The 72,089-nt window shown below is 43.7% G+C and overlaps 1 pseudogene; it reads left to right on the forward strand.

The window, feature by feature from the left end:
• The first annotated feature begins 42,059 nt into the window (after window positions 1-42,059).
• On the forward strand, window positions 42,060-51,226 carry LOC111139334 (annotated as a pseudogene).
• The last annotated feature ends 20,863 nt before the right edge of the window (window positions 51,227-72,089 follow it).

Below are 72,089 nucleotides of genomic sequence, written 5' to 3' on the forward strand. Positions count from 1 at the left end.
TTCATAAGTGTGATAGAGAGATGTGCCGTGAAGAATTATTATATATGGCTACATTTGTAATTTCATTTCATGGTTAAAACTATTAATTTATAATTATGCATTTGATGTAACAAGCACATCCTATCAACATCCTATCAACTGAGAGCGAGGAATCCATCCTAATTGACCAAAGCTGGTTTTCTTTAGTTCAGAACATGTAATTTGGGAACATTTTGCTCTACACTCATACTTAAGTTAATATTTAGTCTTCTTGGATATTATGAGTGCAATTTAATCAACTCTGCAGAAATTAACAGCAAAGAAGAGACAGTATTAGTCATCATTAAGTTTGTGTTTATAAAACATGTACTGTTTACAGAAGAACCTATAACATATTCCTGTTAATTTAAATCTCATATATTAATCACAAGAATATATTAAATACTGGATAAGTGGCTGAATGACAGCAGTGGGAAGCTTTCAACCAAGTAAAGTAAATATGGCCTTATAGTACTAAGTGATCTTTTGGCAAAAGTTAGTGAGATGTCTTTTTTTTCAACTCTGAGTAAATATTAAGAAAATACTTTTTTAAACCTCTAACTTATTTCCGATATATGTATATTTTTCTTTATAATGTAATGTTGATTGGAAATAAACTTTAAAAAAAGCTTTGACCTTGGGGTGCCTGGGTGACTCAGTCAGTTTAAGTTTCCCACTCATAGTTTTCGCTCAGGTTATGATCTCAGGGCTGTGGGATCTGTCCTTTATCGGGCTCTGCACTCAACTTGGAGTCTGTTGGGTTTCCCTCTCTCCCTCTACTCCTTCCCCCCACTTGCACTCTTTCTGTCTCTTTCTCTTTCTCTCTGTCTCTCTAAAATAAATAAATAAATATTTAAAAAAATCTTTGACCTCTTCCTTAAGATCATGCAAAACATGCAGCTGAGACACTGGGTCGTAGCAGTGTACAATATCACTTTGGCTATTCTACCAGATTCACTCCAAATTATGGCCTTCCTTGATCTGGATCTAAACTGATTCTTATCTAAAATGGAATCTTAGTCACTGTTCTTCCAGTATAAATCATACACAGATTTCAATATACTTCTTTCTCTTACAGTTCTTTCTAAAAAGGCTTATAGTTAGTTTCAATTGATACCGTGATGTCCTGTTTAATTTTTCCTACTTAAAGGGTCAATATTTCTTTCAGAAAAATGTAACATTTAAAAATCCGTACTTTTTAAAATGCTACATTTTCCCCAGAAAAATATTAAAATTAAAATAGAATTGGTTAATGATTTTAAAAAGATAAAGTGGCTTCACTATTACTTTTTTCAAATCACATACTTCATGGGACTGTAGTTTTTTTTTTCCCTAGTTTAATTCTTTTGAAAATTGTGATTCATGTTGCAGATACAGTTACAACTGGCTATCTTTCCAAGGAATGGGTCGTTCCATCAGGACATATGCAGTTTCCTGTTCTCTAAAAACAGTCTCAGCAAGAAATGGGCAATGGAATTTTACTGATAACAAGGCAGAATTCTATAAGACAGTTGTAATTTGGGGATATATCATGTACATCACCTTGAATTTGGTATATTGATCCTTTAATACTATTTTTTTTTAAAGATTTTATTTATTTATTTGACAGAGAGATCACAAGCAGGCAGAGAGGCAGGCAGAGAGAGAGGAGGAAGCAGGCTCCCTGCTGAGCAGAGAGCCCGATGCGGGGCTCTATCCCAGGACTCTGAGATCATGACCTGAGCCGAAGGCAGCGGCTTAACCCACTGAGCCACCCAGGCGCCCCTTTAATACTATTTTTCCATATGACAAACAAGAAATATGGATGATCGTACATTTCTTTTCATTGTAATTAAAGTAAAGTATGTTTATCATATAAAAAGGGGGGGAAGCCAAAGGAATAAAATACCATATCTTTGACAGTATGTGTATGGTAGGAACACAGATTTTAGTGTTTAATTGACTAGATTCAAATCCCATCTGTGCTGCCAACTAACTGTATGATGCTGGGAATGTTACTTTACTTGTCTCTGCCTCAGTTTCTTTATTTGTAAAATAGAGATGATGTTAACAGTAACTCTGCTCTAGGTTTGCTATGAAATAAAATGAGCAATTCAGAAAAACCTTCTGATTCCAGGAACTATTCATAACCAAGACAACCACTTTTGAAGATTTGCTATTATGCTTTTTTCTTACATATTTTCAACATTTATTATAATAATAATGAATGTATGTGTATATGTGTATCTTGCTTTTCTTCTGAAAGTAATTTTTAATAATTTTTATGACTACAAAATTGTTACACATTCTTTGTAGCCAAAACAAAACAAAACAAAACAAAACAAAAAAACAAAAAACAAAACCCTACAGACACATTGGCTCAAATATTGCTCTGATCATGGGAGCCATTTAAAATGCTTTTTCTAGAGTATCTTGGAACAGTGGTATAAACAGCTGAGGATAGCCCTCCTCATCTATGAGAAAGCATAAGGTAACTGAAAACTGAATGCTTGTCCCAAGGGAAATTAGACACCCTTCCCCACAATGTGTCTTCAGAGGCCACTTAAAATGGGGTCCTTATGCTGGCTGCCTCAGTGACAGATATGTGACTTAAAGCCACTGTCTCCAAGGGCAACAGTCCCATTTACCACTCATCACCAGTTGCTATCTTGTTTATCTCAGGGTGGAGTACCCAGAAGACTTCTTCAGCAGGAAAGAAGCTCTAACATATTGGGGAACAGAAATATCAAAAGATTCCTACCTTAGTCAGTTCGGGGTCTATAACAGAATACCACAAGTTGGGTGGCTTCAGCAGCAAAAATTTACTTTTCACAGTTCTGGGGGCTGAAAGTCTAAGATCAAGGCTGTTGACAGATTAGGTTTGTGGTGAGAGTTCTCTTCCTGGCTGGCAGATGGCCACCTTTTGAAATAGAACTAGACAGAGGAACAGAGGGACACAGAGAGATCTCTCTTCAAAGGCTATATTCCTATCTGATTAGGTCTCTGCCATTGTGATCTTGTTTAACCTTAATTACCTCCTAAAGACCTTATCTCCAAATATAGTTATTGGGGGTCAGGGCTTCAACATATGCATTTTAGGAGGACAGCAATTCAGTTCATGGTAGCTCCCATGCACTGTGCAGGTGAAGAGGAATTCAGGGAATGTCAATCCTACATTCTAAGTTTGCATTTTCTTTGCCCTGTCATGCAACGGAAAAGGACTTTCTCTGTTTAATATTTGTTATCATCGTGGAGACATTTAATGAACATCTTCGTGTGTGCTATGAAGCACACAGTGTGCTGTGTCCTGGGGCTTGAACTGTTCTTCAGAAAACCCATTGCCTCCTTTTGTAAACTCATGCTGTGTCTCAGGTATCTGGATGATTTTCACTTTATCCATTTGACCAGACTTACGTCTCACATAATACTCCAGTTTGAACCACTCACTGTACTTTGTTTCTTCATTCTGCAAATGCTTCTGAGTGCCAGTCACATGCTGGGTATGTCCTAGGCATTGTGGATACAGAGGCGATGTAAACTAAGTTTCTGCTTTCATGAATTTTAAAGCCAGTATGGGGTTCAGACAATGAACAAACAAAATAGCATGCTATCAGTTAATAACCCTTATTGTGACAAAACAATAAGAAGGACAGGAGGCAAGAGAGCAATTTAGGAGAATATATGTGCTATTTTGGAAAGGATGGTTAAGGAAGCTTTCTTGGATCATGTGGGCATTTGAATAGGGACTTGAATAATTGAGGGAGGAAGTTGTCTGACTATTTAGGGAAAGGGCATTTCAGGCAGAGGGTAAAGCAAGTGCAAAGTTGTTGAAGTGGAAACATGCTTGAGGTATTTGTGAAATAGTAAAGCTGACCAAAGGGGACGAGTGAAGTAAAGTAGGGGGAAGAAAGACTGAGAAATTTAATTGAAGAGATAACCAGAGGCCAGAGCTTCCAAGATTGGGGGTGGGCATGGTAAGCCTTTGACTTCCAAGTAGGTAGGAAACCCTTGGAGTAGGGGATGGGGATTGGTGGCTGTGTTGGGAATAAGAGTTGGCCATCAAGTGTGGAGAGAAGAGCTACTCTTGCTCCAGCAGTTAATCAGTCTAGAAGACCCATCCCTGCCTCACAGGTATGCATCGCTGCATTCCCGCTTCCCCATCTTTACTCATCTCCTTATTCAGTGTCATTCCATTCCTCTTCACTTAATCAGTCCTTTGTGATCCTCAGCTCATCTCATTGACTGACTTCATCACGTTCAATGTGTTTTACATTTTATTTAATATTGCAGGTGACTTCTTTTCACACCTTTAACATTCTTGGTTTCTGCCAACTAAATCCATTATTTTGAGAATGATTCCCTAAATTTGTATTATTCTATCTTACTAAAGTAACGTTATTCTTACGTGGAGTTTTCTGATGACAAACTCTTATCTAAATGGAATGCACAAGAGAATCCAGAACAATAAGCCTCTGGTCTGCCAGAAAAGACGCCCCAAATCCATGCCCTAAAGTTTGCATGTTTTCCTCTTACAGTTTCATCTCCACAAGTGACCTTTAGAAGAGATACATAATAAATGCCCATGGCATATTGTGGCAGGAAGTTTCTCTCCTTTTTTTATTTCTCGGGATCCCACTTATTATCTCACTGAGTATGAAGGAGAATTTGTTTTCCCCCAGCTGACAGGATAGACCACTCGGTTCCCTCAGCATGATGCAGGGTAAAGTCAGTCCCATATACCTAAACCACTCCATCAGCAGGAAATAGTTGGGATACCGAAAGGAACTGAATAGGACGTTTTGACAAGAAGGAAGAAGGATGTACCTGACATTTCTTAAAGTTTACAAGTGAGAGGTCCCAGGGGGGCTCTAGTTGACAAATTAAGAAGCATTTCTAGCTCTTAACTGTTCTGTTATTCTCCTCCACTTCCATTTCTTTCCAACTGTCCACCTTACACTTTGTCTAACTCATTTCCATCTCTCTACCTGGGGGAAAAGAGGGTAGATTTTGTATATCAGTCTATCTAATCAGTTTATTATTCAAGGACTAGAGAGAAACTTCTGGAAAAAATGAAAAAAAAACAAGACAAAATGCATGGAGGTGTCTCAGAAATGCCTGCGAATGCATTAGTCTTTGTAATGGCGACTGTATAATACATTTATTTAAGTTTAGCATCTATTTTTTGTGTTGAAGAGTTGGTACATGAGTTAATTCAAGAATAATGAGCTGGCCCTGAAAATAATGAGCAGTGTCTAAACAGCTGTGAAATAGGTTTTCAGTGAATATCTCCTGAAATGAGTTCAATTTCAATACTAATCCATCCCATTAAATGAATATATAAATCCTGAGAAAGACAACTTTTAAATCCAGCTCCTAATTATGACAGCTATGAAAACATAGGAAGGCACTTGGTTGACTCCGTAAAGACAGTGAAATGGATGTTTTACTCAGGTTTCCAAGAGACTGTTCCAAACAAAAGATTCATGGAGGCCATACTGTCAGTTTTGAAGGGGGAAAAAAAACACTTTATTGATTTAAAACTCCAACAGAAACAGGAAGAAGAAAAGGAAATCTGCATGTAGATGAAGGCCACAGTAAGCACTGAGGGACAGTAAGTCAGAGTTACATCAAATTGTATACCTATAACATCCAGCCTCATTAGCTGGGGAAGCCCCATGAAGGCAGCCTGGTTGGAGTCCCATTTGAGAGGCCTGGGCAGTGTCTTCCCCTCAAGTGAGATTTCCAACTGACCATCCCCATAAGGGCCATATTTATAGGGCAAATGATGGGGGTCTGAAGTTAAACATTTATTTGACTATGTGCAGTTTGGAGCAAGCTGCATTCCTATGTTATCATGTCTTTTTACATATTCGAGCCTGGGCTAGGTGGGCTTTCCTCTCCTCCCAGATTCCATTCAGGGGGCCAGCCCAACCTGGAGCCAGGGGGATGCAAGGCAAAATTTATTGCTCTTAGCATCCAGACTGGAAGGGCCTATTCTGACCGGGAGGCCAGCTAATGTCAACTAACCAGGCTCCCAACATCCCTTATGCAGCAGAAGTCTCACAAACAATTCTTAAGCCTCACAAGTGCAGGTTTAGATGGTCAGTTATACAGGAGAAATCACAGAAACCTCCATCCAAACAATACAGAGACCCCTAAACTTGGAGAGATCTGGCTTGAAACTTGCTATTACCAGTTATCAGCTGCATGAGGCATAATTTTCCTAAGTCTCTATTTTAACTATAAAATGGTTATAATGTTTGGCACCCGTCTCGCACTTTGACAAGAGAGATCCCTGGCCTAGGCCACACCCTGGTCCTTTTCTGACTATGGCCCTCCACAAAGTGCGAAGAGTTAGCAGGGCCAAGGAGATAAGAGGCTGCAGTGCCCCAGCTCTTTCCCACAGCCCAGCCCTGAGCATTGAGGCCTCCAGAATTTCAGGCTTGTGGGGCTCTGAGCCTGCCTGAGATGACTAAGGAGAGGCTGCTTCAGAGGTGGAAGGAATATGTTCTACTGGGAATCCACAATGTGCATTCCAGATGTCTTGTGCAGGGTATGTGGAGCCCGAGGTACGAAAAGCGGGGTGTACCTGGCATGGGTACTCTAGGGTAAAAAACCCCAAGAGTAAGAGAATATGCAAAAGGAACCTAAAATTTTAGATAGTCTTGAACCATATTTTTTTAAGGTAGAGGATAGACTGTATTGTATTTAGTATGTTGTTAGCTTGATTCAGTATTATTTTTAAAGATTATTTGTAATTTGCGAATTGCAGATGCACATTAATTTGTAAGAGATAATACAGAGGGATCTCTTGTACACTTTGCCTAGTTTCCCCCAAAAGGTAACATTTTGCAAAACATAGCATATTATCACCACTACCAAGATATTAGCATTTATACAATCCAAAGATCATATTTTGATTTCCCCAGTTTTACCTGTACTCACTGTTATGTATGTGTGTATTAGGTTCTATACATTTTATCACTTACCTAGGTCCATGTATTTGCTACCATAGTCAATACACTTGTCATACCACAAGGACTCCTTGTGGATTTATTACTTCTAAATATAAAGACAGGTAGAATACCCCAACAAATGAGGGGAAGTGTATTAAAATTAAATGTGTAGTCTAGGCTAAAGTAAGAATATAGTAATAGATCACAATGGAGAGCACTTCTGAAAGGGAAAATGCTTCCTGAGACAAAATGCTACTATTAACCCCATCATTCCATTAGGATTTAGAGATGTAGCTGTGGGAGGGATGTGCTTGAAACTGCTGCCTCGGATTCTTAGGCCAGGCTGTTTCTCCATTCCTTATTGCTTAACAACCCATATCTGCATATTGTTTGCTCAACACCCCTTTTGTTCTTTTTTTTTTTTAAGATTTTATTTATTTATTTGCAGAGAGAGAGATCACAAGTAGGCAGAGAGAGAAAGGGGGAAACAGGCTCCCTGCTGAACAGAGAGCCCAACACAGGGCTGGATCCCAGGATCCTGAGATCACGACCTGAGCTGAAGCCAGAGGCTTAACCCACTGAGCCACCCAGGCACCCCCCTCTTGTTCTTTATTGCTCAGTACTCTTGTCCATGAACACAGGAAAGCTGACACTGTATAACCCTCATATTTCAACAAAGCCCTTGGGCTTCCTGGGAGCCCTGCTTTCTATAGAGTATATAGAAAGGTTGAGCACAATCCTGCTAATCATTATTATGAGGACCTATAAACTTCTCAGGCTTACACTCTACCCTGGATATAGACTTTTTGGGCAACTAATAAGGCATAACTAATAAGGCTAACTCATGTTCTGCTGGGGCTTTTAAACAAGGCAGAAAGGAATTTTATTATCTGTTAATAGTGGGAGTTACTGTTGAAAGATGTAGAAAAGGAGAAAACATTATGACAGGAAGAGATAAAAAGTAAGACCCTCATGGAACATAATCAAATGGAGTTAGGTTATGTCGGGACTTAGGTTTAGAACAGTTCCGCCCTTGAACTCCCTGTAGCTTGTCCCAGATGTTCTGTGGTCTACCCTGGAATCCCTGTGATGGTTGGCAGGAGCCCCCCTCTACCTGATACAGCCTGTTGGATAGCTGACAGTCTGGCTCATTCTTCAAGCTCTTCTTTTCCAGTCCTTTGGCTTCTAAGTCTCTGCATTTTCAGCAGTTGGTTGACTCCTAGCAGGAGCCAAGACCTAATCTGGGAATGAAGCCAGGACCTAGGACATCCAAAAAAGGCAAAAATGGGCTGTGAAAATAAATCTAGTACTTCCCTGGGGACTCTAGTATGTTAACAGTGTTACAGAAACAAACCTGTTATTTATTTTGGGGTCTGAATTTATGTATGTGTATATACACACACATACACACACACACACATAAGTTTATGTATATATGAAGTCAAAGAAGTTTAAGAAAGATAATTTCTGATCTTCTAGGGAAGGAGCTCAATAGATGATGTCTAAAATTATGAAATCAAGAAGTAGTGGCACTGTGAGTTATAAATAGGGCCTCCCCTAAGGTATGTAGAATGCAGGATAATACTTTCATGGTGTCTTTTTTTTTACATAAATAATTCAATTTAAAACGTGTGGTAAAGTTCACGGGCCCATGTAAAATATTCGGATTTGATTAACTGCAGATGTAGAGAAAAGAAGAGATATTTACATTTAGTGTTGTGTGTTCTTTATTGTCAACCATGACATCCTTGCCTAAATTTAGATCTCCCCACCCCCCTGAGAAAAAAGATAACAAGGGTATTATTACTCATAATGCAATATTTCTTCAGAATCTATTTGTATTGAAATAATATAGATCTTGCTCTGCAGTTCTCTAATTCCACTTATTTAATGACAGTTAAATTGTTACTTTCTGCGAATACTGGTTTCCAGCAACTCTGAGAAGCTGCTAGTGTATTAATATTGATAACGATCACAAATGCAAGTCTTACCTAAAGTACACAGGAATATGGGAATGAAAAGTAGTTTTCTGGTCTTGTTAAATTTACAAATCAAGATTTCATAATGTAACTGTTTAACAACATCCTTCCACCTGTCTTCTCTGGAATGCTTTAAACTACAGTGCCCCTCTTCCTAGGATGTGATCTATTTTGATGTTGGCCACATCTCTATTTTCTATCCACCATCACCAGCAAAAGTAAATAAGGGAAGTGGAGGACGTGGAGGACGTGGAGGACGAAGAATAGTCCCATTCATAAAAGGACCGTCTGCCTCTTGTCTGGCACAGCTGAAGCCTGACCCTGGAGCATGCTACCTCTTCAAACACTGGACACAATTAGTGAAAAGGGATGAGAGGGGCCTGATGGTAGTGTGGAGCAAGAGTCTCAGGAACTCTGAAGGAGATGGCCCAGCAGTTCTGCAGGGCTGCCTGACAGTGGAGAGCACCAGTGGCAAGGGCATCCAGGCTAAAGAATTCCTGCCATCACCACCAACACCACACACCCCATATTCATGCTATATTTCTGAAGGGTTAGATAATCAGAACATGGATGGCTGAGATCCCTGGCATGGATCTGTGTATCTGTAGGCCAAAGGTCAACAGTAGAAAGTTGGTAGTCCAGGGTCTGAACTCATCCTGTATCTGATAGAAATGAAAGAGTCACCCCAAATCAGCAAGTAAGCACCATCCTGATGGTTCAGTCTTAGAAGATCCCAAGAAAGAAATACTTGTGTTGTCTAGCAAGAATGATCTGATATTAGGCCACTGTCCTGGAACTAGATCCATGCCTGGTCTAATGGTGGCAGTGTTCTGAAACATGAAGGCAAATGCAAGAAGAAACAGTTAAGGAATGTGAGTATTCTTTTTTTTTTTTTTTAAAGATTTTATTTATTTATTTGACAGAGATCACAAGTAGACAGAGAGGCAGGCAGAGAGAGAGAGAGAGGGAAGCAGGCTCCCTGCTGAGCAGAGAGCCCGATGTGGGACTCGATCCCAGGACCCTGAGATCATGACCTGAGCCGAAGGCAGCGGCTTAACCCACTGAGCCACCCAGGCGCCCAGAATGTGAGTATTCTTTATTTCAGATTTATACTTAGAGAAGCGCTAGGGAGGAAGAAAGGTAGGTCAAGGGATCACTGGTTTTCATAACAGATCTTGTACTATTATATTACTTTTTAAGTTCTATACATATATTACTTCCAAAAATAAAAATTAAAAAGAGTATATAAAAACAAAATAAAATTCATTTATGGTATGTTGGCTTTTTTATAATCTGCCTTTTCTATCTAATGCTGTACCTTGAACATTTCCCCATATTCTTATAAAATATAACTTGATGATTAAATTGTATTCTACCATATAGGTGTGCCATAACTAATTTAACCATTTTCTTATTCTGGATATTTAAGTGATTTCCAGTTTGTCTTTTTGGAGTGGAAATCAGCAGGAATTCGGCACTTCCACATTCAGTGTCAGATGGACTTGCTAAAAATGATTTGCATTCTGTCTGTTGCTTCCAGCCCTTGCTGTTTCTGGAAACTTGCTGTAGACAGCCTCCTCCCCTTTTTCCATTAGGACATAGACTTTACTATATGGCAGTGTAGCTAAGAGTGTGGCTGCAGCAAGGACAGTTGGACCTGGGTTCAAATCATAAACCTTCCATATTTTAGCTCTCAAAGACTCAGTTATCTTATATTTAAAATAGGGTTACTAGAAGAATTATGTGAGACATTGTATCTGAACTTATGGAGTTGCTTAGTTGATAATAGTATTATCATTTATTGGCTCTTCTTTGACATTTCTTTATTGAGTGTTTTAATGTGGCAGGCATTGTGATAGGTGCTGAAGATGCAAGGATGGGAGAAATGAGGGAGCCATGGCCTGTGGCTTTATAGTATTGCATTATAGAAAATCAGCAAATGGGCATATTTTTAAAAATTCAAAATTGCTGCTATGCCAAATGCCCAGAGAGAGAGAGACTTGGTGCAATGAGTACCTGTCCAAGGGGATTTGTTGTAGTCAGAGAGGGGCCTTGTGTTCTCAAAGGCATTTTAGTCTTTGCCCTGTGATTCTGGACAAGAAGAGGGGGCTGCAGGAAGTTTGGAAGACACAGTAGCTGGCCTAAGATTTTTTTTTTTTTTTTGGTCTTCACTCTCACAGGAACAGAAACTCTATGAATGTGACTTTGCAATGAAACACTGCAGACCAGAATCCATGGGACATGTCTTTAACTCTTTCCTGCCCACTGTGCATAGCCTTTCGTGATTTTTTTAAAAAAGATTTTATTTATTATTTGACAGAGAAAAGACACAGCGAGAGAGGGAACACAAGCAGGGAGAGTGGGAGAGGGAGAAGCAGGCTTCCCCCTAAACAGGGAACCTGATGCAGGGATCTTGTGGATCCTGACCTGAGCTGAAGGCAGACATTTAACAACTGAGCCGCCCAGGCACACCAGCCTTTCATCATCTCTCCAGTTTATAGCATTTGTGCTCACATAGCCTTTGCATGTGCCTCCAGGATGGACCATTGTTAATATGCTCCTTTGATCAAGGTCTGTTGTCTTCCAACTTCTTCAGTGTGCCACCCTGGCAGTCTTTGTATAGCCAGGGCTTTGTAGGGTACCTGACACACAATAGTTTCTCACCACATGCAGAGCAGGTTGACTTAAATCTAATGTAATATTTCAGGGCAGGAAAGACCACCCCTGCTCAGGAAGATGTAGGGAGGAGGGAAGGGACTTCTGGTCCCTGAATATAATAGAGCCCTAAGACAATTCAGTGTGAAAAGGAGTGGAAGGATACTATGAAGAGGCAGCTGCTAGAAAGGGTTCAGTGAGAAAGGTGGAGAGGGAATTCCAGAGGGAATTCCAGATGTGAAGTACATAGGGAAGAAAGGATGTGCAACATTGTCTGCAATAGGAGTATCACTTTACAGCTGTGCCAGGAGCAGGGAGAGGCTGGGGAGAGGCTGTTAGATAGATCAATAGAAGATAACACTGGAAAAGTAGTTGGAGCCGAGTTCTGAAATGTCTTCTATCATTAATATCAGAAACAATTTTTTAAAAAACAGGGTGGAGAAAAGGGGAGAGCTTTAAAAAGATAGAATTTAAGTACTGCTAATTATCTGACAGCATAGAAAAATAACACAGAGCAAAACAAATCCTCCCAACGGTCACTAGCATGCTTAAGGATCTTGACCTTCACAAGCCTCTCAGGAACTAAAACTCCCATGATCCCAGAGTTAATATCATCTTCAGTGGGTGAAGGTAAAGGGATCTTTAGACCTGAGAAATATTGCATCTTATTTTTTGATTTGTGGTTAGTTTTTGCATCTTTATTTTTAAAATACGTAAACAGTAAGGTGTTTAACGTGACTTCATGAATAAATTCCTCATTATTAACACATTTTTTTCATACACCAAGAGCTTTGGAAGTTTATTTGTATAAAGTTTCAAGTTTATGCAAGGAAGTAAGAAATCTGTTACTGAAATAGATAGGGGCTTAATATGCTTGCTTCCATTCCATGGTCTATGGATTGCATGTTACATATTCCTGAGTGTAGAACTGTGCTTCCCAGGAACTCATTTCATTACCTGTCATCCTAATTTCTAGGAAAACACATTTGGGTTTATATTGGCTGTGGTGTGAGACTGCTGGCTATCTAATTCTGGTCCCTCCTGCCGGCTATCTAATTTTTCTGGACCCTCCTTGGATTCAGAATTCAAGACCTCGTCCAGAATAGGTTATACCGACCAATGGACAGAGATTTTGCATTCTGATTTGGTGTCAGACCTGAGAAAAAAAAAAGGTATATGAATCAGAGTCCTAGAAAACAGAGGTCACAATTCAAATTAGGATTATTTGACAAGGGTTTATTTATGAGGACCTAATTTTCAAAGTTCAAAGGACTGAAAGTCATACAAAAATTTCTAAGAGCTGGGTAAGTCCTTTCATGCCCAGCTTTGCATATCATTGTCTATTCAGAACATGAAATGCAATGAACCTGTGTGCATATGCCAATGATCTTACATACAATTAAAAATGAGTCAAGGAGTAGAAAAGACTGAAGAAAACCTATCATGGCAGTCAGAATGTGTTGAAACCAAATTGTGGCTCTTCGGTTTAGAATACTGTGCCTTACCTGGGAGCATAGTTCTGGAGAAAAGCATCAAGTTCTTTCTGCCTCCATGCGCACCTGTCCACTGCTGGAATGCACCAATGGCATCTTCATTCTCTGTTTCCAGCTCAGCTCTGTGTCTGCCTTATTGATTGGCTGCCCACCCAGTCAGGAGCTGATCTGCCTTCTTGAAAAACCCAGTTGTTCATGGTAAGTTTTCACTGGTTTACTAAGCGGTATAAACATTTTAATCTTAAACAGCACTACTGTGCCTGCCCTCCTACTTCAAATGAACCTCATTCTTGTTCTCAGTCCTAGGTCTGGGATTTTCACTGGCTGAGGTGGATGCTGTAGTTTTAGCTGCCCTGTTCTACAAAAGAGGTGCCAGACAGCACCAACTACCATACAGAGAGCATTAGGAGACAGTGGGAGAGGGCGGTGTCAATCTCTGCTGAAAGTTTTAACGTTTTACTTTTATAAAAGCAAATTTACTTAATGTTACTGGGCTTTGTGTACAATGTGAGGTAGGAATCTTATTTCACTTTCTTTTATATGAAAATTTTACTCAGCACCTTTCCCCACGGATTTGCAGTGCCACTTTGTTTGGGATCACTTTTCCTTATATTTGCTGGTAAGATTCTGAGCTCTGGACTCTGTTCTACTGGTCATTTTATTTCTAAATCAATGCATTCCTATCAAATCTCTAAGCTAACTTGGCTTAATAAACCTTGCTATTTTGTTAGGTAATGTTTCCTCCTTTAATCATCAGGTTTTTTAACATTTTTTCATTTTTTTGCTGTTCTAAAAAATTATTAAATTGGCTTATAATTTTCTATGAAAAAATAGTTTTAGGATTTTCATCAAATTACATACATTTATTGGTTAGTTTGAAAATCTCAATAGCTTTAACAGTATCTTCTTAATATAAGCATGATATATTTATCCATCATTTATCTTTTTCAATACTTTCAAAAGTTTTACAATTTTCATAAAATTATCCACATATGTCATTCATTTATTTACTTATTATTTTTTAGAAGGCTTATTTTTCAAGCTACAGTATTTGCTAGCATACTTGTATCATTTTTGATTTTAAAGAAATGTGGGTTTTTTTTTAAGCCATTACTAGTGATGTTTACTGTAGGTTTTTTTTTTTTTTAAAGATTTTATTTATTTATTTGACAGAGAGAGATCACAAGTAGACAGAGAGGCAGGCAGAGAGAGGGAGGGAAGCAGGCTCCCTGCTGAGCAGAGAGCCCGATGCGGGACTCGATCCCAGGACCCTGAGATCATGACCTGAGCCGAAGGCAGCGGCCTAACCCACTGAGCCACACAGGCGCCGTACTATAGGTTTTTTAAGGTATGTTTTAATAGGTTAAGGAAAGTTCCCTTTTAGACTTAATTTTTACCATGGATAGATGTTAAATGTTATTGAATGCTTTAATTCATCTGTTGAGATGGCTATATGGTTTTCTTCATCATTTGGAAAATTATGCTAATAACTGATTTTCTTTCTTTTTTTTTAAGATTTTTTTTTAAATTATTTATTTGACAGAGAGAGAGACAGTGAGAGAGGGAACACAGTCAGGGGGAGTGAGAGAGGGAGAAGCAGGCTTCCTGCTGAGCAGAGAACCCAATTTGGGGCTCAGTCCCAGAACCCTGGGATCATGACCCCAGCTAAAGGCAGACGCTTAACGACTGAGCCACCCAGGCGCCCCTAATAACTGATTTTCTAATAAACTATTCTAACATCTCTAATATACATTTAAGTTGATGATGATGAACTGTTTTTATATATTTATGTTTGTCTTGATATTTTATTTCAGATATGTGCATTATTTTGTGAGAGGGATTAGTCTGTACTTTTTCATTTTCATAATGTTCTTATCTGATTTTAAGTCAAGTTTTGCTATTCTCATAAAATAATTTAATAAATTATAAATAAATTATAAATAAAATAATTTAATAAAGATTTGCTCATTCTTTGTTCTTTGGAAAAGTTTATAAAAACATTTGAACACTTGGTATAAATTACTAGTAAGTAATTTATAGGAACTTTAAAGTTTGTCTAGGTTTTCAAATTCATTGGCATAGTAATTAAAAACATCCTCTTGCTATCTTCAAAATCTGATTATATCTCTGCTATGACCTTTTTTTAATAATTTTTTAAAAAATATTTTATTTATTTATTTATTTGTCAGAGAGAGAGAGAGAGAGAGAGAGAGAGTGAGCGCACAGGCAGGCAGAGTGGCAGCAGAGGCAGAGGGAGAAGCAGGCTCCCTGCTGAGCAAGGAGCCTGATGCGGGACTAGATCCCAGGAGGCTGGGATCATGACCTGAGCCAAAGGAAGTCACTTAACTAACTCAGCCACCCAGGCATCCCTGCTATGACCTTTTTAAATTTCAAGTATTTTGATTGTGACCTCTCTTTTTCCATGATTTCTAAAATATGTATGAGATATATATATATGCATGTATATATGGACATGTGTATATGTATACTTGTGTATGTGTGTATGGTTTCTGTGTGGGTGGGTAAGTGTTTTCTTTTTTAATTTTTATTTATTTATTTTTTTAAATTTCCTTTCAGTGTTCCAGAATTTATTGTTTATGCACATCCAGTGCTCCATGCAATACCTGCCCTTGACAATACCTAACAGCAGGCTCACCGAACCTCCCACTCTCCCTCCCCTCCAAAACCCTCAGTTAGTTCCTCGGGGTCCGCAGTCTCTCATGGTCTGTCTCTCTCTCCAATTTCCCCCAATTCCCTTCTCCTCTCCATCTCCCCATGTCCTCCGTGTTATTCCTTATGCTCCACAAGGAAGCAAAACCATATAATTGACTCTCTCTGCTTGACTTATTTCACTCAGCATAATCTCTTCCAGTCCCATCCATTGATACAAAAGTTGGATATTCATCGTTTCTGATGGAGGCATAATACTTCATAGTATATATGGAACCACATCTTCTTTATCCATTTGTCTGTTGAAGTGCATATTTGTTCTTTCCACAGTTTAGCAACTGTGGCCATTGCTGCTATGAACATTGGGGTACAGATGGCCCTTCTTTTCACTACATCTTTGGGGTAAATACCCAGTAGTACAATTGCAGGGTCATACGGAAGCTCTATTTTTAATTTCTTAAGGAATCTCCACACTGTTTTCCAAAGTGGCTGCACCAACTTGCATTCCCACCAACACTGTAAGAGGGTTCCCCTTTCCCCACATCCTCTCCAACACATGTTGTTTACCATCTTCATCAAGATCAAAAGCTTCTGCACAGCAAAGGAAACAGTCAACAAAACAAAGGCAACCCACGGAATGGGAGAAGATATTCACAAATGACAGTACAGACAAAGGGCTGATATCCAAGATCTATAAGAACTCCTCAAACTCAGTACACACAAAACAGATAATCATGTCAAAAAATGGGCAGAAGACATGAACAGACAATTCTCCAATGAAGACCTATCTCCAATTAATGGCTATCAGACACATGAAAAAATGTTCATCACCACTAGCCATCAAGGAGAGTCAAATCAAAACAACATTGAGATACCACCTTACACCAGTTAGAATGATATGTGTTCTTTTACTGTGAAAAACCTGGCTTTCAACAATACCACATTTACCTATTTGTTCAATTCTATAATACATCTAAAGTAATATTAGAACTACTTCACTATACTCTCTAGTGAGTAAGAATGCTTTTGTTCCTAAAGATGGTTTTGTCTGGGGGTGCCTGGGTGGCTCAGTCTGTTAAGCTCAGGTCATGATCCCAGGGTCCTGGGATCAAGTCCAGCATCGGGCTCCCTGCTCAGCCTTGAGTCTGCTTCTCCCTCTCCCTCTGCCCCTCCACTCCTGTTCATTCTCTCTCCTTCTATCTCTCTTTCTCTCAAATAAATACAATATTTAAAAGATGGTTTTGTCTGGCAAAAATACAGATTCACCAGCTTTTATCCTTTTTTCCCCTCACCCTTTCAGTGTCTATGTTTTAGCTTTGACTCATATGAACAGATTTTGAATTTTATCTACTGTGACAGTCTCTGTTTTGAACCTGTTATTTTACCTCATTTACATTTATTATGATTATTGGGTGAGGTATTTGGGATTATTTCTAATATTTCTAGTAATTATATGGTGCTTATGATGATTCCTATTTGTTCTTTTTTTTTCTTTCTTTCACTTCTCCCACTCCTATCTTGCCTTCATTGAATTGATACATTTTTTGCCTTCTTGTTTGGAAGTTAAATATATGTTATGTTTTTTTTTATTTTGTTTTTTAAAGACTACTAGTCAAATTTTGATATACATATATAGTTTAGTAATATCAAATATTAATTAACAACCCTATATGAGAACTTCAGAACACTTAACTCTAGTCAGGAGCTTCTCATTCTAAAATGGTATTGCTAGCAAGTATTTTATTTCTGCCCTATCTTTCACTGTTTCCTCCCACCCATTAAGACTCATATCTCTAGGTTTATGAAAATTTCAAGTATTTCCTATGATTTGTTTCTTGCAACCATATGAACTTTTAAAGGATGAAAGAGCAGCTTGTCCAACTTCACAAATTGGGTGTCTCAGCTAAGATCCCACTCCCTCAACACTATGTAAAAACCAGTAATTGATATTATTATTTTTATTATTAGGCATACAGAATTGTTTTTGCCTAATGAAATTATACTCAGAGGAAAGGGAATGCATGTTCAATATTTTAGCTATACCAACAATTTGCCTGAGAACATTTTCCTGTTACTCTAAATTTCAGAGAATTCTCTCATTAGAATTTCAGTTCCACCAAAGAAAGATGATGTGTTGAACTAAGTAATTCATTGATAGCTTGCTGTGAAGGAGTTTATCAGTATTCTATGGAAAGCCATAAAGTGAGATCTGCTTCTGACCAAGTGAACTCTAGATCTAGAGTCACACTGGGAAGGAGCATGGAGAAAAGAAAGCCAGGAGTAGAAACCTGTGAGACTTGAACAGCCATAACCCAAGGTACTAGGCACCAGAGGTGGACCCTGAGGACAGGATTCAAAATGGTGATGAGCAGCAAATGGTTAACATAACCTCATTCTGCCCTGATGACCAGGTTTTATATGCTTGTGTGATTCTTCCATCAGCCTTATGGGTCCCATTTTAGTTATGGATCAAGGCATTGAGGAAGTGTCAGTGTGAGCTCTCAAGGCTGAGATGGGAGGACAAAGAGGAACAGATTTGAATGAGCAGGATCCATAATCTGTGAGCAGAGTAGAGTAGGGGGCATAGCCTGGTCCAGCAAAATGTATTTCTAGGTGCCAGTATTCCAGTGCGATAATCTTAAGTGTCAGATTCAGAGGGTCAGTCCAGGGTCAAGCCATCAGAAGTATGCAAGAAGTCCAGGAGCTCAGGTATTGGTGAAAAGTACAGATGGTTTGCTTTCCTTTGCCTTTTTTTGATGACCTAGTGCATGCCAAGTAATTCATATATATTATCTCTAATGCGCTCAAGAATCTTGGAAAACTGGGGTATTTCCAATCCCTATTCTACATGAAGAAACTGAAAAAGCTTAAGAGACTTGATCATTTTACATCTATCCATCAGTAGAATTAGGGTTTAAATACTAGTTTATTTTACTCCAGCGTCAAGCCTCTCTATCACCATCTCTCAGTGAAAGAACTCCTGTTCTTTTCAAATGGGTCTTGACAGCTCCAACCATGGTTAGACTGAAAAACATACATTTTTCTTTCTTTAAAATATATTGTGGATGGATTTTCTTATTCTGTATCACTTCACATCCTATTTCTGAAGGTATTTTTATTATGCATAAATCTGGAGGCAACTAATAGACATTTAAAAAGTCAGGTCAAAAAATAAGATAGCTGAGAACCAGTATGTGGAAAGTTTACCTACTGTGTTTAATTTTAAAAAGTTTATGGTACCTGTGATAACTGGGTACTTTCCACAAGATGCCCTAGGAATAGTTTTGTGATTTTGGTTTGGGGAAAATTAATTTCTTAATAAGATCTGTGTTCTTATTTAATAGGAATGAGCACTGAAAGATTGTCACAGGTCTTATGTAGATTTGCACAACTTGCCAGAGACAGTAAATAAGATTGTTACTGCAGCTGATTAATTTTCAGGACAAAATTTGCATCTCCTCTCTACAGGGATATTGTTGCCATGGTGATGTTATGACATCAAGCTTTGCACAGAGGGTTGCTGTTTCTTACCTGTAGACTTTGACTGTGATATGTCTGGACCATTTGGGGAAATTTTTTATATATGTTAAAGCCAGGGTGTGAGGGTAGAGAAATGTCCATTAAAATGTGAACTCAGTGACTGTTGTAATATCTCTTTCTATTTTGATGTCCATTGTAATATTCTGAATGAGCATAAGTGAGAACATCAAATTATACACTTGTATTTGGATAAATGTAAGCTTCCATAAGGTTTTTTGTTTTGTTTTGTTTTTTTGTTTGTTTTTTGTTTTTTTACTCTAGAAAATGTACTCTCCTTTGTAGAAAAATTAAAATCATTGCACACTGGAAAGAATGTTGACTTTAAGGGTAGGAAATAGAAATTAAAGTCCGGTATTACTTTTTACTATGTGACTTTTAATTTAATCCCCCCTGAATTTTGTTTTGTTCATTTATAAAGTGTGAATAATTTTTGCTGTTGAGAAGACAAAACACCACTTTCCAGGTATAAAGTATCATCATAGGTGGATTTTCTGACAATAGAGCACCCTGATTTGCCATTGGGAAAACTGTCCTCTGCTATTCTCAGTCTATGATGTTCAGATGAGGCCAACAATTTCCTCAGCTGTTGATGAGATTGTGACTTAGAACTGGGCAATTATAGTACTGTATCCACTTGGTCATAGTAAATGGTTCAGGAGGGACTTAGGACAGAAGCCAAGCCACTAAGAACCCTTCTTGAAATTTCTGTTTGTCAAGAGAACTATGCTCTGTTTCAGGCATAGTTGTTTTGCTGGTAGGATATAAGCCTGATTTAATAGACATCTCCGTTACCAGTTGAAGATATTCAGAATAAAAATGAATTTGACATAGAAAAACAGCAGAGAGAGTAGATGACACATTTTGACCACTTGAACCCAGTAACATCTACTCCTTAACTTTTCAAAAATTATATGAGGTGACTTATTGCTTAAGCCAATTAGACCTGGGTTTCTCTCCCTTGAAACTGAAGAAATTCTCAATACCAGAATCATCTATCTACTCTTACATATATACAGATTATTTTTAATTTAAAATTTTGCTAAATACCTAGAATTTTGCACAAAACTAGAATGGTCAGAGATCAATCTTCTCTGACTTTTCTGTCCTATCCTTTTGGATGTTTCTCAGTTGAATTTTTGTTTTGTTTTTGCTATTTTTTTTGTATTTTTGTTATTTTAATATTTCTATTTTAGAGAAATAAGTTGGGTCAGTTATTTGGTAAATATAACTTTTTCCTTTTTTGTGTGATGTTCTTATTTTACTGATTTTTTTTTTAACAATAAGTAATGAAACAGTGAGACTAGTGATACTGTTCTTGGAGAGGCCAATGGGCAGGAAAAGGAAAACTGATGTCAATGTTCTGCATATATGGAGAAAGAAGAGACTATAAGGGAGAATGAAAATAATGGCAAAGTTTATAGTCTCAAAGTCAAGAGAGTAAATTAAAGATTTCAGGAATGAATTAAAAGTCTGCACATTTAAATATAACATAGCAATCTTTGAATTTGAGAAATTTACTTAATTTACACATTTATAAAAAAGAGAGTTTAGTATTTGCCTTATAGAATTGTGTGAAGATTAAGTAAGATAGTATTTTAGGTTGCTCACAAAGCCAGGCATATTCACATATTAATATGTTGATGTTAATTTGCTTTAAGGTGCTTTTAGGAAGTTTTAAAGAATGGCATATATTGTTTACATCCTAATCCAATTTATTTTCAGAAATAATGTTTCCAGTAATTCTGAGTTCTTTTAGGAAGAACCTTTAGTTATGCCTTGATGATACATAATATCCAGACTGAAAGAGAGTCAGGAACATCTCAGAACACCTTATCAGGAGAACAAGGCTCAGTGACTGTGATTACATGAGCTAACTCCAGAGAAGTCCAATCTCATAGGGTAGGGCCCAGCTATAGAGCTGAGGATTGAGAATAGCAGTACTGGAAAGACCTACACAGAGCCATTGTCCTAGCCTATGGGGACTTGAGCGTCATGATGTTAGGACCAAAGTAAATGCCCAAGGAACGTGTATCTGAACCCAAAGTCAAAAAAGAACACTCAGCTGAAGAGACCTCATGCTGAAACTTTTGAACTGCTTAATTTTCCAGTGACCAAGTTCAAGATTGATTTTAGAATTTGGAGCAGAGTTGGATTTGCAGGATTTTAACTTTTCAGCAGTTATAAGTTTGTGTCAAGAACTATGGAAGATGATGTCAAATGAACCTGGCTAGCAAAAAGAGAAAGATCATAAAGCAGGAACCAGGCAAGAGATTTCACTGGCTAATTTTCTACATTTTTCTCTGGAGGAAGGCATAGAGAAATTGACTTAAGGATAGGGACTACCCAATGGTACAAATGGCAAAGATGAAATAATAAGGTTAAACATGGACCATGTGGGAAGATAGACATGTGTTTTCTTTGCCTACTTAGTACCTCTCTTGCTTCCCTAATCCACATACGTGGTTTGAGTGAATCTGAACCTCCAGTGAAAGAAGTAAACATATAATCAAAGTTGGGCCAATCAAAGCACTTCATAACCTTAAAGTGATTGAGTATGGGCATGTGACATTTCATCTTAGTTGTCATATTAATGGTCATAAATTTGTTTATAATTTATCACTTTTTCAGTGTCTATAGGATCTCTATTGAAATTTCTCATTTCATCCCTGATGGTAATTTCTGTTCTTTCCCTCAATATCTCTCTCTCTGTGTCTCTCTGTCTCTGTCTCTCTCCCTCCCTCCCTCTTCCCTTCATCGCTCTCCTTCTCCCTCCTTATCCCCTCACCCCCATTCCTTTTTCTTGGTCAGTCTAGTTAGAGGGTTTTAACCATTTTGGATTTATTTTCTCTGTTATATTTCTTGTTTCTGTTTCACTGGTTTCTGTTCTTATGTTTACTTTTTTCCCCTTATTACCTTGAGTTTACTTTGTTCTTCTTTTACTAACTTCTTCAAGTAGAAGCTTTAGTTGTTCTTTTCAGTCCACATGGCTCTGCACCCCCAAATTATATTATGTTGGGCTTTCATTTTCATTTGTTTAAAATATTTCTTCTGGTACTCGTTTGTGATTGAAAGTGGAAACCAAGTTACCTGCTTTTTGGGTAGTTAATGCTGAAATAGAGAAAAGAGTATTAGGTACATGAGTAAATTGTTGGAAATCTCATTGGAACTTTAAAGGAGTCTTTTAGAGAAAGGAAGGAAACCATAATTTTCTTAAGAAAGAGAACAAACAGGGTTGATGGAGGGAGGTGGGTGGGGGATGAGCCAAATGGGTGATGGATATTAGGGAGGGCACTTGTGATGAGCACTGGGTATTCTGTGTAAGTGATGATCACCAAATTCAACTCCTGAAACTAATATCACACTATATGTTAACTAAATAGAATATAAATAACAATTTGAAAAAATAAAAGGCAATCTTTTAATACCTGATTTGCCCTACAACGCAGTGGTTTAGCATGTAAGAGAAAGATAAGAATATTGGACTCAGATGAACACACATACCAAGCACATCCAGGCTTATGAACCTTGATTCCTGCTTCTATGCTGTGATTTGGTTGATGCCTCCAGCTCCCTCAGGTATTTGATGTGTATTTGATAGGAGCTACTTGCCTGGACTCATTTCTGAAGAATTTATTCCCCATCATGGTCATGCAGCAAGGGATATTTGAATTACAGCAATGTAAAGTTTATTAGACAGAGTAATTTTAAATTTTGGATGGGAACATTTAAACTGAGGAACACGTTTGAATCCTAAACGATTTATGTTGGTGTTGTGTTTGTTTGTTTGTTTTTTTATAGTTAATGTCATAAGCAGTGTTTTTAAGAGGAATTTGGACTAATCTGCATTTAAAAATGAGCAATTTCTATTTTACTTGCTTGACAGTCAAAGAATACAGGAAATAACATAGAAGAGGGAAAAAAAGAATTTAGAATAGAGGATGAAATAGCATGGTGGGAGGCTGGAGTCCAGGTTGTAGATTTTTAAAAAATCTACAGTGATAGAAAGGAAGGAAGAGGGGAAGTGATAGGAAGGAAGGAAGAGGGGAAGAATAAGGAAGAAGGGGTATTTGAGGGGTGCCTGAGTGGCTCAGTGGGTTAAAGCCTCTGCATTCAGCTCAGGTCATGATCTCCGGGTCCTAGGATCAAGCCCCTCCTTGGGCTCTCTGCTCAGCGGGGACCTGCTTCTCCCCCCCCCCACCCCGCCTCTCTGCCTACTTGTGATCTCTGTCAATTTTTTTAAAAAAATCTTTAAAAAAGAAAAAAGAAGGGGTATTTGAGAAGAAAGCTCCCAAATATTGAATATTAAGTTTTTTTGTGTTTCTGTGATGTAAATACTTCCAATATCTCAAATCTTCCTGGGTGGCAGGGGGAGTCCTGGGGTGTGGCTCAGGGTTCCCTGATCTGGAGGGCTTGGGGGCCAGGGATCTGGGGATGGAAGCCTGAAAACCCAGCATAGGGTCAGGGTTAGGGCCTAGGGGCATGGCAGGCCCCATCGGCTGGTGCTGAGGTGGGCTTCCCAGTGGGCTGAGTAGAAGGTGGGAGTTGCCAGCTTTCTGTGGCAATTCAGAAGGCGGGTGCCCTGGCCTTTGGAGCTCTTTCTCAAGAGGTTTGGACTACAACCAGTCTGGACCACAGGGCAGCCCCAGGCAGCTCCCCTGTGTGCCCCTGTCGCTGGGAGTTTCCGACCAGTTCTCACAAGCTTTCTGCCCAAATCGATAGTGATTTGGACAGAAAGCACGTGAGAATTGGCCAGCATTGTGCAACGATTCAGGCCTCTCCTGCTCCTGGTGTTTGGAGCACTTTCTCCCTAGGTTTGTGAGGCCGGGCCCACACGACTCCCATGAGGTCCCCTGCTGAGGCGAGCTCCCTGGGGGCAGAGTTGAGGGTGGGTGTCAGATGGCACATCAGGTTCTGGGTTATGCCCCAGAGTACGCTGAAGGTGGGGATGGCCTCGGGAGTGTGCAGGTTTTTCCCACTCTTGAGGGTTCTGCGCAGCTCCAAATGCATGGTTTCCTCCTGGGTGGCACTCAGAGTCCTGCAGTGTGGCTAAGGGGTCACCAATATAGAGGGCTTGGGGGCCAGGACTCTGGACACAGAAGCCTGGGAACCCAAACTAGGATTAGGACTGGGGACTAGGGGTATGGCAGGCCTGATCTGCCTGTGCTGAGATGGGCTCTCCGGGAGGCTGAGTTGAGGGTGGGGGTCAGGCGGTGCATCAGGCTCTAGGCTCTGGGTTTGTGGCTAGGGGGGACGCAAAAGGTGCAAGTGTCCTCAGGGGGGCATGCAATTTCCTCCCACTCAGGTTTTTGTGCAGCTCCAACCAGCATGCTTTCCTCCTGGGTGGAAGAAGGAGTCCTGGGGTGTGGCTAAAAGTCCCAAATCTGGAGGGCATGGGGGCCAGGCCTCTGGGGACGGAAGCCTGAAAACCCAGTTAGGTTAGGGTCTAGGGGCATGGCAGGCCTGATCTGCCAGCGCTGAGGTGAGGTTCCTGTGGGGCAGCGGTGGGGGATGGGGGGGCTTGAGTTGAGGGCGGGGGTCATGCTGCTGGGTGTCAGGCTGTGGATTTGTGTCCAGGGGGCCATTGAATGTGGGGGTGGCCTCAGGGAGTCATGGAGGTTTCTTCCTCTCAGATGGTTTTGTGCAGTTCCCAATGGCACAGTTTCCTTCTTGGGGGCAGTTGGAGTCCTGCGGTGAGGTTCTGGTATCCCCAGTCTGGAGGGCTTGGGGGCCAGGACATTGGGAACAGAAGCCTGAAAACCCAACATAGGGTTACTATTAGGGTATAGTTGCATGGCAGGCCTGATCTGTTGGCACTGAGGCGGGCTCCCCAGGGGGCTAAGTGGAGGGCATGGGACAGGCTCAGTGTCAGTGGACCTGCTGATATTTGTGTGCAGGAGAACTTTGAACATCTAGCCCCTTGGCAACTTTCAAGTACAAGTCTTCCCCACATTTCTGAAAGTTCATGGTAAGACACTGGTTTTTTGGAGAGACCTACGTTATTATCCAGCTCCAGTAGCAGGAAGAAACCTGAAAAGGATTTCTCTCTTACGAAAAATGTCAGAGTGGGCATCGCATTCAGCATCTGTTTTGTGGGGAACCACCACAGAGGCAGCGTGCACTGCAACCAGCTCCTTCCTGGGCACTGCTCTCCACGTCCAGCCACCAACGCTTTGAATTGTGTCTGTGAGCATCTGCTGTGCTTTATCTCCATTTATTTTGGGCATCCATTAGGATGTTGTGTCCTGCACCCTAAGAAGAGCCAAAGAGATGGAACTTTTGGTGTCTAAGCATGCTCACTCATTTTTCTGTAGAAATGAGAAGTCATTTCTTTTTCCGTTTACACCATTTCTGCTATGAAAGGTTTCCTAGGAACACTGTACTTTCAAGTAGCAAGAGAGCCTGTTCCCCATCCTGCAGGGTTAGATTTCGTCTCCATGCTGCACAGAACATTCCATGACTTGTGGATTTTATCACTCAAACGTGCCACCTTTGACCCATTTACCCCCACCATCCCTGAATCTGGCATCTACCCATCTGTTCTCATTATCTATGTGTTCAGTATTTTTTTTTTTTTCCATGTGGAATGTCCATGAGAACCTCTGGTGTTTTTCTTTCTGTGTCTGAGTTACTTAGCATAGGGCTCCCAAGGTCGATGTTTCCATGTCTGGTTATTGTGAATAATGCTGCGTGAACATGGGAGTTCATCTCTCATTTGGAGTGTGTTTTTGTGTCTCCAAGGAAATACTCAGTAGAGCAATTACCAGGCCAGGTCGTGTGGTAGTTGTGTTAATTTTTTCCAGAAACTCCATAGCATTTGTCACAGTGGCTACACCAATTTCCATTCCCACCAACAATGCACAGGGTCCCCTTGTGTACACACTCTGGACCACACCTGGTGTGAGGTGATAGCTGATTGTGGTTTGACTTCTGTTTCCCTGACGACAATTAGTGATGCGGAACAACTTTCTCTTTGTCTGTTGGCCACCTGTATGCCATCTTTGGAAAGTATTCACATATTCACATATTCTCTATTCACATATTCTTTCCAGTTTTTATTTAGTTTTTGTTTGGAGTTGAAGGAGTGTTTTGTGTATTTTGGATATTAGCCTGTTCTCATACATAGGACTTGCAGATACTTTTTCTCATTGGGGAGGTTGGCTTTTAAGGGTTTGATGGTTTCTTTTGCCATGCAGAAATTTCAGTTTGACGTCCTTCCACTTGTTTATTTTTGCTTTTGTTGCCTTTGCTTTTAGTGTCTGATGTAAGTCTCTTCCCCAAAACCAGTATTGAGAAACTTATTACCTGTGTTTTTTTCTTGGAGGTTTATGGATTCAGTTTTCATGTTCAGGTCACTCAACCATTCATCATTCACATGTGCGGTGTAAGAAAGTGATCCAGTCACATTCTTTGCACTTAGTGTCCAGTTTTCCCAGTACCATTCACTGAAGAGATAGTTCTTTCCCCATTGTATATTTTCTGCAGTCTCATAAGCTAAAACCATACATGTGTGGGTTAGTTCCTGAGATTTCTTCCTCCCTCCCTCCCCCGCCTGCCTGCCTGCCTGCCTGCCTTCCTTCCTTCCTTCCTTCCTTCCTTCATTCCTTCTGAATGACACACCAGATTGTGTCTGATTTTCTTTTTCTGTGATATTCTCAGTTGTGATGATGGATATCTATATTTCCTTTTCTGTGGTAGGTTTATTAAAGTGAATTTAACTTTTCTTATAGGTGTGGATACTAAATCATCCTCACTTTATAATATATATTTATCTAAAACAGCATGTTTAAAGAAATGCATTTATTGGAAGCAAACATTGGAACAGGACCGCAACATTATTAATTCCCATTCAGAGTTAATAATTCTTTCAGAGCTACATTTAAAGATACCATTAATATACGACTGAGTAAACCTTGCCGAAAGTACTATGATTATCAGTTTCCAAGCTTTCCACTGTGTTCCATTGTCCTGTGTGTCTGTTTTTATGCCAGTACCATACTGTTTTGATGACAACAAATTGGAATTTGAAATTGGAGTGTGGTGACTCCAGGTGGCTTAGTCTCTTATTTGCTTTCTCTTTCTTTATTTTTTTCTCTTTCTTTCTCTTTCTTTCTTTCTTTCTCTCTTTCTTTTTTTCTTTCTTTCTTTCTTTCTCTTTCTTTAATAAATAATGAGATTATTTATTTATTTTTACTTAATTTACATTTGCATTCTAAATGTTTTTCTTTCACTTCTTTTTTATTATGATCATATAACGTGTTAATTCGTTTCAGGGGTACAGATTTGAGATCCTTCTGTTTTACACAGCACACAGTGCTCACCACAGCACATAACCCTCCCCATGCCCATCACCCAGCCACCCCATTCCCCCACCGTCCTCTCCTTCAGAAAACCTCAGTTGGTTTCCTGAGATTAAGTGTCTCTTTTGCTTTGACTCCCTCTCTGGTTTTGTCTTGTTTCCTTTTTCCCTCCCTCCCCCTATGATCCTCTGTCTTGTTTCTTAAATTCTACATATCAGTAAGATCATATGATAATTGTCCTTCTCTGATTGACTTATTTCACTTAGCATAATACCCTCTAGTTCCATCCATGTCATTGTAAATGGCAAGATTTCATATTTTGATGGCTGCATAATATTCAGTGGTATATATACTGATATATATCCATTCATCTATCTATGGACATCTGGGCTCTTGGCATACTTTGGCTCCTGTGGGCATTGCTGCTATAGACATTGGGATGCAGGGGCCCCTTCAGGTCACTCCATTTGTATCTTTGGGGTAAATACCCAGTAGTGCAACTCCAGTGTTGCAGGGTAGCTCTATTTTCAACTTTTTAGGAACCTCCACACTATTTTCCAGGGTGGCTTCACCAGCTTGCATTCCCACCAACAGTATAAAAGGGTACCCCTTTCTCCACATCCTCGCCAACACCTGTCATTTCCTGACTTGTTCATTTTAGCCATTATCACTGGTGTAAGGTGGTGTCTCATTATGGATTTGATTTGTACTTCCCTAATGTTGAGGGATGTTGAGCACTTTTTAAAGTGTCTGTTGGCCATTTGGATGTCTTCTTTGCAGAAATGTCTGTTCATGTCTTTGGCCTATCTCTTGATTGGGTTATTTGTTCTGTGGCTGTTGAGTTTGGTAAGTTCTTTCTGGATTTTGGATATGAGCCCTTTATCTGATACGTCATTTGAAAATATCTCATTCTGCTCATTGTCTTTTGGATTTGTTGACTTTTCCTTTGCTGTGCAAAAGTTTTCTATCTTGATGAAATCCCAACAGCTCATTTTTTGTTTTGTTTCCCTCGCCTTTGGAGACATGTCTAGGAAGAAGTTCCTGTGGCTGAGGTCAAAGAGGTTGCTGCCTCAGTTCTCCTCAAGAATTTGAATGAATTCCGTCTCCCATTGAAGTCTTTCATTCATTTGGAGTCTATTTTTTGTGTATGGTATAAGGAAATGGTCCAGTTTTATTCTTCTGCATGTGGCTTTCCCGTGTTCCCAGCACCGTTTGTTGAGAGACTTTTCCCCCCCATTGGATTTCTTTCCTGCTTTGAGGAAGATTACTTGACCCTAGAGTTGAGGGTCCATCTCTGGTTTTTGTATTCTGTTCCATTGATCTGTGTGTCTGTTTTTTGTGCCAGGACCATACTGTCTTGATATTACAACTTTGTAATAGAGCTTGAAGTCTGCAATTGGGTTGTCACCAGCTTTGGTTTTCTTTTTCAACATCCCTTTGGCTATTTGGGGTCTTTTCTGCTTCCATACAAGTTTGGGGATTATTTATTCCAGTTTTGTGAAAAATGTGGATGGTATTTTAATAGGAAATGCGTTGAATCTGTGGATTGTTCTGGGTAGCATAGACATTTTCCCAGTATTTGTTCTTCCAATCCATGAGCATGGAACTATTTTCCATTTCTTTGTATCTTCCTCCATTTCTTTCATGGTATATATAAATATACCATGGTATATATGGTACATTTTTCTGATTACAGATCCTTTGCCTCTTTGGTTAGATGGATTCTAAGTATCTTATAGTTTGGGGTGCAATTATACATGGGATGAATTCCTTAATTTCTCTTTCTTTTGCTGCATTGTTGCTGTAGACAAATGCAAGTGATTTCTGTGTACTGATTTTATATCTTGCCATTTTACAGAACTCCTGGATGAGTTCTATTAATTTGGGGGTGGAGACTTTTGGGTTTTCCACAGAAAGTATCCTATTCTTTGCACAGGGTAAGAGTTTTACTTCTTTGCCAATTTGGATGCCTTTTATTTCTTTTTGTTATCCGATGGCTGAGGCTAGGAATTCTAGTACTATGTTGAACAATGGTGATGAGAATGGGCATCCCTGTCATGTTCCTGACCTAAAGGGTAAAGCTCTCAGTTTTTCCCCATTGGGAATGATATTCTCTGTGGGTTTCCCATAGATGGCCTTTATGATGTGGGGGTACCTTCTTTCCCTCCATGGTGAAGAGTTTTGATCAATAAGGGATGTGGTAATTTGTCAAATGCTTTTTCTGCATCTATTGAGAGGATCCTGTGGTTCTTGTTCTTTCTTCTGTTATGGTAGTGGATTCCATGAATTGATTTGCAGTTGTCGAACCACCCTTGCAGCCCAGGCATAAATTTGATTTGGTCATGGTGAATCATCCTTTTAATGGGCTGTTGGATCTAATTGACTAGTATGTTGGTGAGAATTTTTGCATCCATATTCATCAGGGATAGTGGTCCATAATTCTCCTTTTGGGTGAGGTCTTTGTCTGGTGTTGGGATCAAGGTAATGCTGGCCTCATCAAATGAAATGAAGGTCTCCTACTTCTCTCTCATATTGGACTCTCTCTTCTTTCTCCAGATTGCTTTGGGTGTTTGGTGTCTTTGTGATTCCATATGAGTTTTAGGACTGTCCTTTATTTCTTGGAATAATGCCATTGGAACTCAGATAGGGATTACATCCCACCTCTAGATTGCTTTGGGTATGGTAGACATGTTAACATTATTAACTCTTCCAGTTAATGAGCATGGCGTATGCTTCCGTTTATTTGTGTCATCTTCCAAATCTTTGGCCCATACATTTTTATCCACAAACATGCACATATTTTTATTTCCTTTTCCACCTTGTGTTCAGTGTACCAGATCTATCTCATTTTGGTTACTTTTATTCCTAGATTTTTTTGTTTGTTTTTGCTTGATGCAATTGTCAGTGGCATTGCTTTCTTAATTTCTCTGTGTGAAAGTTGGTCATCAGCATATAGAAATACAAGTTGGGGCACTTGGGTGGCTCAGTCAGTTAAGCATCTGCCTTCAGTTCAGGTCATGATCCTGGGGTTCTGGGAATGAGTCTGGCATTGGGCTCACTGCTCAGCAGGGAGTCTGCTTTTCCCTGAGTCTCTGCTGCTCTCCCTCCTTATGCTCTCTCTTTGTCTCTCTCTGTGTCAATAAATACATTCTTTAAAAAAAAGAAATTCAGGGGCGCCTGGGTGGCTCAGTGGGTTAAAGCCTCTGCCTTCGGCTCGGGTCATGATCTCAGGGTCCTGGAATCGAGCCCTGCATGGGGCTCTCTGCTCGGCGGGGAGCCTGCTTCCTCCTCTCTCTGCCTGCCTCTCTGCCTGCTTGAGATCTCTGTCTGTCAAATAAATAAATAAATAATTAAAAAACTAAAAAAAGAAATGCAACATGTCTCTGTATATTGACTTTGTATCCTGCAGCTTTACTGAATTTGTTTATTCTAATTCATTCAAATTTGTTTGTTTGTTAACAAGAAATTATTTTTCTTTTGTGGACTCCTTAGGGATTTCTACATCAAGTATCATGTCATCTACAAATAGTGACCATTTTCTTTTCCTATTTAGATTTCATATCTTGTTTTGTTTTTTTGTCTAAATGGTTTGGCGAGGGCTTTCAATACGATGATGAATGAAAGTGGTAAGAGTGGACCTCTTTATCTTGTTCTTGCTGGTAGTGGGAAAGTTTTCAGCATTTCACCCTCAGGTATAACATCAGCTGTGGGCTTTTCATATAGAGCCTTTGTTTGGTTGAGGTGTAGTCCCTCAGTACCCATATGGTTTAGAGTGTTTATCATAAATTCATATCGAATCTTGTCAAGTGTTCTTTCTGTATCTATTGTAACAATCCTAGAATCTTTATCTTTTATTTTGTTAAGGTGGTGTGTGCTATTGGTGAATGTGCAGATGTGGAATCATCCTTGCATCCCTGGAATAAATCCCACTGGATCATGTTGTATGATTCTCCAGATAGATTGTTGAATTGATGTTGCCAATAATTTGTTGAGGATTTTTGCATCTCTGTTCATGAGGGATGTTGGCCTTTCCTTTTCTTGTAGCATTCTTGTCTTGTTTTGGTAGCAGGGTAATGCTGCCTTCATGAAATGAGTTTGGACGTATGCCCTTCTCTTCTTTTTTAAAAACCATTTGGGAAGGGTTGGTATTAATTCTTCTACCATCTGGTTACAGCTCCTCAATGAAACTGTCTGGTCTTGGGCAATTTGTTTCCTGGTAGAATTTGACTATCGAACCAATCTTTTCACTAGTGATCAGTCTGTTCAGATTTTTTTCCACCAGTCTTCTATGTTGTTGTTAGGAACTTAATCCATTTCTTCTAGGTTGTCCAAGATGTTGGCCTCTACTTGCTCATAGTACTCTCTAATGATCCTTTGTATTTTTGTGATATTCCTTGTAATAGCTCATGTTTCTTTCTTTTTTTTAAAGTTTTTCACATTTTTTAATTTAAATTCAGTTAGCCAAGGTATAGTTTTTGATGTGATGGTCAATGATTCATTAGTTGCACATAACACTCAGGGGTCATCACCACATGTCCCCTCCTTAATACCCATTACCCAACTACCCTGCCCCACTACCTACCTCTCCTCCAGTTTATTTCCTATGATTAAGAGTCACTCATGGTTTGTCTCTGTCTCTGATTTCTTCCCATTCAGTTTTCCCTCCCTTCCCCTGTGGTCCTCCACACTATTCCTTGTGTTCCACATATGATTGATACCATATGATTATTGTTCTCTACTTGATGGATTTTGCTTAGCATAACGCCCTCCAGTTCCATCCATGTCAATGCAAATGGGATGGGCATTTGTCCCTTCTGATGGCTGAGTAAAATTCTATGGTATTTATGTACCACATCTTTTTTATCCATTCCCCTGTTGAAGGACATCTCGGCTCCTTCCACAGTTTTGCTCTTGTGAACATTGCTGCTATGAGCATTGGAGAGCATGTGCCCTTCTTTTCACTGCATCTGTATCTTTGGAGTGCAATTGCTGGGTCATAGGGCAGCTCTATTTTTAACTTTTTGAGGAACCTCCATGGTGTTTTCCAGAGTGACTGCACCAGCTGGCATTCCCGCGAACAATGTAAGAGGGTTCCCTTTTCTCCACATCCTTGACAACAGTTGTTGTTTCCTGTCCTGTTAATTTTAGCCATCCTAACTGTTGGAAGGTGGTATCTCATTGAATTCCCTGATGACAAGTGAGGTGGAGCATTTTTTCATGGTCTGTTGTCCATCTGTGTGTCTTCTTTGGAGAAGTGTCTCTTCCTGTCTTCTGCCCATTTTCTAAGTGGTTTCTTTGTTTCTTGGGTGTTGAGTTTCAGCAGTTCTTTGTAGATCTTGGATTCCAGACCTTTATCTGTCATGCCGTTTGCAAATATCCTCTCCCATTCTGTAGGTTGCCCTTTAGTTTTGTTAATTATTTCTTTTGCTGTGCAGAAGCTTTTTATCTTGTTGAAGTCCCAATAGTTCAGTTTTGCTTTTGTTTCCCTGGGCCTTAGAGACATGTCTTGCAAGAAGTGCAGTGCCCAAGGTTGAAGAGATGGTTGTCTGCGTTCTCCTCCAGGATTTTGATGTGAGACAGGAATCAATTGTCCTTCTTTCCTGATTGTATTTGAACACTCTTTCTTGGTGAGTGTAGCTAAAAGTTTGTCAGTGTGGTTTATTTTTCCAAAAATGGCAGTTCATATTTTCATTGATCTTCTGTCTTTTTAGTCTCCATTGGATTTATTTCCACTTTCCTTTTTGTTTTCTTCTACCTACTGATTTCGGGCTTTGCTTGTTTGTTTTGTTTTGTTTTCCATTTCTTTCCCATTTATATTAGGTTGGTTATTGGAGAGCTTTCAGATGGATTGATAAGGATCTGAATTTCTATGAACTTCCCCCTTAAAGCTACTGTGACTGCATCTCATAACTTTTCATAGGTTCTCTTTTTGGTCAACCCATGTTAGAATTATTGATTCCTACCTTGCCAGCTGTGTACCACTCTTCACACTGTAGCCCTGATGGACTTGTACTAACTTAGAAACATTTTCCAGGAGGTGCAGGGTGGCCTTCTCTAAAAAGGTGCCATGTGGGGGCACCTGGGTGGCTCAGTGCTTAGGGCCTCTGCCTTCTGCTCAGGTCATGATCTCGGGGTCCTGGGATCGAGTCCCGCATCGGGCTCTCTGCTCAGCAGGGAGCCTGCCTCCTCCTGTCTCTCTCTGCTTGCCTCTCTGCCCACTTGTGATCTGTCTGTCAAATAAATTTAAAAAAAAATCTTAAAAAAAAAAAAGGTGCCATGTGGGTTCATGGCATGGCCCCGAGTCAGCAACCAGGATGTGTGGTAAATTGGGGGATCAGAACCCGACTTTCTGTTGGAAGTGACAGAAATGGGGCACGGTGAGTTTCATGACAATAGCCGAGGTCCTGAGTGACCCACTGCATGTTGGTAGTGGGTGGGGTAGTGGAGCCTGTGGATCTGTCTCATCAGAACTTGTGGAATTCAGGGACACCTTCCTGTCTGTTGAGTTGTGTGGAGACAGGTAGACAGCAGTCTCTGGCCAGGCACGAGGGTCACACTAGACTACTACCAGAGGGACGTGTGTGGTGGGAGCCAGTGCTTGGTTTCCACAAAAACTGATCAGGATCTGGTGACTGTGATTCCTAGCAGAAGCATTGGGAGAGGAGGGCAGTGGTGATGCACACTTCCTAGGGTTGTGGTTGGGACTAGTCTGGAGTCCACTGAAGGGAACCATGCCTGGAACAGAAGGCACCCAGTCACTGTAGCTGTGGGCACTTTCATGCCAGGGGCTCCCATGCTACTGCTTCCTATTTTTCATCATCTTCATGGTCATGAGCCTCTGCTCTTGGCCCATGGTTCCCCAGGGTATTGCCCTCCCTCCATCTGGCCCTCATCCTCTGCCTTGTGCAACCCGATGCCAGGGTAGCCTTCTCAAGAGGCAGCTCTGTCAGTCCCCTGGTGGAACACTTCCATGGATCCCCTGTGAGATGAGGATGATGCTCTGCCCTGGAAGGAGGCTGCAGGTCCCCAATCAGGAGAGCCACATCTTCCTTTTCAGCCTGGCCTGCCCTCCTCTCAGTCCTCCTCAGGGAAGCTGTTGTACTTCGTCAGGTGACACCTCTGACCTTAAAAGCCAATATGTTTTCTGTTTCTCCATGCCTTAGTTCATCCATGGCATGTCTTTTGATCCTCTCAGTGGGTTTTCAGCAGTCCTGCAGGGCTGTCTGCTCAAAGAGGGGATGACCTCAGAGGGCCAGCTTTCCATGCCACTGACCTTTGCATGTCCCTGAGCCCTGGAGCCAGCTGCCCCACTGAGTGCTGAAGGACCTGAGCCAGCCCATCCTGACCCCAGGCTGTGTCAGCAGTGTAGACTGATGTGTGCCAGGGGCAGTGGGCAGGTGGCATGAGCCAGCTGCAGGCAGTTTCTCTTTCTCATTCCTTTCCCCCCACCCCCCAGAGGTAGCTTAGAGCAGCCCTCATGCCCCGCATCATGAGATCCCTTGACCTGTGCCTCCAGCATTCAGCTGGTGAGCTTGGTGGCTTCCCGTTGCTTCTGTCTCCCATACCCGCACCCATAGCAGTTCCTGGATCAGGGAAGGGATTGTACCCTTGTCTGTCCTTGACCCTGTTCCTATCCCACACTGAGCCCACTCACCTTTCTTGCATGGATGTTGCTTGGAAGCAAGCGTGTCCACAGGAAATCTAATAGCCAAATGGATCCAAGTAATGACCACTGAATTAGTGATCCAGGATAGAGAACAAACCGGCTCTGAAACCTGTCCCACACTCTGAGACCATCTCATACTAAAAAAGAAACAGTGACAGAACAGTAATAGCTTTCTGGATTATGACATGGCGTCTTTCTCTACTTACACTCCCTGAAATGCATAAGTGCTGATCCTGGATGAAAAGGGACCATGGCTCCTCTGGGCTAGGATTAACAGGTGAAATATAAGAAATCAGTGAAATTTGAATTCCCGGCATGGAGTGAATAATTATTGTCAAGGAAACATTCCCAAGTAGGGCATATGAACATTGTGTGCCAAAGCTTTTCCAAATAGGTGACTGAAAGAAAAATCTTTTTTATAGTTTAATTCCAGTCAAGTTAACATACAATGTTATATTAGTTTCACGTGTGCAATAGTGTGAGTCAGTAATTCTATGTATTACTCACTGCTCATCAAGAAAAGTTTACTCTTGGGGCACCTGGATGGCTCAGAGAGTTAAAGCTTCTGCCTTCGGCTCAGGTCATGATCCCAGAGTCCTGGGATCAAGCCCCGCATCGGGCTCTCTGCTCGGCAGGGAGCCTGCTTCCTCCTCTCTCTCTGCCTGCCTCTCTGCCTACTTGTGATCTCTGTCTGTCAAATAAATAAATAAAATCTTCAAAAAAAAGAAAGGAAGAAAGAAAAGTGTACTCTTAGTCCCCTTCATCTATTTCACTCATCCTTCCATTCACCTTACCTTTGGTAATCATCAGTTTGTTCTCTATTGTTAGGAATCTATATTTTGGTTTGTCTCTTTTTTCTCCTTTATTTATGCATAGCCTGTTTCTTCAATTCTACACAAGAGTGACATCATATGGCATTGTCTTTCTCTGACTGATTTCACTGAGGATAATCCTCTAGATCCATCTGCATGGCTGCAAATGGCAAGATTTCATTCTTTTTATGGCTGAGTAATATTCAACTGTGTGTGTGTGTGTGTGTGTGTGTGTACACATCTGTCATCTCATTTATCACTTTATCAATGGACACTTGGGTTGCTTCCATATTGTGATCTTGTAAATACTGCTGTAAGAAACATAGGGGTGGGGTGCTTGGGTGGCTCAGTGGGTTAAAGCCTCTGCCTTCAGCTCAGGTCATGATCCCAGGGTGCTGGGATTGAGCCCCACATCAGGCTCTCAGCTCGGCGGGGAGCCTGCTTCCCCATCTCTCTCTGCCTGCCTCTCTGCCTATTTGTGATCTCTGTCAAATAAATAAATTTTTAAAAATCTTAAAATAAAAAAAAAAAGAAAGAAACATAGGGTTGCATGTATCCTTCTGAGTTATTGTTTTCATATGCTTTGAGTAAATACCCAGTAGTGTGGTTGCCGGATCCTAGGGTAGCTCTATTTGTAACGTCTGGAGGACCCTCCATACTGTTGTCCAGAGTGCCTGCAGCAGGTTGCTTTTCCACCAACAGTGCATAAGGGTCCCCTTCTTCCACATCCTCCCAGCACCTGCTGTTCCTTGTGCTGTTGATGGGAGCCATTCTAACAATATGTGGTAATATCTCATTATACTTTTGAATTGCATTTTCCTGAGGTTGGATGATGGTGAACATCTTTTCATGGGACCATTGGCCATCTGTATTTCTTCTTTGGAGAAATATCTGTTCATGTCTTCGAACTAGTTTTTAACTGGATTATTTGGTTTTTGGGTGTTGAGTTGTATCCATTCTATATATTTTGGACACTATCCCTTTACTGCATAGGATATTTGCAAATATCTTCTCCATTTTAGTAGCTTGTCTTATTATTATTACTTCTTCCTAGTTCTTCTGCTGTGCAGAAACTTTTTATTTTGATGTAGTCCCAGTAGCTTATTTTTGCTTTTATTTCCTTTGCCTCAGGAAGCAATCTAGAAAAATGTTGCTTTGGTCCATGTCTGGGTACTGTCTGTGCCCTCTTGTAGGACTTTTATGGTTTCAGGTCTTCCACTGAGGTCTTGAAACTATTTTGAGTTTATTTGTATGGTGTAAGGAAGCAGAGTAATTTCATTCTTCTATGTGTAGCTGTCTAGTTTTCCCAACACCATTTGTAATAGAGACTTTCCTTTTCCTTTTTGATATTCTTGCCTGCTTTGTGGAAGGTTAATTGGCCACATAATTGCAGATTTAATCTGAGTTTCTATCCTTTTCCCTAGGTCGCTGTGTGTATTTTTGTGCCAGTGCCATACTGTTAGGATGACTACAGCTTTGTAGTATAACTGGAAATCTGGAATCATGACTCCTCCAGCTTTGTTTTTCTTCTCAACATTGTGTTGGCTGTTCAGCATCTTTGGTGGCTCCATACAAATTTTTAGGAGTGTTTGCTGGAGTTCTTTTTGTTCAACTTAAATTCAGCGAGCCAACCTATAGTACATCACTAGTTTCAGATGTAATGTTCAATAATAGATCAAGTGCATATAACAACCAGTGCTTATTGCATCACATGCCCTCCTTAATGCCCATTACCCAGTTACCCCATCCCCCATCCAACTCCCCTCCAGCAACCCTCAGTTTGTTTCTGTAATGAAGAGTCTCTCGTGGTTTTTCTCCCTCTTTGATGACTTCCCATTCAGTTTTCCCTCCCTTACTCACTGATCCTCTGTGGTGTTTCTCCTATTTCACATATGAGTGAACCCATGTGCCAACTGTCTTTCTCTGATAGACCTATTTCGCTCAACATAATACCCTCCAGTTCCATCCAGGTGGATGTGATGGTAAGTCTTCATCCTCTCTGATGGCTGAATAATACTCCATTGTAGATATGAACCACATCTTCTTTGTCCATTCATCTGTCTGTGGACATCTGGGTTCTTTCCATATTTTGGCTGGAGTGGATAATGCAATGAATGTTGGGGGGCAGGTGCCACTATTTTTCACTCAATCTGTATCTTTGGGGTATATACCTAGTACTGCAATTGCTGGATCATAGGGTAGCTCTATTTTTAAGTTCTTGACAAAACTCAATAACATTTGGCAGATTGGCTGTATGAGCTTGCATTCCCACCAGCAGTGTAAGTCTGTTCCCCTTTCACCACGTCGTCGCCAACACTTGTTGTTCCCTGCCTTGATAATTTTAGCCATGCCAACTGTTGTAAGGTCATATCTCATTGTGGTTTTGATCTGTATTTCCCTGATGGCTCTTGATATGGAGCACTTTGTCGTATGTTTCTTGGTCTCTTGTATTCCCTTTTGGTAGAAATGTGTGTTCATGTTTTCACCTATGTCTTAAGCTAGGATAAGGGTAGTCCCAGGAGCATGGAAGGTGTGATCTACTTAGGTGTGGAGACCTTCAGAGACATCTGAATTGAGGGCTAGAGTTAAGGAGAGTATCAGGCTCAGGCTTTGTATTCAGTATGGTATGAAACTATAAATAAGCAGGAATTGGTTCAAGATGTCATTCAGATTTCTCCTGCTCCAAATCCTTTCTGGAGTTCCAGAAGGCATGACTTCTGACTTTGTTGAGGGATGAGCCCTCTGCTTTGCATAGGTGTCCCCATTCCCTAGGGATTTGGAGCCAGTCCTCTGGTATTAAAAAGCCAACCTAGGGTTGGGAGTGGGGCCTAGGATCATGGGAGGTTCAACCAGCCAGCTGTGTAGCAAGACTCACAGAGGGCTGAGTTGAGGGTGTGGGTCAGGGTGAGTGTCAGGCCCGAGGTTTGTGTCCAGCCGGCCACTGAATGTGGGGGTGGCCTCAGGTGGGCATGCAGATTTTTCCTTCTCTGATTCATTTCCGGAGTTCCAAAGGCCATGGTTTCCTTCTGGGTGGCAGGCGGAGTCGTCTGGAATTGCTCAGGTATCCCCAGTCCCTGGGGAATTGGTGCCAGGTCTCTGGGGACAGACCCCTCCCAACTCAACCTAGGGTCAGTGTTGGGGTCATGTTTAGGGTCACAGGTAAGGGTCAGGGGTTAGGGTTAGGGTTTAGGGGTTTGCTAGGTTTAATTTATTTGCCTTTTAATACAATATGTCCATGCTTAAATAAGACATTTTATTAGAGTGTTTTATAGTGATTAAAGGTTAGCATGTAACCCAAATAGTTACAGAGAAGAACCAAATGTTCCAAGGCAACACTTAAGACAATATTTGCTGACATTTATGTTTTATTGTCAAAATAATTAAAAATTGAGTTGCTCTGTGACTCTTCTCCGAGATGAATTTGCTGGCCCTGTCCTTCTGGTTTTGACTAAAGGCATCTTTTCAGTGGGCTTCCTTAATGGGCCTCTCTGAATAGAATGGCTCTCTGAGCCCTTAGCCTGCATTCCTTCCTGTTGTTGATCCATTGATTATATCCCATGCTCTTTGCAAACTCCTAGGTGGGACTAAAGCTATACATTTGCACTAAGTAGATACTCCATATATATTTACTAATTGAACAAGTATGGAAGTATGGCTTTCTTTTTAATAAAAAATATCCATGTTTTATCAGTGAGTTTTTTTTACCATTTCAGAATATATTTGGAGAAAGCTATTGTTCCATGAACATTCATCTGTCAAGGCTGTGGCTTTATTATATCTTGTGTTATGCTTCCCTGAGCTAGCCAGAGCCCTCATAACCCATCCTTGAAGCTCAGCTTCAAACCTTAGGGGTGAACTCTGTGACAGCATTGTGGGGCATTTGGGGGGCTTGCCCTGCTAGACACCACTGTGTCATCTGGGGCTAGATGTGACTTGTCCACCCCCTCTTTCCCAGAATTTTTCCATCTTCCTCTACCCTCTGTCAGCATGTGGGTTTCCCACCAACCATATCTTTGCAGACAAACTCTGAGATGGCCTATGGCTTGGGACTCCATTGATATCCCAGAGTCTCGTTGTAACCAGTGTTAGAGGTTTCTGTGGCACTGACATGACCTTTGTTCCCAGAATATGCCCCCATGAAGAGTACCATAAGAGTCTGGGAGTCCAGGAAAGATCAATGGGTGGTTGCAGCTCTAGCTAAAGCCACTCTGGGGAATCATGCTGGAGGCCATCTCCCATCTCAGTCTGGCTCTTCGCTGATTGTCAACATGACCTAGGAGATTCACTTCATTGAAGCTTGAGGCTCAGGCTTTCTAAAAGGAGGAAATGTTTTTATATGAATTGATTCCTTCAAGACTATGGAATGAACTCCTAGGAAGTTCTGGGGAGTCTCCAAGATGGATTCTATCTCAGGAGTTCTGACTCACATCGTCCCCACTCCTATGCAGTTCCCCCATTGGACTTAAAGGCTGTTCCATGGAGATTCCCCAGGGCAACATTGGACTAGCAAGTGTCTTCAGGGTGTGCCCCCAGGCCATCTGATGTGGCTGAGGGGCCAGGAGCAATTCTGAGCCCAAACCAAGGTTTTGGCTGTGCTGCCTTCCTTGTACACAATTAGCAGTGCCTGGGTCAGGCCTTCACTGCAAGCGCTGAGCCGGCTTAGTGAGGACCTTGCCCAGGACACTAGCCCCAAGACACTGTGAGGGCACTTGGAGTCCACAGTTAAGTCATGCAATGCAACTGGTGATTCTACACTAGGGTAGATGATGCAGGGGATCTTTTCACAGCAAACATGACAAAAAACATTTCAGTGGCAGAATAGTGTGTAATTAAATGTACTCTATACAATGGTGGTGATGGGAAAAGTGAACGATGGGGTCAGAAAGGGGAATGGGAGTTCCGAGAAGCAGGCTGGAGTCCTCAGGGGGGAGGGGGTGTCTCCTGGAGGAAGGGACCAGGAGGCTTGTCACAGGTTACAACAGTGCAGCATCAGGGTGGCATTCTGCCTGACACAGGACCTCCAGGGGCATTGGGGGCATTCAAGCTCTAGAGGATCTACAGAAATGCAAATTGGCCTGAGCAGAGCCTTCCTGCATAAGGCTCTTTCTCTGTTTCTGGAGGCTGTTGATTCTCCTTTTGTTTTCCTCTGAGCTGCATTATTTTGTATGGATTCAGTGCTGTTAGTTGACACAAATTCTTGCTGAAAAGAAGTGGAATAGAAGCCATTGTTCTTTCCTAAGTAGACCTGAATAGATTCCATAGTAATAGCCCTTTCCCAGGTCCCTGGGTCTTCATGTGCTCTCCAAGTCTGAGATTTTAGAAAACATCTTCTATTCTTAACAGGTTGAAAGAATTAGTTTGGCTTTTATAAAATTCTGCAAAGTCACACTTTTCATCATCTATACAATGACCTGTAAACATTGAATGAACAAGGCTTGACAGGATGAAGGAAGAATGGGCTTTGCAGTGGGGTTTGGGGGCACTGTTGACTCCCTGTTGCCCCCGTGTGGCCACTCTCTAGATAGCATGTGGCCGAGTACGTTCAATTTACCAGATTCAAGGGAGAATAGGACAGAAGGTTAGTCCTTAGCCCCTAAAAACCATCCTCTAATTTATGAGCAATATGCTAAATTGAGTACATCCTAACTAGATAGTAGAGTTAGGGTCAAGGTCAAGTTCATCCATTAACTAGGAACAGCTTTTTGTATGTCAATCTTACCTGCCTAAGGTGTTTTTTAAAAATACAGTGGGAGAGGATATAGTCACCAAGGCACTGAGGACATGACCTGCCCCTGGAAATAGATCACTACACATAATGATTGTTTCATCTTAGCTGAGGACCAGGAGCTGGTCCTATAAGTACTCGGCAGGTAGCATCTGTGGCCAGCTGGCCATCTCTCCCCGACAGCTACACTCAGCTCAGCCCATCCTCTGCTCTGCTCAAGGGCAGCAAATGGACAGATCAGGTGCAGGTGGGACTCCCTCCTGTCAGGCATGGCTCACTTCCAACAGGTAGAGAAGTGGGCCTGCTCACATGCACATCACGTGTTCCCTTGGTTCCTTGCTATCGGCCTCCCCTTTCTGTCACCCTGGTCCTGAATCTTTAGCTCCTGTGAGAACTTGGGTTTGCAGATTTCTGTTGACATTTCGAAGTGTAGATCTGTGTTGCCTTTGTTCCCTGTCCTTGGGTCAGAGATGAAAGCGGGAAAAGTCATCAGAGTGAGATAGAGTCAGAGAGAGAGTGTGCAAGTGGAAAGGGGCAGAGGGAGAAGGAAAGAGAATCTTAAGCAGGCCCCACACTCAGTGTGGAGCCTGACGTGGGGCTAAATCTCATGACCCTGAGATCATGATCTGAGCCAAAATTAAGAGTCGGATGGTTAACCAACTGAGTCACCCAGGTGCCCAGGACAGATTTTTAATTTTGAGGATATTATTGTATCTATTTTTTTCTTTCCCTTCTTATGTTTTGGTCTCAGATAAAAGCATTGCTACTTCCAAGGTTATGAAGATTTATCCTCATTTGTTTCTTCTAGAGTTTGTAATTTTATCTCTTACATTGAAGCCTTTAACTTATTTTGAGTTACTGTTTATATGTAGTGTGAGGTAAGTGTCCAGTTCCATTTCTTTGTACATGGATAGCTGATTGCCTAGCACCCTTTGTTGAAAAGACCATTCTGTTACCCCAGTGTTATGTTGTCCACTCTTATCAAAACTCAGTGGACCGTAGATGAAGTGGTTTATTTCTGCACTCTCAGTTAAATCCCACTGATCTGTATGCATACTTTTAAAAAAATTTTTATTTAAATTTTTTTGTAAATTTAAATTTAATTAATTGACATATATTATTTGTTTCAGGTTTATGCATACATTTATGACAGTATCACAATGTTTTATTTACTGTTGCTTTGTATTAAGACTTGAACTTTGGAAGTATGACCTTTTACCTTTGATTTTCTTTTTCAAGATGGTTGTGGCTATCTTGTGGTTCCTTAAAATTCCATATGACTGTTAGAATTAGCTTGTGCATTTCTTCCCAAAGGCCTTTGTGAAATTTCTTGGGAGCACATTAAACCTTCACATTGCTTTGTGTACTGTTGCCATCTTACCAATAGCATGTATTTTCATCACCATGGGGTGTCTTCAGATTTATTTAGGTTTCCCTTACTTTCTTTTAGCAATGTTTTGTAATATCTGGTGTACAAGACGTACACCTTGATTACTTCTATTCCAAAATATTTTGTCAATGTTGATGTTCCTTCAAATGGAATTGTTTTCTTAAATTCCTTTTTGCATGATCTATTGCTAGTGTATACAAATAAGAGAGATTGTTGCATATTGATATTTTGTCCTGTAACTTTGTGGAATTAGGAAACTGTCTGTGATCATTTTTTGTTGATTCTTTAGGAAGCTTTCTATATGAGATGATGCCATCTCTGGTTTCTGAATAGACCTAGTTCTGTTTCTTTTCACATGTGCATTTCTTATTTCTTGCCTTATTGTTCTGGGTAGAACTTTCAGTACAATACTGAGCAAGGAGAGAAAGCCAGCATGATGGACTTGTTTGTGATTTCAGAGTAGAGCTGTCAGTCCTCAAAACTGAGCATGATGTTTGATTAGGGTTAGGGTGGGGTTAGGGTTAGGGCTTAGGGTTAGGGTCTTCCTGTCCTCTGCTGTACAGAGCCCATTCTTCCCGGGTAACCAGCAGAGTGATCTTTCCTGAACAGAACCTTGAGCCTCTCTGTGATCTCTCCCCTGCTGCCTGTCCTCTCCAGCCTTACCTCTCCCACTGTATCCCCAGGGTTTGCCTGGGAGCTCGGCACAAGGGGAGTGTTCGTGGCTCCAGCATCATGACTGTGGGGCTGGTTTCCCTCTTTTGAAGCCTCAGGCTCCCCTTTATATTATAGGGTGCTGATGGCCCCCATCTCTGGGAGGAGAAGGTAGGGAGGCCCCACAAGCAGACTTGCTCCGGCCAGGCTGGGAGAGTGGCTGTTGCTTAAAGCAGCCCAGGGCCTGCCCCCTTGAAGAAGATGCACACACCCATGGCCCCCAGCTCTGGGGTTCCACTGCCAGCCTCTGACAGTGACCCTCCTCCTGCCTTGTCTCTCTCTTTGTGGATAGGTGGTCTTCCTGGAGCTATACCTGCAGAGGACAGAGAAGCCCATCATGCTGGCACACAGGGTCACCTACTAGGTCCTAACCAACCAGTAGGCTGCTGGACCCGTGTGCCCCCCTGGGAGGGCTGGACGTGATGGTCCTCGAGGTCCCTGGCATCCTGCACTGGCAGAATGTGTCCATGCAGCACATAGACAGCTGCTTCTGTGAGCAGCACTTCCTCTGTGAGGTGGATGACCTGGTGTGTATGGATGTAGACATGAAGTTCTGTGACCATGTGGGCATGGATATCCTGTCCCCTCTCTTTGGCATGCTGCATCCCAGATTCTACCGTGTATCCCATGAACACTTCAGTTACCAGTGCCAGCCACAGCCCCAGGCCCACATCCCCAGAGACCAGGGCAATGTTTACTACATGGGGGCCTTTTTTGGGCATTGGTGGTGGAGGTTCACTGACCTTGGCCTGTCACCAGGTGATGGGGGTCGATGTGGCCAATGGGATTGAGGTTGTGTGGCATGATGAGAGCCACTTGAACAGGTATCTGCTGGACCACAAGCCCACCAAGGTGCTATCCTTGGAGGACCTGTGGGACCCGCAGCAGCTGGGCTGCCCTTCCCACCCTTCATGAATAAGCTGAGATTCATGCTGTGCCCAAGAATCACCAGGACATCAGGGACCTGTGTGGCCTGTGGCTGCTGAGCCATCCCCTGGAGGACCTGTGGGACCCATGGTGGCTGGGTTGCCCTCCCCCACCCTTCATGAAGAAGCTGAGATTCAGGCCATGCCCAAGAATCACCAGGACATCTGGGACTCATGAGGGGCTATCCCCGTCTCCATCAGGGGGTGGTGTCCTGAGCAGAGCTTTCAGAGCAGGTTCCTACTTCTGTCCCCTTGAGGGAGACCATGGAGCCCAGCCCTGCTGACACGAGCATGTCCAGGGCCCTCAGCTGCACCCACACACAGGAGGCCTATCTGGGGACACAAGGTCCTGTCTTTGTGGTCACTACATTTTGATAACTTCTGGGTCATTTGCAGCTGTGAACGGCTCCAGTTTTATGTCAGATGTTTTTCTGTGTCAATGCTGAGCAACCATCTTTAAAAAGAACAATCAAGGGAAAAGGTTTTCTTCCTGGTTCTAGACAGACATCTTCTGGTAGGGCTGGGAGTGGTCCTGCAATGGCAGTAAAGCCAGATGGCCCGTGGTTGGGTCTTCCCTCCCAGTCCCTGCACCTTGCCACTGCCATGACAACCCACTGAGCCCCAAGACACCCCTAATTTAATTAATTTAGAGCCACCCAGGCACCCCTAATATAATTTAATTTAATTTTTAAAATTATATTTCTTAACCAACATATAGTACCTCAGTAGATTTTAATGTAGTGTTCACTGATTCATTAGTTGCCTGTAACACCCAATGCTCATCACAATATGTGCCCTTCTTAATACCCGTCACCTGGCTACCCCATTTCCCCACCCCCTTCCTTCTGTAACCCTCAGTTTGGTTCCCAGAGTCCAGAGTCCCTCATGGTTTGTCTTCCTCTCTGATTTCTTCCTGTTCAGTTTTCTCTCCCTTCCCCTGTGGTCCTCTGCTTATTCCTTATGTTTGATGTATGAGTGAAACTATATGATTATTGTATTTCTCTGCTTGACTTATTTCACTCAGCATAATCCCCTCCAGTTCCACCCATGTTGATGCAAATGGTGGGTATTCATCCTTTCTGATGGCTGAGAAATATTCCCTTGTATATATGGACCACATCTTCTTCATCCATTCATGTGTTGAAGGACATCTAGGCTCTTTGCACAATTTGGCTATTGTGGACATTGCTGCTATGAATATTGGGGTGCAGGCGGCCCTTCTTTTCACTACATCTGTATCATTAGGATAAATACTCAGGAGTTCAGTTACTGTGTCATAGGGTAGCTCTAGTTTCAACTTCTTGAGGAACCTCCATACTGTTTTACAGAGTGACTGCACCAGCTTGCATTCCCACCGACAGTGTGAAAAGATTCCCTTTTCTCCACAACCTTGCCAACACTTGTTGTTTCCTGTCATGTTATTTTTAGTCATTCTAACTGGTGTAAGGTGGTATCTCATTATAGTTTTGATTTGTATTTTCCTCATGTTGAGGGATGTTGAGCAATTTTTTATATATCTGATTATGCTCCTCAGTCTCCTCTGCTCCCCTCATTTTGCTTCTCAGCCTGAAGAGGGTCCCAACCAATCTGCAGCTTTGAAGACCAGTTCAGTCCAGATGCCAGGTGAGGTCTCAGCCTCACCTCTACCCCATCTGTCCTGTCCACATCAGGGGCCTGCAACCTCCCACCAAGCTGGCCACCTGCTCCTGTCACAGATGTCCCCATCTCAGGAAAGGGAAACACCAAATCCAGACCCTTGGATTCCTCTGTGACTTGTTGCTTTCCAACAACTCTCCCAGTAGTGAGGTGGCTACTGGAGGACAGTCGATGTCCAAACCATTTAAAGGCATATGTGAGTCTCTGCTACCTAGGGCAATGGATAAGAGTTGGGGCAAATAGAAACCAAGGAGAATCACTGGAAGAATGGCTGAGTGATGTGGAGCTTTAGGGAAGAAGGGCCTGGAAGCTCTGACCTATTCCCAAGCCCCTGGAACACTGCATGCATGGGCTGGGTGCCTGCTCAGGGCTGACCTGAGAAAGCCCTAGGCTCTGCCCTGTGGTGATTGTCAGACTTGGCAAGTAGGAAGTGAAGGCTAAGGCAGAGTGCTAAGAGGCCTGGCTGGTGCTGAAGATGTATCCCAACATCCACACACCCAAAGCTCTCCTCCCCATCTGCAAAGACTGGAAGATTTTTTTTTTGTTTTTGTTTTGTTTTGTTGTTTTTGTTTTTGTTTTCAGAAGGAAGGCAGTTTCCAGATGTCTAAGGAAATCTCACCCAGTCTACAGTTGACCACTACATTCACAGACCAGACACTTCTGTGGCCACACACAACAAGGGATACAAATTTGACAAAATCAGTTTAGAAATGTTACTAAGCCAACAGAAGAACTTCAGTGAGAGGAGCAGCAGCAGTGAACCCTGGGGAGGGTAATAACTGGTATTTGACTTGCTAATTACACTAATCACAGTGTCCCTGATCCAAAAACAGAGAGACAGTGGTGGTGACACAGGAAAGGAAATGTAATTCAGAGTAGCTGACACCGGAAGGCCGAGGACTGGCATGGCTTCAAGGTGTTGAAAACACTCCTAGGTTTTTATACGAGGAAAATCTAGGACAAAGGTCGGTGGGCAGGTGCAGGGGGTCAGTAAAGTTCCAGTCAATCATTGTCTTGGGGTCCGTCACGTGGGGTCTTGCTGGTGTCAGGCAGTGGTTATTGCTTGAGGGGTCGTTTTGGTGCCCGCTGGATCTTTGACTTGAGTTACCAGATGAGCCTGAAGGAGGGACATCATCAGTTAGGAAGTACAGACGAAGGTCAGAGTGGAGGTGGATAAAGTCGTCTTTCACTCCAAGAGCAGGGGAGCTCCGAGCCTCTGCTACACACTTTACCCTGCTCATCGCTTCCATCTGCCTGGTCCTGAGTTCTGTACTTTTAATGAACTGGTCATCTAGTAAGTAACGTGTTTCTCTGAGTTCCATGAGCCACTTGAGCAGATTATTCGAACCTGAACATGAGGTTGTGGGGCCCTCCAATCTGTAGCCATAGCTCAGAAACACAGGTGACCTCTCTGCCCAGCCACTGGCTGACTGCTAAGTTAACAGTAAGGGATTCAGTAGCCACACATAGCAAAGAACACAGACTTGACAAAATTAGTTCAAAAAAGTCACTAAGCCAACGGTAGAAACCACAAAGAGCAGCAATAATGAAACCTGGGCAGGGGAAGGTCTGATATTCAGGATGCTCCCATTATAATATTCATCATCACACCCTTGACCTGTCAGTGGGGCCAAGTCCTCTGGCTGGGGGGTCAGGTAGCTTCCTACATGTTCCACCAGCCTCGCCCTGGCTTCCCCAGCCCTGCACAGCCCTGTGCTGCTTCCCACAAGAGGGCAGTTTTAACCAAGGTCAGGAAGGGGGCATGGATTTTCCTGACTCCACCAGCCACCACCACCACAACCCCTCCCCATCTCCCACCCCCACCCAGGGCTTTGAGAGAGGAAAGTTTTCTTAAACTCATCTTAGGGTCCCTGGCTGGGTCTGGAAATTGATAAAGACAGATGAACAGAAGAAAAGCTGACAAAGTGTATTGATTTTTTTTGCTGGGAGCCTCACAAGAACATGGAGACCAGCAGAGGCAATTGGAGCAGACAATTCTCTGTTTTAGGCAAAGAAGCAATAAATGTGTGAAGAATTGAGAGACACAGGGTTTTGAGCTAGGGCTGGTAAATGGTAAAAAAGTAACTAGGAAGATAAAGTTTAATTTAACCAGGTTTGTTCCTATAGCCTTTGGGGTCCTAAATTCCTTGACTCTGATGATAAGCTTGTCCTCCCTGTGGTCTGGGGAGAGAAAGTGCCACATGGGAGTATTCTGACCTGCTTCAGGGAAGAAGGGCTGATGGCTGGGGATCAGAGGGTACTTCCTGTTTCTGCTCTATGGAAAATTATTTCAGATTCTATATTGCCAAGGTGCCATATTTGGGGTAATATGTCCTGACCCTCACTGGCCTGGTGCTGTACTCCATCTCCTCCTAGTATCCAGGACATTGAATGCGCTGCTGTGCTTCCAAGGGAGGGTTGCCTATGACTTCCCACATAGGTGCCCTGTTGCTAAGGGTGGCCGCCCCCTCCTTGGGAAGATTGGGTCAGAGTGTGCAGATCTTACTTCGAAAAACGGACTTCATTTCCTGCAAATATCTACCCATTAGTGGAATCATACAGGAGATATATTTTTAGTATGTGGGGGAAACTCCATGCCTTTCCCAACATGGCTGTGCCAGCCAAGGTCAGTTCCAGCTGATTTTACCTATAAACCAGAGATTTTTCAAAAACCTCTCCAGCGAGAACATAAGGAGAATATTTTCAGGGCCTTGCAAATTATACTAACCATAGGAACAAACCAGTACCTCAGAAACTATTGAAATGAAGAACTGGTTCTACTTCTTTCATTTCTGGCTAGTGTGCTGGTCTGTGGCTCGATCCCACCTCAGGCAGCTGGGAAGTTGACCTTCCAGGCCGACTGCCACTGAGATGTCTACTGTTTCCAGAAATTCTTTGGGATGTGGCCTGGTTTCCCCACCTGTGCACAGATCAAGTTTGTGACCCCTGACAGTGGAGCCATGGGTCCTCCAGGTGTGGTCCCTCCCCCATCCCCCAGTGGAGCCATCACACTGAGGGTTTAGGGGGACGGAAGCTGCCCCTAGGCAAAACCACCCGAGATTCCCATTGTCCCTACCTGACCTTCAGTTGCTCCTCAGTTACTTCTGTGCCTCTGGTGTCTTCCTGGAACACTGACCTGGCTGTTTTCAGACAGCTTGTCCAGCAGTACCCTCATTTTCTGGGAGGGAGATTTACTGGAATCTGCAGTGTGTCCTGCTGCCCCACCTGGATTGCTTTTGAAGGCACATCATCTGGGATGTCTGAGGACACAAGACTGTGGGTCTGTGATCTGGAAGGGTTCTGAGCAGAGCTGGTGGGATGGGAGAGCTGCAAGGCACAGAGGCAGGTTTCCAGAAAGCTGTGTGGGGTCCCTGGCATTCTACCATTTTTGAATCAAAGCCCTGAGATCTTTAAAATGCCAGCAGTGTTACAGCGTGGGCCAGAAAATCACATGTCTCTGTGTGCCCAACACCACCTAAACTATTGGCCATTCTTTGCCCTTGAGGTGAGTGCAAAGGATTGGGAATAGGAGCTTGGGGGGAGGTCCTGGGCCAGACTTTGTGTTTGAGGACACAGGCCATCCAGACAAACTTGTGCTGAGCATCAGGAGGGGGCCTGTGTGGAGACCCCAGCTGCAGACACTGCTGTCCACTGACGACCCCTCAGCCCACCCCAGTGCTGCTGGGGGAGCGCCTGCCCCTCCTCTCTACCTAAGGGCTCTCTTCTGCACCAGCCGTGCCCCTCCCCTGCCAGTCACTGCCAACCTGCAGCCTAGAAGGGTGGATACCCCGATGACCTCCGCCCTGGGGACAGATCCAGTGCAGATGGGACGTGGTCTCCCAACAGGCCTGAGCGCCAGGCCCCCTTGGTGCTCACTCCCCTCCTGGGGCCTCACTATGCCACATCCTCCCCCAGGCTCCCTGGGCCCAACTCCTCCTCCGCTCAGGGACCACTCTTGGCTCAGGTTCTACACACTGGGACTGGGAGCAGGCCGTCTGAACCTTCTGGACTCGCACTTCCATGCCCATGACATGGGCACAGGTTGGCCTCACAGACTTGTCAGAGGAGACCTAGTGCAGTAAGAAGCAGGCCACTTCAAGGGAGATGCCAAGTGACCTCAGAGGAGCACCCAGGCCTTGCACAAGACATAGGGCTCATGGAGCCCAGTGTGGGATGTGGGCACCCAGCCAAGGGGATGTGGAATCCTGGTGAGAGTGGCCCTGGTGGGGGGAGGGGAGACCACAGAAGGGTTGCTGAAAAGTCAGAGACAAGGAAGATGACAGGACAGAGCTTTGCAAGGAGGTTGATGGAAGAGTCAGAGGATCATAGAGACCCTTGGGAAAACTCGGAGGCCCTGTAGATGTTGGCTGAAGCACTGTCATTTGGTCAGAAAAGTTGTCACAAACCCCCAGTTGACACTGGATGATTTACTCTTTGTTGCTTCTAGGAATCAGGGTATATGGGCCATTAGCACTCACACTGTATGAAGTCTAGGGTGTATTTATTTTTCGTCACTTTCCAGGACTAGACTTTTCTAGAGGAAGTGCTAAGCATGGGTTTCTCCATTCTTTTCTTTGTGCAACTGGTCTCTGTTTTCAGGAGCAGGTTCCTGGTGCTCATCAGCACTGCTAGCCCTGAAGATTGGCCCCTGTCACCTCCCACAGTGGACATGACCACATGGTTGGGGGAGTGCTCACTGATGAAGTCCCAGTGCTCAGTACAAAGCAGGTACCCCAGATCTTCTGCTGAATGAAGGAGGACAAGAGGGAGGGAGGGAGGGGAGTGAGGATAAGGAGGGAGGGAGGGTAAGGAGTGAGGGAAGGAAAAGAGGGAAGGAAGGAAAGGAGAGAGGGATGGGGGGCAGGGAGGGAGTGAGCGAGAAAGGGAAGGGCAAGAAGGAGGATGGCAGGGTAGGAGTGAGGATGAGAGTGAGGGACTGGGATGGGAGGGAAGACAGGAGGATGGAATGGAGGGAGAGAGGGAGGATGAGACAAAGAGAGAAGGAGGGAGGGAGGATGAAAGGGAGAGAGTGAGGGGAAGGAGGGAGGCAGAGAGTGTGATGGAGTGGGCAAGGGAAGGGAGGGGTGGAGGGGAAGGAGAGAGGGGGTAATGAATGAGACAGTAAATAAATGAGGTAGGGAAGGAGGGAGTGAAAGAGCAGAAGTCTGGTCCATGTATCAGGAGCCATTATTTGGGGTGAGGTCCTAGGACATCACAGCCTGGGCCCTGGATGGTGGCTCAGGGCACATCCATCCATCCTCCCAGTGCTGATCTTCCTTCTCCTTGGTCCTGCTGTCACCCTGGATCCTCTCTACCTCTTCAAACAATTCTGAAATTTCCCAGGAGCAGGGTTGCAGGAGGGGTTTCCCAGATCCTGTGCCCAGACGACCCTGGGACAGTAGCTACAGGACATTCTATCATGAGGCCTGGGACCGTGGATCCCATCCATCTCCTTGAGCATTAGCATTGTTCCATTCCCTGCTCTCTCCACCACCGCTGTACTGAACACTTGATAATCCATCTGTGAAAAATCATGCCCGACTTTCTGGGGCTGAGTCTGATGCCGAGTACTGCTAGGTGATGGGTACACCTGCAACCTGGGATGGGTGCTGCTCACTGTTCTCCCAGACAGGGGTGCCCATCACCCTTCTCTCCAGGGGACCTGCATTGGACCTTTGGTTCTTCACATTCTCCCCAGGGATGCCACTCTGAGGGTGACCAGCGCTGCCTTCCTAGGGTTTCCTTTGCCAGAGCCCTTCCCCAGGAGCTCCTGCATCTCTGACACATACTCCCCACATGCCTATTCTCCCCTCTGAACTTGCATGCATTTGGTCTCTGTCCCTGTGGAACCCCGTGACTTAGAGCCTGGTTTGGAGCAGAGTCAGGTGAAACTATTCTCTTGGGTTTCTCTGGCCTTGGGTTGTGAGCGATGTGTTTGCCCTCTGTGGTGTGTCTTCCAGCTTTCTGCATTTCCCTGGTTTCTGTGTGGGCCACAGGAGGAACCAGCTGTGTCCTGTCTGGGGTCAGGCTGTGGTGTTCCAGCAGGAACAGGGGTCTCAACTCCGACATTGTGGCCATAATTCCTAAAGGGGTCTTTATGATTAGATATCATCTGTAATCCATCGGGGGTTTCAATATTTAATAAGGGAAATTCTACATCACATAAACACAGAAAAAATAAAAAGAGTCCCTTTTGAAAATAGGTGTGCAGACACAAAGGCACATACAGAAACATCCAGAACAGGTAAAGGAATAGAGAGAGAAAGCAGCTTAGGGGTTGTGAGAGGCCGGGCTGGAGGAAAAATGGGCAGGGAGGGCTTTGGGTTCAGGGTCTCCTTTGGGGAAGGAGGTATCCTGCAGCGATGTTCTGTGGTGTGGTGGCACAGAACTGGGAATGTACTTAATGCTCGTGATGTGTTCAAGTGAAAACAAGCCATTTTATTTAAAGCAAATAATAAACAGTATGCAGACCATGGAAAGATGAAGTAACAGTTAATATGTACCGAAGAGAAAGAATATACAGGTAGGGGATGAAATATTCTTGCAGGCCATCGGGTTCGGGGGCTGGAACAAGGGATAATTGTATGAGGAGCAGGGCTGCGGGCTCTGGATGTGGCTCTGAGAGCCTTGCGGGAGCAGGAGCAGGGGCAGGGGTTAAGATAGGGGAGGGGGCAGGAGCATGGGCAGATGCAGGGGCAGGAGCATGGGCAGATGCAAGAGCAGGAGCACAGGCTGGGGCAGGGGAAGGGGGAGTGGCTCTGGCAGGGACAGGAGCAGGAAAAGGAGCAAGGGCTGGGGCAGGGACAGGAGCAGGAACTAGAGCAGGAGCAGGGGCTGGGGCAGGAGTAGGCACCAGCTCTTCCGGGACAGTATCAGGCTCTATGTGGGCAGGTGCCTTGTCATTTGCTGGCTCCTGGTCTCCTGCTGAAGTCTCGCCAGGCACCATCCCCCCCTCTGGAGCTGTGGATGAAGTTGGGGCCAGCTCTGGCTCTTCAGAGCTAGACCCAGGTATCCAGGCCCCCGCATTCCAGAGACAGCCCCCTGCCCAGCTCACCTCATTGGAGATCCTGGAATGAAGAACACGTTTTCGTGCCTTTGCAGAGATAGCGCTTAGCCCAGGGCCTCCCAGAGAAGCTACAGCCAGGAAGGAACCCTCACCGGAACATCTCCCCAACTGCAGTCCACCCGCTGGGTGCTCTGAGCCCAGTCCTTGCTCCTGGCCCCACACCAGCCTCTGGGGTCTCCCGCCTGTGGGGCCTAGCACCGACCCATCCCCAGACACCCACAAACATTCAGCCCCGGCCTTCTCACCTTTGGGCTCAGGCTCCATGGGCTCCAGGTCCTGGACCACAGTCCGGTGTGGTACCAGCAGGGACAGTGGCCTGGGCGGTGTCAGAGGCCTGGCCAGGCAGTGCCCAGTCCCTGCTCCTGGAGAGCCCCCTACAGTCACTCCCTGTGTCAGGAGATAGAGCAGGTGTCAGCCAGCCTCCTCCCTGTTTCATCCTCCCTGGTGTTCTGCAAAGACAGGGACCAGTGGCCAGCCTGGATGCATCACAGCCCTGCCTGTCCATCCTCACTGTCCTCCTGCCTAGTCCCCCTGCTGCTCCAGATCAGACACAGTCCTGTGCGTGCACAGCCCCACACTCGGGACAGGGACTCATACCTGCAGGACACAGGATAAAATAACCCCCGGGGAGAAGCTCGCAGCCCCTCACACCCTGTCCTACCTGTTGGGCTGCCAGAAAGGGCTACTTAAGATGGCGAAAGTTCCCGCCACAAGACTTGAACTCGGACCGGAGAACAAAGGCCCAAGATGGTGAAAGTTCCCACCACAAGACCTGAGCTCGGACAGGAGAACAAAGGCCCAAGCAGGAATCTGAGACCCCTGCTCCGGGCTCCTATGGACCAATGGGACCCCAACGAGCAGGCGAAATATCCGAATAAGGGAAACTTGCCAAAAGACCCCTGAGCTCCCCTCAAGACCCCTTAAAAGCCCCCTCCTCCCTGCCTTAGGCGCGACTTCTGCCACTCTGCTTTCCAGAGTCACGAACCTCGCCCGAGGGTGCCCACCTCCTCCGGGCGCAACTTTCCTGGCTCCCCTCCTCCTGAGCCCTGAAACTTCGCTGGAGAGTGCCTTTAATAAATCTTGCCTCGCACCCACTTTGCCTGGTGTTGTGTTTATCTCACCGGAAAAAACTTTACACTACCCAGCCAACCTTGACCTGGGGTGGTGAACATGATCTGCCCACCAGGCATCTGACCCCTCGTCAACCTGCTCTTGAATGGGGTGAGCACACCCCTCATGAGTCTTCTTTACAAACACACACACACATGCACACATGCATACATGCATGGGGAGGGGACCTGGGGCTGCACAGATTGGATCAGAGCATATGGGGCTGGGGGCTGGCTCTGGGCCTCATGGTGTTACCTTTCTGTACTTCCAGCCAAATGACCAGAGATGTCGGGGAGTCCTGATATGACATCCCCAGCAAGATAAAGTGTTTGCAGGGTGTGCTTTCCTCAGCCTGAAGCCTCCAGACTTTGGGATGCAACACACAAGCGTGTTCTTCTTTCAAGGATCTCCAACAAAATGAGCTGGGCAGGAGGCTGTCTCTGGAATATGAGTGTGATAGAACAAATTAATATGAGAAGAGAGAAGAACCACATGGTCCTCTCAACTGATGCAGAAAAAGCACTTGACAAAATCCAGCATCCATTCCTGATTAAAACGCTTCAAAGTATAGGGATAGAGGGAACATTCCTGAACTTCATTAAATCTATCTATGAAAGACCCACAGCAAATATCATCCCCAATGGGAAAAAGCTTGCAGCCTTCCCGTTGAGATCAGGAACATGACAAGGATGCCCACTCTCACCACTCTTGTTCAACATAGTATTAGAAGTCCTAGCAACAGCAATCAGACAACAAAGAGAAATAAAAGGTATCCAAATTGGCAATGAAGAAGTCAAACTCTCTCTCTTCGCAGATGACATGATTCTTTATATGGAAAACCCAAAAGACTCCACCCCCAAACTACTAGAACTCATTCAGCAATTCAGTAATGTGGCAGGATACAAAGTCAACGTACAGAAATCAGTGGCTTTCTTATACACTAATAATGAAAATACAGAAAGGGAAATTAGAGAATTGATTCCATTTACTATAGCACCAAGAACCATAAGATACCTGAGTTTCAAATTCTGTTGGGCTCTGTTGTCAGGGAAGTATCACCATTTCCTAGGGATGCCTTACCCAACTTTCTCCACACACCAGAGCCCTTGAGGGCCTCCCTTCCCAGCTGCTCAATGCTCACTCTCTACCCCATGCCCCATCCCTACAGTGACACCCACACAGCCTACCCACAGGCCCCGTGAGGCCTGGGTGCGGACGGTGTCCCTGCTGTGAGGACACAGAGCTGGGTTCAGACCAGTCTCCTGCTCATGCTCAGGACTGTGACCCTGGACAGACCCTGTGCCTCTCAGGGCCTCCCCAGGCTCCCCATCTGCACAGTGGGGTCTTCTGGCTTCTACTTCTAGGGATGCCATCAAGAGTAGGAGCTCTACATACATTCCTGCTATCACAGGAGGATGGGACATGCACGTGGCAATGCAAGGATGAATTGGGGGCTAGGTGGGGCACAGAACACAGCTCAGACGGGTCTGGGTCTGCTCTGGGGTCCAGGCAAAGCCAGCCTCCTCCTGCCTGTCTCCCAACCCCCATGGGAAGGTTGCAGTGAACTGATTCTGACCTTGTCCTCTCACAACACAGACTTCCAGGGGCTCCCATTGGTTTAGGTTCAGTCCCAGGGCCTTGTCTGCGCCCATGTGCTGGGCAGTCCCCACAGTAGTTCCTGGCATTCCTGAATCCTGGTCACACATCCCTGTGGAATTCTCTCCCCTCCAGGGTGGATGGCCTGTGTGACTGCGCTCTAACAAATAGAATGGAGCAAAATGATGGGATGTTGTTTCCAATCTGATTGAAGAAAGTCTGTGACTTCTCCTGGTTCCCTCTATTGTTTTCATTCTCTGTCCTGTCTTCTCTGTGTGTCCCCCAGGAGCAGCACCTGGGAGCTTTGGGGGTGATGTGAGAAACCTCAGAAGCCTACCTTCTCCCCATTTCCCTCTCTTGTCCTGGTGCTTGGTTCCTTTCTAAGGCCTCCTCACCCTGACCAGAGCACTGACTCTGGAACCTCCTGAGGCTGCAACAAGGAGGGTCCTGACCTTAGTCCCCAAACCAGTGGGGTCCAGTGCTCTGCCACATTCTGCAAACCCAGGTCCTCAGCACCCCCCAAATCCCCAGGCTATCCTCTGCTCAGAAGGACCTCGAGGGAGTACAAAGCATTTTTCCAGGACTGGGAGCACAGTGGGTCAGGGATGAAGATCCAAGGCCAACAGATATTTCTACAAGCCTGTGGGACCCTAGGGACACCCCGTCTCTATGGCCCAATTGACAGAAGAGTAAGCTGAGGCCTTTTGTGCTCATCTGGACTTGGGGGGGGGTATCTCTTCCTACTTCAGTAGCCCAGGATGTTGGTGGACACCAAACCCCAGACCCTTTTCTCTCCCAGTGCCCTGGCAACCCCCCAGGGCCCCTTGGGGACCCCTGACCAGCAGCCTAGCCTGTATCTCATTCCCATGCTATGGATCTGGGTTCTTGCCAGGGTCCTGATGCCCCTGCCCCGTGGCCCAGCTGTCTCCCCCTCTTTCTTCTTCTCCCCTGGTCACCCACCTCGCTCCCAGCATGTCCGACCCTTCTGACCCTGAGCTGGGCAGTCATAGTGTTGTGTGTTTGTGTATGTGTGTGTGTGTGTGCAGGTGCACATGCCTCTACTTGCCTGGGGATGCCCAAGGTCATGTCCCCACGCGGGACAGGGTGGGTAGCTATCCCTGAGGATCTGAGGGGCTCTCACCCCCAAAGCGAGCCTCATGGGAGGGTTGGGGCTGGGCTGGGACTGGAGAGCAGCTCCGCTTCTTGGACTCTGTACCCCTCATTTGTCCTGGGTGAGTCCCTGCCTCTCTTGAACCTAGGTTCCCAACAGTCCCTGAGGGTTGGACACAGAAATGTTTGAACTTGGTCACTCCTCCAGGGGTAGGTGGAGGACAGGTGCACCAGGCACACAGGCCTCCCTCCTGAGAGGGCCCGGTGTGCACAGGGGACCTGCACACAGCACCTGTATTATGACCCAGTCCTCTGGCGGACGTGCATGACACCCATGGCTCCGCACCTGACTGGTCCACCCGTGTTTTCTCAACACTGCCAAGGGCTCTGTGGCCCCAAAGTCTGCTTAGCCCTAGAACCATGCTCGTCCTTGGCAGCAAGCCTCAGGGTGCAAGGCCAGGTGGGTTGGACATCTGGGGACACAAAGTTCACTGAATACCCCCCAACCCAGCTGGCCAGGAATGCAGACTGCCTCCCAGGGTCCAGCTACATGCAGGGCTGGGCCAGAGGACTTGGAGGCAGCAGTGGAGGCCAACTCAGGGCAGAGAGAAGAGCAGTCCATTACATTCCCTTTCTCCTCTCCTCCTTCCTAGTGTTCTTGGTAGGACCCTGAGACAGAGGTCCAGCCTGTCCCTGGCTGCATTCCTGGCTGGAGTCAGAGGTGTGGGAAGGAGGCCGGGGAGGAGGGGCCCACCACCAGGATGTCTGAGTGTGAGGGTGTTGTTAGCGGGCCCCCTTTCCCTGGATGGGAATCCTCCTGTCCTCAGAGCTTCCTTCCTGCTGGTTTCAGTACCAAGGGGGAGTCTGTGATGTGGCTTAAAGGGCTCCACCCCAACCTCCCTCCTTCTGCACACATCACTGCTCCCCAAGAAGCAGGGGCTGCTGCTCCCACATGCCCCACACAAGGCTGGTTTAAGGCACTCATTCCCTCCAAGGCCCAGCCACTCTGGCTCTGTCACATTTACAGTGGCCACAGCTGTCTGGCTGGGCCAGGAGTCCCAGGAGAGCTCTCCTTTCCCAGGATTGAGGTTCATAGTCCTGGCCAGAGAAAGAAGTCCCATCTGTCCTCTGCTAGAGAAGGTGACTTCCTGGGCTGGGTGGCTCTCAGGTGCCTGAGAACATGGGAGTCCCCTGGAGAGAAGGGTGATGGGCACCCCTATCTGAGAAAACAATGAGCAGCACCCATCCCAGACCACAGGTGCACCCATCACCTAGCAGTGCTCGTACTCAGACTCACCCCTGGAAATTCTGGAATGATTTTTCATAGGTGTATTTTTAGGAGTGTTCAGCACAGTGGTGGTAGAGAGAGCAGGGAATGCACCAATACCGATGCCCAAGGAGATAGATGGTGGCTCAGTTGGTTAAGCCACTGACTGTTGATTTTGGCTCAGGATGTGATCTCTATGGTGTGGGATCAAGCCCCACATAGGGTCTGTGTTCAGTGCAGTGTGGGCTCACGATTCTCTCTTCCACTTCCTGCCTCTCCCATGACTCTTGTGCCACACACTCTTTCTCTCTCTAAAATAAATTAATAAAATCTTTATAAAAATGGAATCATACAGAATGTACTTTAAAAAAATTGTAAAAAATCCTAACATTGATTTTGCCATTTTAAACATTTTCAATATAAAGTCCAGTAGTGTTAAGCATATTTACAGTGTTGTGAAACATATCTTGAGAATATTTCATCATGCAAATCCAAAATTCTATTCCAATTTTATCTGTTTTTCATGTAGAAAGCATATTTCTTTATTTCTTTATTTATTTTATTATGTTCAGTTAGCCAACATATAGTACATTATTTTTTGATAGAGTGTTCAACAATTCATAAATTGCATGTAACAACCAGTGCTTATCACAACATGTGCCCTCGTTAATACCCACCACACTGTTACCCCAACCACCCCTCCCTTTTGTAATCCTCAGTTTGGTTCCCAGAGTCCAGAGTCTCTCATGGTTTGTCTCCCTCTCTGATTTCTTCCCATTCATTTTTCCCTCCCTTCCTCTATGGTCTTCCACACTATTCCTTACATTCCACATATGACTGAAACCATATGGTAATTGTCCTTCTCTACCTGACTTATTTCATTCAGCATAACCTCCTCCCGTTCCATCCATGTCGATGCAAATGTTAGGTATTCATCCTTTCTGATAGCTGGGAATATTCATTCCATTGTATATATGAATCACATCTTCTTTATCCATTCATGTGTTGAAGGTCATCTCAGCTCCTCCTGCAGTTTGGCTATTGTGGACATTTCTGCAATGAACATTGGGGTGCAGTTGCCCCTTCTTTTCACCATGTCTGTATCTTTGGGGTAAATACCGAGTAGTGAAATTTCTGGGTGGTAGGGTAGTTCTATTTTTAACATCTTGAGGAACCTCCATGCTGTTTTCCAGAGTAGCTGTGGCAGCTTGCATTCCCACCAATAGTGTAGGAGGGTTCCCCTTTCTCCACGTCCCTGCCAACATCTGTCATTTCCTGACTTGTTAATTTTGGCCATTCTAACTGGTGTAAGGTGGTATCTTCTTGTAGTTTTGATTTGCATTTGTATTTCCCTGGTGGCAAGTGATGTGGAACATGTTGCCATGTGTCTGTTAGCCATTTGTATGTCATTTGAGAAATGTCTGTTCATGTCTTCTTTCCATTTCTTGAGTGGGTTATTTCTTTTTTGGTTGTTGAGTTTGAGAAGTTCTTTATAGATCTTGGATACCAGCCCTTTATACGACATGTCATTTCCAAATATCTCCCATTCTGTGGGTTGCTTCTTTGTTTTGTTGACTGTTACCTTTGATATGCAGATGCATTTTATCTTGACAAAGTCCCTATAGTTCATTTTAGCTTTTGTCTACCTTCCCTTTGGTGATGTGTCTAGGAAGAAGTTGCTGTGGCTGATGTTGAAGAGGTGACTGCCTATGTTCTCCTATAGGATTTTGATGGATTCCTGTCTCACATTGAGGTCTTCCATCCATTTTGAGTTTATCTTTGTGTGTGATGTAAGAGAATGTTTGAGTTTCAATCTTCTGTATGTAGCTGTCCAATTTTCCCAGCATCGTTAATTGGAAAGACTGTCTTTTTTCCATTGGATATTCATTCCTGCTTTGTCAAAGATGAGTTGACCATAGAGTTGACAGTCAGTTTCTGGGGTCTCTATTCTGTTCTATTGATCTATGTGTCTGTTTTTGTATGAATACCATGCTTTCACAGCTTTGGAATATAGCTTGAAGTCAGGCATTGTGATGCCCACAGCTTTCTTTTTCAACATTTCCCTGGCTGTGTGGGGTCTTTTCTGGTTCCATACAGGTTTTAGGATTGTTTGTTCCAGTTCTATGAAAAATGCCAATGGTATTTTAGTAGGGATGGTGTTGAAAGTGTAAATTGCTCTGGGCAGCATAGACATTTTAGCCATGTTTCTTCTTCTGATCCACGAGTATGGAATGGTTTTCCATCTTTTTGCATCTTTCTCCATTTCTTTCATATGTGTTCTGTAGTTTCTAGAGTATAGATCCTTTGCCTCCTTCATTAGGTTTATTCCAAGGTATCTTACAGTTTTTGGTGCTATTGTAAATGGAATCGATTCCCTAATTTCTCTTTCTACAGTTACATTGTTAGTGTATAGAAAAGCAACAGATTTCTTTGCATTGATTTTGTATCCTGCCACATGACTGAATTGCTGTATGAGTTTAGTAATTTGGGAGTGGAGTCTTTGGGGTTTTCCACATAAAATATCATGTCATCTATGAAGAGATAGTTTGACTTCTTTGCCAATTTGAATGTTTCTTATTTCTTTTTGTAGTCTGATTGCAGAGGTTAGGACTTCTGGCACTATGTTGAACAATAGTGGTGAGAGTGGGCATCCCTGGTATGTTCCTGATCTTAAAGAAAAAGCCCTCAGCTTTTCCCCGTTGAGAATGGTATTCGCTGTGGGCTTTTCATAGATGGTTTTTATGAAACTGAGGAATGCCCCCTCTATCCCTACACTCCAAAGAGTTTTAATCAGGAAAGGGTGCTGTATTTTGTCAAATGTTTTTTCTGCATTAATTGAGAAGACCCTATGGCTCTTGTCTTTTCTTTTATTAATGTGCTCTGTTATGTTGATTGATTTGCAAATGTTGAACCACACTTGTATCCCAGGAATAAATTCTAGCTGGTCATGATGGATAATCCTTTTAATGTACTGTTGGATCCTATCGGCTAGAATCTTGTTGAATATTTTGGCATTCATGTTCACCAGGGAACTGGTCTGTAGTTCTTCTTTTTGATGGGGTCTTTGCCTGGTTTTGGGATCAAGGTAATGCTGGCCTCATAGAACAAGTTTGGAAGTTTTACTTCTGTGTTTTTTTTTTTTAATTTATTTATTTGATAGACAGAGATCACAAGTAGGCAGAGAGGCAGACAGAGAGAGAGGAGGAAGAAGGCTCCCTGCCAAGCAGGGAGCCTGATGCTGGGCATGATTCCTGGACCCTGGGATCATGACCCTAGCTGAAGGCAGAGGCTTTAACCCACTGAGCCACCCAGGTACCTGTTTCTATTTTTTGAAACAGCTTCCGAAGTATAGGTATTATTTCTTCTTTAATGACAGCCTTGCTGGATGAGGTATCCTTGGCTACATGTTCTTCTCATTTACTATCCTGAATATGTCTTGTCAGCCCTTTCTGGCTTGCCAGGTCTCTGTGAACAGGTCTGACATTATTCTGATGTTCCTCCCTCTATCCATAAGAAATCTCTTCCCCCAGTCTGCTTTCTGAATTGATTTCTTGGTTCTAAGATTTGCGGGATTCCCACTTTTAATTCTAATAGTGTATTTATAGACTATTTTATATTTTCTGTGTACACCCTCATATTATCTGTGAATAGTCACAATTATCCCCTTAATTCTTACTCTTTTTGTTTCTCTTGCCTTATAACACTTGGTAGATTCTCCAATGCAATGTTGACTAGAGTAGCATTGTTTGAAGATTTTAATATACGTTTCTCAATATCTGATAGTAAAAGCAGGTGAAACATTGGTAACAAATTTGACCTGACATATATGGAACATTACACATTAAGTACAGAATACATTATTTTCAAGTGGTCCTAGATATTTACCCAAGTATATGAAATGTTGGGCCATGAAACAAGTCTACATATTTTAAAGCCTGAAATTAACTAGATTATATTCTCAGACCACAGGAGAATTGAGCCATAGTCATAATGAAAACCAGGAAGTCCCTCAATGTTTAAAAATTAAATGTAACTAAGGGTCAGAGAGGGAATCACAGGTGAAATTCTCAACTTTTCCTACATCAGAGCTTGTAGACAATGGCACTCTATCTGGGAATGAGCATTGTAATTAGCTAGACAGACGTTGAGCCTTAAGTCAGAGTTCTCCCTGCCCCAGCCTTGGCCTGTAGTCCCCCAACAGCTTCCCTTTTTGGTAGCCCTGAGCTAAGAGGGACGTGGCCATATGGAAATGGGAAGCTCCCCACTCCTAGTGATGATGGTGCTCCCCGCCCAAGCTGCCCTTTCTGGTGGCCCTGAGCTAAGGGGGACAACATGGCTGTATGGAAATGGGAAGGTCCACACCCTTAGTGATGACGGTGCTATTGTATTGTCCTCACTAGTCCAACAGCATGTTTCCTGAGTGAAATATGACACAATAACATGTTCTTGACCTTCCTTAAGGTTTGATAAACATCTTGAGTCATCTCTTAGAAATATGGATTCAAGAAAAAAAAAAGAAATATGGATTCAACATTCATTCTTTCTTCTGGAAAAGAAATAGACCCCAATAGTAGTCATGGCTTCCTGAGCACCTGCTCTTGAGAGCCATCACACCGGCTCTTAGTGGAATTCTCCCTCTTAAACTTCCAAACTATGATGTAGATATTATTAGTCACATTTTCTGGATGGTTAGACAGGGCCTCAGGGGTGATTCAAGTCAGAGAGGACTTGAGTGTCAGAAACCTAACTGGGATCCCCAAACTGACTCCAAATCCCTTGTTATTACATACATGGTACTATTTCCCTCTTATCTCTGGTCTTCTTGATCTGGAAACATCTCAAGTGTCAGGATTTTCTTGTGTGGTCAACTGGAATGAATTCAGCTGGCCTTTTTACCTCTGCCCATCATGATCATTAAGAGCGGAGGACCTCTGAGTAAGATACACAAAGATACCTAGGAATAGAGACATTTTAATATTTTTCTGATAATAAAGTTACTGAAGGAACTATCTTTTTAAAATTGATTCAAATTCTGGTATGTTCAGAGTGTGCTTTTAGACAGGTCTGAAATAGTATTTAAAAACACTCAGCTCAGCCTCTTCTACAAAGTGAGACAATGCTTATAAAAATTACTAAACTATTCCCTTACCCACAATCACTTACTTCCCAACCATCATAGTGTCTTTTGGTATGACTATGACTTACATTAGTCAAAATCTGCAGGAAGAGAACTAAGACAGTGTATCCAAGCTAGTGGGGGACTTCATGTTTAAATTAGTGTAGTGACAATGAGCTACTCTGTTTTACTCTGTAGTCCAAAGGAATGGTGCCAGACATCTCTAAGATGTCGGAAGTTCTAAAATCCTGACTTTAAATTATCTGTGTGCTTCAGAGATTTGGGCAGGAGAAAGGGAGGAGCCCATCTTCTGGGAACATCTCTGTTACCTGTGCTGACCATGGAACAGGTAACCTTCTGTAGGTATCATTTTGATTTCTCAGTAGGATTGTTAAAGGTGCTTTTGTCTCAAGTTCCTCTCTTTAGTAGTAATTAGAATGATAATGGAAACTTTTGTCTTTTACCATCCATGGGCCCAGATCCTGGGCTCCCAGGAAAGCTATCCTTTAACATTTAACCAAGCTCAAAATGACTGGGCAAAACTTCAGAGCATGGGCCCCAAGCACATGTTGTACTTCTCCTCCAAGAAGAAAAAGATAACCAAAAAATGCCATTGCAAACATAAAGACAAGAAAAACAAAATGACCTCTCCTGCTCCCATTAATACTGACTTGCACATATTGAAAACATAAGAAAAAGACTGTAACTTTCTGGAATGTTCTTCCTCACGATGATGTGTAACTTTGTATGTAAAACAGAATAGATGGAATATAGAAACCTGCCCCAAATGTTCCTCCCACAGAGCACTCCCTTCCTTGTGAAGATTGTGTCTCCCAGGCAGCTGTCTTGACTTGGGTTTGAGTAAAACTCTCTTCTTTTCTCTCTAAAATGTTCAAAAGGGTTTGTTCCTTTATGTGTGGACAATAACAATATGTTTTCTTTTTAAGTGAAAAATAAATGTTCCTGGTTCACAACTCCAACAGCACAGAAAGGCGGTTGTTCTGGTGCGTCCTGGAGCTTCCCTGCAGAACCAAGCATATGTACATATATTCCAGCACAGATGGGCTCATCCTAGAAGGATGCTCCGAAGGTCTGAGAAGCACTCTCCACTCCCTGGGTGAGACCAGAAGGTGAAGCTCCTCCCATATAGAGCATTACTTTGGGTCTTAAAATTGCCTTGGAAATGTGGGAAAACATTGCATTTCCTTTTTTTTTTTTTTTTTTTTTTTAGATTTTATTTATTATTTGACAGAGAGAGAAACAGAGTGGGAACACAAGCAGAGGGGAGTGGTGGGAGAGGGTGAAGCAGGCTTTTAACAGAGCAGGGAGTCAGATGCAGGGCTGGAACCCAGTACCCTATGATCCTGAACAGAGCTGAAGGCAGACACAAAGACTGAGCCACCCAGGCGCCCCAACCATTGCATTTCCTAAAGCCCAAGCCTGGGAAGGTCTGAGAGCAGCTGTCCTTGCCAGGAGCCAGGAACAACTCCGCAGGCAGGGCTGGTGCAGGAAGGGCAGAGACAGGGTTCTGAGGGTGGTCTGCAGCCAGAGGGGTCTCCGAAGGGGCCAGATGTCTGGGGGAGGCTGGTCCTACCCACGACCCGGCTATGGCGGCCCCACGGAGCCAGGTGTTTCAGCGAGGAGGCGCTGCTTCTGGGAGTATGTGCAAAAGCGGGGAGGTGCGGGTGTAAGGGCGGGTTGCCGGGTACAGGCAGGTGCAGCATCCAATGGGTTCAGGGCACCACCCTCCGCAACGGATCAGCACGTGGGGGTGGAGCTGTGTCCTCTGTGGGCGGACTCAGAGCTGCCTTAGGATGCAGAGGCGGGGTAGGTAAAGGGGCGGTGGGAGAGATCCTGGGTAGGATTCCTAGCTCCGTGAGTGCAGGCTGTGCCCTGGCGTGGGGGTTCTGGGGGTACGGTCCTCGAAGGGTGCATGAAGCGAGTTCATTGTGGGGACTCAGATGGGTTTTCTTTTCCCCTTGAAAGTCTCTTTTGGCCAATGTCCACCAACTGGCCCTCTCCCCCAGACCTCTGAACTCCAGGGCATCCATTCATCCAAGCTTTTGTGGGATGGGTTGCGGACATTTCAGGGTTTCCCGTGTTCCCCAGGAAGAGTGCGTGTAGACAGTCCACAGTCCCCAACTTCAGTGGGGTGCCTCCCGTCCCCTGGCACAGTGCAGGTAATGAACCTTGAGCAGCACCCTGAGTTCAGTAGGGTGTCCCCTGTTCCCCATCCCCCCCAAGTGTGGCACTAGCAAGCCCCAAAACAGTTCCCCAGCTTCAGCATTTTGCACCCTGTCGCTGGGGTTGGTGGTAATGGGCTGTCAGGGTTGTGTACGAGGGTCCTCCAGGTTCCTGCCCCCACCCCCAGGCATAGGTGTGGTGGTAACAGACCCAGAGCCATCCCCCAATTTTAACATTGTGCCCATGTCCCAGGGGATGGTGGTAGTGGAGATCAGGATCCTGCAGGAGCGTCCTCCAGGTGGGGGGGGCCTGGAAGCTGGAGGAAAGCAGACCCCACTCAAGTTGCATGGGGAACAATTGAGTTGAGGTGTTCATTTGGAAGGATAAATTCACTTTTCCAAAAAGACAAAGACAATGGTGTACTTTCAAATGTTGATAATTACTACTTAAGAAACAAGTATGTGTTTCCAAAAAGAAAGAAAGAAGAAAAAGAAAAACAATTATGTGTTTTCCATTCTCCCAGGAACAGAAACAGGTGTGCTGGCCTTAGGTCAGAGGCGCCTTCTTATCCCCATCTGACAACACTTCTGTGATCCGGCTCCACGAGACCCAGCATTTTGAACAACAGTGTCTGAGTCAGTCATGCAGCTTGTCCAGGAGCTGCAAGAAGGCCCTGTGGCCACAGGAGACAGCTTAAGACATGACCTCAGGGAGGTGACAGAAACCCATTGCAGGTCATGACTCCATGGGATCCTGTTTCACTGGGCCATCCTGGCAACAGTGTTGAGAACAGATAACACAGGGCTGAGGATGGGCAAGGGAGGTCAGTGACAAAGCTTTTCCAGGAACTCAGGCAAGAGATGGGCTCCAGGGTGGACCAGTCAGGTAGCCTTAGAAGGAGGGGTTAGTGATATTCTGGGTACCTGTTGAAGATAGAGCTCACAAGGTTTGCCAAATAGTTCAATTTTGGGAATAGGAGAAAGGAGGAAGTGAGGTAACTCTGAGCTCTTGTTGGTTGTCCCAAGTGAGGCGAAGGTGGAAGTTTCTGGGGGTAGTAGGTAGTCCATGTTCCACCTGCTGAGGAAGGTGCCTTTCACAGGGACCTGCTGATGTTTGTGTCTGGGAGATCTCTGAACTTCTACCCCCTCAGCAACTTTCAAGTACAAGTCTTCCCTTCTTTTCTCAAGGTTCATGGTAAGACACTTGGCTTTTTGGAAAGATCTATGTTATGAAGATCCATTAGTAGGAAGAAACCTGAAGAGGATTTCCCTCTTATGAAAAAAGTCAAAGAGTGGGCATCGCATTCAGCATCTGTTTTGTGGGGAGCCACCACAGAGGCAGCGTGCACCCTAACTTTCTGGGCACTGCTCTCCATGTCCAGCCACCCATGCTTTGAATTGTGTCTGTGAGCATCTGCTGTGCTTTATCTTCATTTATTTTGGGCATCCGTTAGGATGTTGTGTCCTGAGGCCTAAGAGAAGGAACTTTTGGTGTCTGAACATGCTTACTCATTTTTCTGTAGAAATGAGAGGTCATTGCTTTTTCTGTTTACACCATTTCTGCTGTGAAAGGTTTCCTAGGAACACTGTACTTTCAAGTAGCAAGAGAGCCTGTTCCCCATCCTGCAGGGTTAGATTTCGTCTCCGTGCTGCACAGAACATTCCATGACTTGTGGATTTTATCACTCAGACGTGGTACCTTTGACTACCTTTGCCCGTTTCCCCCGACCATCCCTGAATCTGGCAACTACCTATCTGTTCTCATTATCTATGCATTCAGTATTTTTTTTTTCCATGTGGAATGTCCATGAGAACCTCTGGTGTTTTTCTTTCTGTGTCTGAGTTACTTAGCATAGGGCTCCCAAGGTCGATGTTTCCATGTCTGGTTATTGTGCATAATGCTGCCGTGAACATGGGAGTTCATCTCTCTTTTGGAGTGTGTTTTTGTGTCTCCAAGGAAATACTCAGTAGAGCAATTACCAGGTCCTGTGATAGTTGTGTTAATTTTTTCCAGAAACTCCATAGCGTTTGTCACAGTGGCTACACCAATTTCCATTCCCACCAACAATGCACAGGGTCCCCTTGTGTACACACTCTGGACCACACCTGGTGTGAGGTGATAGCTGATTGTAGTTTGACTTCTGTTTCCCTGATGATAATTAGTGATGCGGAACAATTTTCTGTCTGTTGGCCACCTGTATGCCATCTTTGGAAAGTATCTATTCACATATTCTCTCCAGTTTTTATTAGTTTTTGTTTGGAGTTGAAGGAGTGTTTTGTGTATTTTGGGTATTAGCCTGTTCTCACACATAGGACTTGCAGATATTTTTTTTCATTGGGAGGTTGCCTTTTAAGGGTTTGATGGTTTCTTTAGTCATGCACAAATTTCAATTTGATGTCCTTCCACTTGTTTATTTTTGCTTTTGTTTCCTTTGCTTTTTGTGTCTGATGTAAAAGTCTCTTCCCCAAAACCAATATCAAGAATCTTACTACCTGTGTTTTTTTCTTGGAGTTTTATGGATTCAGTTCTTATGTTCAGGTCACTCATCCATTCGTAATGTGCATGTGTGGTGTAAGAAAGTGATCCAGTCACATTCTTCTGCATTTAGTGTCCAGTTTTCCCAGTACCATTCACTGAAGCGACAGTCCTTTCCCCATTGTATATTTTCTGCAGTCTCATAAGTTAAAACCATACATGTGTGGGTTAGTTTCTGGGGTTTCTTTCTTTCTTTCTGTCTGTCTTATAGTTTATTTGTTGGGAAAATATTTTCCCTGTCGGAATATATGCAGTGTGGACTTCATTGATGATGTCTTCATACTCTTTGTTAGGACATTTCTCTGACATCTGTGTTTTTCTACATGAGTAGCTGGATGGATCTATAGCTTTCAACAGGTTGAACATTCGGGCAGAACTACTTAAGTAGTGTTCTGTCCTTCCATCAGACACCAGATTGTGTCTGATTGTCTTTTTCTGTGATGTTCTCAGTTGTGATGATGGATATCTACAGTTTATTTTTCGTGGTATGTTTATTAACATGAATTTAATATTTCTTAAAGGTGTGGATTCTAAATCATCCTAACTTTATAATATATATTTATTTAAAACAACGTGTTTAAAGAAATGCTTTTATTGGAAACAAATGTTGGAACAGAACATCAATATTATTCCCATTCAGAGTTAATAATTCTTTCAGAGCTATGTTTAAATATACCTTTAATATATGAATGAATAAACTTTGCCAAAAGTACTATGATTATCAGTCTCTGAGCTTTCCATTGTGTTCCACTGACCTGTGTGTCTTTTTTTATGCCAGTATCATACTGTTTTGATGACAACAGCTTTGTCATCTAGCTTGAAATTGGAGTGTGGTGACTCCATGTCACTTAGTCACTTGCTTGCTTGCTTTCTATCAGTGAGATTATTTATTTATTTATTTTTACGTAGTTTATATTTGTATTCTAAATATTTTTCTTTCACTTTTTATTATGATCATATAATGTGTTATTTCAGGGGTACAGGTTTGAGATCCTTCATTTTACACAGCACGCAGTGCTCACCACAGCACATACCCTCCTCATGCCCATCACCCAGCCACCCCATTCCCCCACCTCCCTTCCCTTCAGAAACCCTCAGTTTGTTTCCTGAGTTCAAGTGTCTGTTATGCTCTGGTCTCCCTCTCTGGTTTCATCTTGCTTCCTTTTTTCTTCCCTTCCCCTATGATCCTCTGTCTTGTTTCTTAAATTTGTATCATCCATGAAATAGGTCAAACAGAGAAGGACAGTGAAAATTATCCTTCTTTGATTGACTTATTTCGCTTAGCATAATATCCTCTCATTTCATCCATGTCATTGCAAATGGCAAGATTTCATTTTTGGATGGCTGTGTCATATTCTATTCTTTGTTCTATCTATTCATCTGTCTATGGATGTCTGGGCTCTTTGCATACTTTGGCTCTTGTGGGCATTGCTGCTATAGACATTGGGGGTATAGGTGCCCCTTCAGATCACTCCATTTGTATCTTTGGGGTTAATACCTGGTAGTGCAATGGCAGGGTTGCAGAGTAGCTCTATTTTCAACTTCTTGAGGAACCTCCACACTGTTTTCCGGGTGGCTTCACCAGTTTGCATTCCCACCAACAGTATAAAAGGGTTCCCCTTTCTCCACATCCTCGCCAACACCTGTCTTTTCCTGACTTGTTCATTTTAGCCTTTCTGACTGGTGTAACATGGTATCTCATTATGGTTTTGATTTGCATTTCCCTAATATTGAGGGATGTTGAGCACTTTTTAAAAAGTGTCTGTTGGCCATTTGGGTGTCTTATTTGCAGAAATGTCTGTTCCTGTCTTTGGCCTATCTCTTGATTGGATTATTTGTTCTGTGGGTGTTGAATTTGGTAAGTTCTTTCTAGATTTTGGATATGAGCCCTTTATCTGATATGTCACCTGAAAATATCTTATCTCATTCTGTTCATTGTCTTTTGGTTTTGTTGACTGTTTCCTTTGGTGTGTAAAAGCTTGTTATCTTGAGGAAAACTCAACAGGTCATTTTGGGTTTCATTTCCCTCTCCTTTGGAGATGTGTCTAGCAAGAACTCAAAGACCTATGGCTGAGGTCAAAGAGGTTGCTGCCTCTGTTCTCCTCAAGGATCTGAATGAGTTCCTGTCTCACATTGAGGTCTTTCATCCATTCGGAATCCGTATTTTGTGTATGGTATAAGGAAATGGTTTAGTTTTATTCTTCTGCATGTGGCTTTCCCATGTTCTAGCACAATTTGTCGAATAGACATTTTTCCCTGGTTGGATTTCTTTCCTGCTTTGAGGAAGATTACTTGACCCTAGAGTTGAGGGTCCATTTTTGGTTTTTGTATTCTGTTCCATTGATCTGTGTGTCTGTTTTTGTGCCAGGACCATACTGTCTTGATATCATAGCTTTGTAATACAGCTTGAATTCTGCAATAGGGTTGCTACCAGTTTTGGTTTACTTTTCCAACTTCCATTGGCTATTCAGGGTCTTTTCTGCTTCCATACAAAATTGTGGATTATTTATTCCAGTTTTGTGAAAAATGTGTATGGTATTTTGAAATGGATTGCAATGAACCTGTGGATTGTTCTAGGTAACATAGGCATAGAATTTGCCTGCATTGTGCATTGATTTGGAACAGCACGTATGCCCAGTGTTTGGGAGTGCTTTCTTCCTAGGGTTTGTGACCCAAAGGGGTGCCCAAGGTGGGGGGGGGCGCCTAGAGGACATTCAGGGTTCTCTTACTCTGAGGATTTTGTGAAACTCCAACTGGCACAGTTTCATCCTGGGTGGCAGAAGGAGTCCTAGGGAGTGGCTCAAGGGCCCCCAGTTTGGAGGACTTAGGGGCCAGGCCTCTAGGGACTGAAGCCTCAAGACACAACCTAGGGTTAGGGTTGGGGCCTAGGGGCATGGCAGGCCTGCTCTGCCTGTGCTGAGATGGGTGCCCCAGGGACTGGGTTCAAGGCGGGGGTCAGGTGGCACATCAGAATCTGGGTTTGTGGCCAGGGTGGCACCCAACAGTGGGGGTGACCTCAAGGGGACATGTAGGCTTCTCCTACTCTGAGCTTCCTGCACAGCTCCAAATGACACAGTTTCCTCCTGGTGGCAGAAGGAATCCTTGGGTGTGGCTCAAGGGTCCCCAATCCGGAGGGCTTGGGGGCCAGGACTCTGGGGACAGAAGCCTGGAAACCCAGGCTACGGTTAGGGTTAGGGCCTAGGGGCATTGCAGGCAGATTCTGTTGACGCTGAGACGGGCACCCTGGGAGGCTTGGTTGAGGGTGTGGGTCAGGCATTATGTTAGAATCTGTGGACGGGGGGCGGGGGGGGGAACGACACAAACAGTGGGGGTGGCCTCTAGGGGGCATGCAGGTTTCTCCTGCATTGAGGGTTCTGTGCAGCTCCAAATCGAACGGTTTCCTCTGGGTAGTAGTCAGAGTCCTGTGGTGTGGCTTAGGGGTCCGGATCTGGATGGCTTGGGGGATAGGCCTCAGGGGATGGAAGCCTGAAAACCCAACAAAGGGTTAGGATTAGGGCCTAGCGACATGGCAGGCCCATTGTTCCAGTGTTGAGGCAGGATCCCAGGGGGTTGAATTGAAGGAGGCATACAGTTTTCTCCCGCTCTAAGGATTCTGTGCAGCTCCAAATGGC

The sequence above is a fragment of the Enhydra lutris genome, unplaced genomic scaffold (genome assembly GCF_002288905.1).
Source record: "Enhydra lutris kenyoni isolate GAN:26980312 unplaced genomic scaffold, ASM228890v2 scaffoldscaffold4, whole genome shotgun sequence".
Taxonomy (NCBI): Eukaryota; Metazoa; Chordata; class Mammalia; order Carnivora; family Mustelidae; genus Enhydra; species Enhydra lutris.